Source organism: Thamnophis elegans, chromosome 4, assembly GCF_009769535.1.
Source record: "Thamnophis elegans isolate rThaEle1 chromosome 4, rThaEle1.pri, whole genome shotgun sequence".
NCBI lineage: Eukaryota > Metazoa > Chordata > Lepidosauria > Squamata > Colubridae > Thamnophis > Thamnophis elegans.
The window spans coordinates 55,732,517-55,804,605 of NC_045544.1; the positions used below are offsets into that span (position 1 = coordinate 55,732,517).

The window sequence follows — 72,089 nt, forward strand, 5'->3', positions numbered from 1 at the left end:
TCAAGTTGGGATGAATTGGGATTGGACCATGTGATGGATGACTGATGGATGCAGCGGATGGATAGGGACTTTTGACTTATTGAGGGAAAGCCTGGTATTCTCAGATTCAGGTTTGATGTTCCTGTATACCTACTCTCATAAATGGGAGCTTTGAGAAAATGCCTGTCTCGCAGTTTCATTGGTGTTGGGGTTTTCAGGAACGCTGACATATACATATACATACATATGCATTTTTAGATTATGCAAACTGTTACCTTTCCTCTTAATGGTGACAGTAAAAGTCTGAACACTTTTCTAATGGGAATAGGTTTTCACAAAACAAAGATTACAAGTAGGTTTCATGTTATGTTACATAAAAGCAATTGTTAGTTATCTTTGTGCTTGTGAGGAGGTGAAGGGATAACAACACTGAAAGAAATTGCCCTGATTTGCTTAAATTCATTTGTTTTCTTTTAATTTCCATAGGATCCATTGATTGTACACTTAAGTTCTCGCATCCAGCCTGGTATTGGGAGAACCTACTGAAAATCTGTGTTTTCATCTTTGCCTTCATCATGCCCATCTTAATCATAACGGTCTGCTATGGATTGATGATTTTACGTCTGAAGAGCGTCCGAATGCTCTCCGGCTCCAAGGAAAAGGACAGAAATCTTCGGAGGATCACCAGGATGGTCCTTGTGGTTGTGGCTGTTTTCATTGTCTGCTGGACTCCAATCCATATTTACGTCATCATCAAAGCCTTAATCCACATTCCAGAAACTACTTTCCAAACCATCTCCTGGCACTTCTGCATTGCATTAGGCTACACAAATAGTTGTCTCAATCCCATCCTTTATGCCTTCCTAGATGAAAACTTCAAAAGATGCTTCAGAGAATTCTGTATCCCAACCACTTCAACCATCGAACAGCAAAACTCCACCCGCATCCGCCCACACCCGTGATCATGCCTCCAGCGCCCATACAATGGATAGGACTAACCAGCAAGTATGACTAGAAGTGGAGATGTCAACCTTGGAAACAAGAATTCCTCCTGGAGATGACATGAATTCTGAAGTCACGGTCTTGACTGAATTGTAGCTTCTGGAAGTTTTATAAAATTCTTCCAATTTATGTTCCCTGGCTGAGGTGATACACAAAGATGGAAAGACTTATCCAGATGCACTAGGGAGGTTGCACCAGTCCGACTATGATGATGGGGAGCTAGAGAACCCCTCAAGTTGCTTCTTGCATGGCCAGACTGAGTCTGGATATCATTGTGTTATATATATTCAATATGCTGAAAACAGAAGAGATGCTTCAATTGTCTTTGCTTACTGAATGCTTGCTACTTTAGCATTCTAGAACTTTGTATATTTAGAAATTTCTTATACCAAATCAGAGCATTGGTCTATGTGACCTATATGAACTAGTTGCTGCCTCATAACCAGTTCTCCAATATTAGTAGTCCTGCAATTACAGGTAGTCCTCAACTTACAATAGTTCATTTAGTCACCGAAAAAAGTGACTTATGACCATTTTTCATATTACAACTTTTGTAGCATCCCCATGATTAAGTAACCAAAATTCAGATTCATACTTATGACCATTGCTGTGTCCCAAAGTCATTTCCTTTTGCAACTGCAGTTGTGGTCATAAGTCAAGGACTACCTGTAATAGAAAGTTAGTGCAAATATATACATGCAGTCCTCAATTTGCGATCACAATCGGGACCAGAATTCCCATTGCTAAGCAATGTAGTTGTTAAGTGAATCATGTCCGATTTTATGAACTTTTTTGCTATGGTTGTTAAGCAAATCATTGCAATTGTTAAGTGAATGCCGTGGTTGTTAAGATAATCCAGCTTCCCCCATTGACCGTGGGAATGCTATGACAGTCGTAAGTATGAGGACTGGACAATCTTCTCTCACTTCTGTTTTGCAAATGCATGTCTGAGAAAAACAAATTATCCTGGGCATAATAAACAGCAATATTTCAGCTCATGATCAAAAGAACTCATACAGGTAACAAGCTTTAGAAAAAAATATATTCAGAATATTGTTTTAATTGTCTCTCCTATTCCAAAAATGGAAATCTCTAGGCTAATAAGGATCTGCTAAATTCACCATTGTTTTATTTTTCAAACCTGAACTTAATAATTGAAGATTTGATAATTCATATTATGTTATCATACATTCTTCTTTAAGACCAGTAAATTCCTTGGATTTTCCTCCTGCTCTTTGGGCCAACCAACATAATGAAAGTTTCAATTGTATACAATTTGCCAAGCAGATAACAGCGACTTTTAAACATGCCTACTGTTGCAGTAGTGTAGTGTATCAATTTAAAGGCAAATATCAATACATTACATTATTATCTTTGCTATGTGTGGTGTTCAACACACTCACACATGCAATACTTGGACCCACATTTCAAATCATAATGTCTTTGGAATGCAGTATGTCAATTAGTAATACTATAGCTGTTGTTAGTATGTCTATCATTAACTTTTTAAATAATATTTTGTGACATTAATAATATACAATAAAGCCCCCCCCATAAGAAGAGATAACCAGACATAAATGTATATAGTACATCATGTATTTCTATAAATTAACACATTGTTTTATTGATTACTTTTATTTCTACAGCAGAGCCAGGATTCAAGACAAGAAATATACCTTATTCCAAATGTAACTCACAGATAAACTAAAAGACTTAGAGTGACTTGCTAAAACTAAAATATGGCTTTTTGTCCTTTTGTTTTCTTGACATTGTTTATTTCTATCACCTAACACTCTTTAAATCTACTGAAAGACTCAGGCTTAAGTTATTTAGCACCTCACAAAAACTGTCCCTTGTGAGTGTTTCTTGGTTAAATTTCCAACCAAGACTGTTAAGAAGGCGCTTTGTGGGTTTGACTGGTAAATGGTGCTGACCCTTTCTCTGCATCTTCTTAAACAGAGAGTGGGAAGAATCAATTAAAGCTGATCTCTTTATCTTGTATTCTTTTAATGACCCTACAATCCAGTGGTGGGATTCAAAGAACTTACCAACCAGTTCTCTGCCCTAATGACCAGCTGGGTAGGTGGGGCTCAGTGGTCATGTGATCAAGTAAATGTCACTCAGGTCGATGGGCACTTCGCCTTAGTTGTTACAATGGTAATAAGGGTTAACTGGAGAGACAGTTTCTGTAAGTAGGGCAATAAAGATCAGGCTAGAAACAACACCAGAATGTTTCCTTCCTGCCTTCCTTACAGGATTAGCCCTGTAAAGTGGGAAAAAACAAAAGATTTCTTCCAACAACCGGTTCTCCGAACTGCTTAGAAAGTTACCAACCGTTCTCCCGGATAGGTGCGAACTGGCTGAATCCCACCAATGCTACAATCCCTTGCTTCAGTGGGGCGGTCAGGGCGACTGATTGGAGTTGAGTGTTTACAGACCGGATGCCCTTCCTGATTCCTATGTGGAGTTCACAGCAGACAATTACTCACACAGAGAGAGATATATCTACCACTACCTGGGATCGATCACACAAGCCTCCTGACTGATTGTGAGGTGAGAACTCCACCTCTAAGCCACCACACCGCTAACTAGATCCCTCTATTCTAACCTGTAGAAAAGCCTCCAGTAATAAACATTATCAGAATGTGCAAAAATTTGGATTGGGTATATGTTAGCTGTCCTTAAGAAATGACATTCTTCAAATGTACTGGTATTATATTCATGCAGATCTTCAGGAATAGACTGAATTAAAGCAAAACAGGACAAGGCCACTTCTGAACTGATAGGGTGGGCTTATTCTTAGTCCCTTCCTTAAAATATTGCCACTATTGGGAGCTAGGGAGCATGCTTTTTCTATGGCAGCCATTGCCCTGGGAAACATCCTTTGTCTTGAAGTTTAGCAAGCTTCTATCCTCCTAGCCTTCTCTAAAGCACCAGAGACCTGGCATTCCCCCGCCCCCATCCCACGCCCAAGAACTGTAATAATGTGAGCATCTTCAAAGCTCGGAAGAGCTGATGATTTTAAATGATATTACTGGAATTACTCAACATGCTCAGCATACAAGGATTACATTGAGGCAAAACAATAGCTTTTCACCCCTGGCTCAAAGCAGAAGGAAATATAGGAATGCATTTTCTACCAATGTGTTTATAGAAGCAGTTTGGAACCTGGTGTATATTTTCCTTTGTGCCTGTTAATATATGTTTGTCAAAGATTTCTCTCTATTCAATGTGGCACGTTTTGAATGAATAGGATGTAAACTACGGGTAGTAATATCATGTTTGAATAAGTGAAGAACTGCCAGTACACAAGATGATGATCTACCTAACATCTTACAATGTCTCTGGTAGACAGTCCAATTAGTGCTGCTGATATTTACTATGGAGAACCTTGAAATGTTTGGAGGTTTAGTGTTACCTTGATGACAGAACTCTCTAGGTAAACATGAACCCATTTTCAAAGACTCTTCTTGCATCTCCAGCCATACACAAAACTCTTAAAGTTCAAAATTTGTTAGAAGAGAAATAAAACTTTGAAACTATTGCTGGAGAGATCTCAAAGACTGTTGAACATGAGGGAGTCAGATGAGTGAGGATAATGAAGGTGGTAAGAGTTACAGATTAATTCTAATAATCAGAGCTGATTTGAGGGAGATAACAAAGATTGGTGTTCTATTGCTAATTCTTTGGAAGCTAAGAAGCAAGTATTTTAATATAACTCTGGAAAGATATTTAGTCTTGGAGCTGGGAATCTTCTTTCTGGAACAAACAGTTAGAGATTACTATTTTATACAAAACTACATGCAATGCAAGCAAATTCCACTTCTATCTCACCCCGTAAAATAATGTGTGACATGGAAAACAAATATATGATAAAGACCTATTAACATATTAAGTGCATTTGTGTATAGGAGTTTGAAACAAATCCCTTTAGGTATAAACAATTGTAAAGAATTTTTTGTTGATGAAAATATTCTTAGCATCTAATCCTTTGTGGGAAGGGGGAAGTACAAGTTAGCTGCAATGATAAAATAGGTCAATGCTATTTCTGAGATATTGAAAAAAGACATTCATTCACTAAAAGTACAATCCATATCAACTGAAGATCACCCTTTCATAATAATTGAAGCTTCTATCTAGATTGTCCATATCCCCTTAAACACCAGACAAAACTTCTTTGTTACCTGTGGAAAAATAGTGTGAACCAACTTCCCCAGCCAGATACAATTCCAATATTACTAGAGGTGTCAGATTATGTAATATTCTTTTTCAGACACATGGCATGTGAATAATAGCAAAGAGTAGTAATTCACATTAATCTTACATTTTGTATCAAAAATGGCTAGCAATAGCCAGTTCTGTAAATACTATTGTCAATATCTCTACAGTGCTAACATTTGGGCAATGAAATATATGACAGTACTTCATTTTTAAAGAAATATATTCATACAATTTGATTTTATGCCAGATATTTAAATAATACATTTGTGTTTCAAAATCTGAGTAATAGAATAAGGTTACATGTATATGTTATGACTCTTCTAAAATAATGTCATTATGTGTAAATGTGTGCAAAAATGTGAGTGTAATTGTATATGTAAAGTAGTGAAGCATTTCTACATATATGTTAAGAAATGTTGACGCAGCATGAAATTAAACAATATGTTTCAAAATAGCTTTATGTATATATATATAACACATGCAATGTGTTATACACAGTTTTTTACATCATTGCAAATGTTTTCATTTGTCTCTGTGTGATTGCCACTGGAGTAATTAACTTACAAACGTATACTCAAGTCAAAATAACAAAAATTTTTGGAACAAGAAAGAGAAATAATCATACAGATCATTTGTAATTAAATAATATGTTATACTTGTTTAGTGTTTCTGCAATTAAATTTTCAAAATGCACATAGGAAGCAAAAAATAAAGGAGTATTTTTGTTCTGATTGTAAAGAAAATCTTATCCATTGCTCTCTTTTAAAAATGTCTAGCACTGCATTTACACTGCTGGTTTGCGAAAGAAAAAGTTTGTAGGAAGAACATTTCTACTCATCTTGAGTAAAAATATGAGTTCAATAAATGAGATCAAATTATAAAAAGCCCATGTATTTATGCATGGAGACTCTCTTTCTGAAATCATGCTCTTACCAGCTTCAACAATTAGCAAATCACTTTTCTGTTAATTTATCACTGATGTAATTGATATCATAAAGTCATACAGGTAGTCCTTTACTTACAAAAGTTCATTTAGGTGCCATTTGAAGTTACAACAGCACTGAAAAAGTTACTTATGACTGTTTTTGACACTTATGACCATTGCAGCTTCCCCATGGTCATGTGATCAAATCTCAGAGGCTTGGCAACTGACTCATATTTATGGCCATTGCAGTGTCCTGGGGTGATGTGATAATCTTTTGCAACCTTCTGACAAGCAAAGTCAATCAGAAAGCCAGCTTCATTTAACAACGGCATTACTAATTTAACAACTGCGTTATTCACTTAACAACTGTGGCAAGAAAGGTCACAAAATGGGACAAAATTCACTTTAAAATGTCTCACTTAGCAACAAAAATGTGGTCGTAAGTCAAGGGCTACCTGTATTTCCACCCTCACTGGCCATCTGGCCAGCATCTGAAAACAGTTCACTCTACCCTAACCAATTCACATGTTCTGACCCTTCCTTTTCAGAAGTTGCTTAATTAACCCATTTCCAATATTTGGATCAATTCTGCCTTCGAAGAAAAAAAAGAAAGAAAAGCAAAACAACAAAGTGAATAACTCCATACCAGGGACATGCAGTCAGGGGAGGCAGAGCCTCACCATTGTTATCATGAAAAGAAAAAAAAATGTAAAAGGAAAAAGGCAAGAGCTGAAGTCAGGCTGAGCTAGTTGCTGCCAGAGTCACTATGGATGACTCTGCTTAATGCTTAACTGTTTAAAAAAGCCTCTAAAAAAGTGCCCTCTACAGGAGGCGGAGGGAGAATGATGTGCCTCATCTAGTTTGGCATTTTATGATCACTCAAGCAGAGTTAAGCAAGGATTAAAAGCCGAAAAATTCCTGATGTAAATGAGGCACGTCGTTATCCCACCTCCTCCTGTAGAGGGTGCTTTTTTAGAGGCTTTTTTAAACAGTTAAGCACTAAGCAGAGTCATCCATGGTGACTCTGGCAGCAACTAGCTCATCCTGACCCAGCTCTTGCCTTTTTCCTTTTAAAATTTTTTCTTTTCATGATGGCAGGCAAGAGCAGAGTTGAAATCCTCTCTGAAACAGCTGGAAAAGGTATGTGTGGGTCAGAGGGAGGGGGAGGAATTCAAACTTCATCCTCCTGGTGCAACTTTGTGTGTGTGAGAGGGGGGCGGGAGGGGAGGGAGCATTTTGAGGCAGTTCTTTAGTTTATGTACTATGTAACACTCTAATACTATGCCTTTGGGTCTTCTGAAATTTTAATTATCCAATCATAAGCAAAAACAATGTTTTCAGTAGAATTAATTTCCACTTCTACTTATACCTGCCAGCCAAAATGCTGCTAGTGGTATTGCTAACATGGGCTGAGGAGGAAAACCTAAATTTTCTTAATCCTGGTGCAACTTTGTGTTTTTAGTGTGTGTGTGTGTGTGTGTGTGTGTGTGTGTGTGTGTGTGTGTTTTAGAGAAAGGGGAGGGAGGGCGAGATGGAGGAAGGAGGGGAAGGGAGAAGAAAAACAAAGAAGGAAACTTATTTAGCAAAGGAGAAAAACAAATGCTGTTGCTTTAAATCGGAACTGAGCATGCCTGGCTGTGGAATTCTCGGAATTGAAGTCCACAAATCTAAAAAATTGCTGCCTCACCAGCCATAAACCTCACCGCAGGTCACTGCTCCATACCAATAATTAGGAATAGATAAAAGCAGCACACAAGTAATTTTCTCTGAGCTTCATTTAAGATGTATTAAGAACAATTTGAAGTGATCATATAACAACTGCAGCAGGCAACTTTGCCTTCAAACATGGGGAGACAATTCAAAGATTTTTATTCTCTTCTTCCAAGAACTACCAATCTCTCCAGAGAAAACTGCCCAAAATGCCCTTGAAAAATTTGGAGGAGACAAATGAGCAATGCAGTCTTCTATTTCCCCCCTCATTATTTGACATTTGAAATATTGTAGATAAATTTCTCAGAGCAGTCAGAAGAAGAAAAAAATTGATGCTAAACATAGATTGGTTCTATAGATAGGTTCATCCAATGCCTTTCATTTGTTTTGCAAGATTGCACAGTGTATTAAATCATAATGTGCATTTCTTCAATGCCAAATCTTCAAAGAATTTACCAAAGACTAAAACTAACTCATTGCAATAGCATGCAATAGGAATGCTGCTAAGTTTTAAACTAACCTAGTTAAAGAGACAAACCCACTAAATAGCAAAAGTAGCTGAGAAAGGTGCTGGCTGGGGAATTCTGGCAATTGACATTCACACATCTTAAAGTTACCAAGTCTGAAAAACATTAGTCTAGATAATGGTCTGCCTGAGATGTGTAGCTGAAATGAAGGTTGCTAACAGAATACTGCTAAGTGCTAAACTACTAAGCTGTGAAATGCTTAGAGTTTTGCAGGCTCAGTCAATAGGTTATGACATGTTTTCAGCAACTATCGATCAAGACACATTTCCCTATTCCTGAGTTTTGGTAGTCTCTGCATCAATCATATACAGTACTCATGTTTCATTTCTCAAGAGTCAGGTGCAAATAGAATGGGGAAAATAGTCACTGAATTCCAAAATATCTAGAGGCACCAGGTTCAAGATGTTTATATAGTATGGTACTTCTATAAAAGGGAACGCAGTGGCTCAGTGGCTAAGAGGCTGAGCTTGTCAATCAGAAGGTCGGCAGTTCAGCAGTTTGAATCTCTAGTGCCACATAACAGAGTGATCTCCCATTACTTGTCCCAGCTTCTGCCAACCTAGCAGTTTGAAAGCATGTAAAAAATACAAGTAGAAAAAATAGGAACCACCTTTGGTGGGAAGGTAACAGCGCTCCGTGTGCCTTCGGCATTTAGTCAAACTGGCCACGTGACCATGGAGACATCTTTGGACAGCGCTGGCTCTTCAGCTTTGAAATTGAGATGAGCACTGCTCCCTAGAGTTGGGAACGACTAACGAGGGAACCTTTACCTTTACTTCTATGAAAAATCAGGGAAGGTTACTTTTTTTTTCTTTGCATTTCCCTATATAGTGAGCTCCTGTATTGAAGGAAGCTATATTCTCTCAAAATAAATTCATTCACAATTTATCTTGAGCCTAACCACTTAGAATGGATTTTCCCACATAGAAACATGTCAAAACGGGAATTCCCAGGCACAACTACCATTTTGTATCCTTTTGGAGTATCACATTGGATTTGTTCTTCTATAGTTTTAATAGGTATGGCCACATTTTTGCTCCTTGGGGGAGGATTAGAATTTTAAAAATAGAGAATTAAAATCTTCCCTCCAATGGGAGGCTGCTGGGATTGATAGGGAGTTAATATCTGCAAGGCTTAAGGCACTCCATTTTTGCCCTCCCAGAGGCTCAAGGAAAGCCTTATAGCCATGCCCACCCAGCAACCGGGCAGAGAACCCGTTGCTTAAATTTTTGAAGCCCACCCCTGATTTATGGTACTAGAAAAGAAAACAATGGCAGGGAAATGTTAATGACATTGCCTAAGCATGAAAAATTGTGATCTAACTGTTGCATGTACTGATAGATATGAACTCATGGCTTTAAACAAAGGATGGAATGATTTTGTACTGAAGCAAAATCCAATGTTTTTATTTATTTATTTCTCTTTCCAATTGTTACAGCCAGTTTTCTTTTTTTTCTTGAATTCTTTTTTTTTCTTTATAGTGGATACTGCTTTCTTTCAGCAGAGTGCCTTACAACTAAATTTCTTTTCCCCCCTGCTAAATACATCTCTCTCTCTCCATTGGTACGTGATGATAGAGATGATAGATAGATTATCTAGATCCCTTCCAGTCGGGATTTAGGCCTGGCTAAATCTCTGGAGAGCCAGGGATGGAGGTTATGCCTCCGTCCTAGTGCTCCTTGACCTCTCAGCGGCCTTCGATACCATCGACCATGGTATCCTTCTGCGACGACTGCGGGAGGGGGGTGGGAGGCACTGTTCTATGGTGGTTCTCCTCTTACCTCTCGGACAGGTCGCAGTCGGTGTTGGTCGGAGGGCAGAGATCGACCCCTAGGCCCCTGAATTATGGGGTGCCGCAGGGTTCGGTCCTGTCCCCCCTCCTGTTTAATATCTACATGAAGCCGCTGGGTGAGATCATTCGACGGCACGGGATAAAATACCACCAGTATGCGGACGATACACAGTTGTATCTGTCCACCCCATGCCAACTCAGTGAAGCGGTTGATGTGATGTGCCAGTGCCTCGAGGCTGTTAGGGCCTGGATGGGGGTTAACAAGCTTGTACTCAATCCGGATAAGACCGAGTGGCTGGTGTGTTTCCCTCCTACTAATTGGCCAAGTTTTCCATCTCTCAGGCTGGGGGGTCAAACAGTACGCCCCTCAGACAGGGTTCGCAATTTGGGAGTCCTCCTGGACCCACAGCTGACTTTCGAACACCACCTGTCGGCTGTGACCAGGGGGGCATTTGCCCAGGTTCGCCTGGTGCACCAGTTGCACCCCTACCTGAACCGGGAGGCCCTCACAACAGTCACTCATGCCCTTGTGACCTCTAGACTGGACTACTGCAACGTGCTCTACATGGGGCATCCCTTGAAGAGCATTCGGAGACTTCAGCTTGTCCAGAATGCAGCCGTGCGAGCGATCGTGGGTGTACCTCGGTTCACCCACATAACACCTATCCTCCGCGAGCTGCACTGGCTGCCTATTGGTCTTCGGATATGCTTCAAGGCGCTAGTCGTCACTTATAAAGCCCTTCATGGTATTGGACCTGGGTACTTGAGAGACCACCTGCTGCCAATTGCCTCCAATAGACCGATCAGATCCCACAGATTAGTCCTCCTCCGAATTCCATCCGCCGGCCAATGCCGACTGGCGACTACCCGGAGGAGAGCCTTCTCTGTGGCTGCTCCGACCCTCTGGAACGAGCTCCCCGTGGAAATTCAAACCCTCACCACCCTCCAGACCTTCCGCAAAGCCCTTAAAACCTGGCTGTTCCGACAGGCCTGGGGCTAAAGAGCTTTTGCCCCCCTCCTCGAATGGTATGGTTGTTGTGTGTTTTTAAATTGTGTATTGTTATGTTTCGTCTTTTTATCCCCTGTCTGTACCCCCCCCTGACCGAGTTGTGAGCCGCCCTGAGTCCCCTTCGGGGAAAAGGGCGGTTATAAATGAAATAAATCCTAATCCTAATCCTAGATGATAGGTGATATATATATATATATATGGATAGATGGATGGATGGATGGATGGATGGATGGATGGATGGATGATGGATGGAGGGAGAGAAGGAGGGATGGATGGATGGATAGATAGATAGATAGATAGATAGATAGATAGATAGATAGATAGATAGATAGACAGATAGATACTGTAGATAGATGATAGAAAAGAGAGATACCTCAAAATGTTTGCAGATCTAACTAAGTTATGGTTTTAGCATCTTCAAGTGTTTAAATACTATTGAAATTTCAAAAAAATGAATACAGTAGGAAAATACAGTAACTGGTATTTGTAACACCCTGAAAAGCCACAAGGTTGCACTCATGTACCAGATCAGTTTCATAGCACTTACATGCTGCAGAAGCTTATATGTAGCTCAGTTTGAAATAAATAAATTAGATTCTTTCCTTGAATAACCTGGAAATGAGATGGAGGAAATGATGATGTTGGGAAATGCATTTTCGTTCTTCTGAAAAAGAATTTGCCTGAATATTTTTTAAAAGTGGGGATTTATTTTTCTACCATAGATATTATTACATCGTTCATCCAAAATGGTGATGAATTCAGGCTGCATTGAAGTTAGGATAAGAAAGAAATAATTCCATATCTATTAATCATATAACGGTACTTTGGGAACTGTAATCCTATAATCCTACATAAAATTGACACATGATCAATCTTTTAGCAAGAGAGAATATTGGGCCCCGGGAATCAGGACACCATTGGATACTGTTATATGCAAGGTGATGGATAAATCCCACCCTACATGCTTAAACATTTGAACCTGCAGCTATTCTGCACAAGCATTCCCTTAATTTCCAGTTTGGCCACAAGGGTTAACTTGGCAATTGTGTGCCAGTATCACACTTTCTGGGCAGAAGCAGATGCTGCAACCAACACAGCCCTAACAATTCAATCCCACTCTTAGCATTCTGAACATGGTCATTTGGTTGGCCAATGCAGAACCATTTTTTAAATTTAATTTTTGTTTAACTGGTTTTCTTTCTCTCTCTTAAGGCAGATTCATGCCACAATAATAGAAACCACAGAACCTTCTTCCTGTTGTTAGAAAATTCACCCATCCGATAAAGTTAAGAACACATATAATTACAAGAGTTTTTAATAACTGTTCAAAACGATAGACATCTCATTTTTTAGGGCCACCCATTCACACATGACTTTAAGAGACTTACCAGGAATTTTGGCAGGCAAAAGGTTGGGAAAAGCAATCCTCTACTTCCCTACTTAGTGTAAAATGGATTACTTGCACAACTCTCTGCTGCATACATTTGATTAATAGGTAAATATTGCTGTCTTCACAAGAGCGCTCCCTTCTATCTTGTAAATAAACCATGCTATTTCCTATCTCAGGATTTGGCTGGGTTGACACATACTATTCATTTACAGATTTTATATTGGAGTATTATTCTGCTCGTGGCAAAATTGCAGTGTAGATGATACCATCTCACTAATCCAGGAAAGAGGAAGAAACATTCAACCATGAAAACAGTAACTATAAGTTGAAGCATTTGAACAAGTTGATTTGGGGGCTTGATGGGGTTGTAGTGGTGGTAAAGGATTTTCACTGAAATTACTTCACTTCAAACCAAACATTGAAGCTAATAAACATATAGCTGCATACTCTGATTTTTCAAAAGCAATAGGACCCTTTCACCAGATGAAAATGTTGCTTTTCCTTGATCAGTGGCCAGTTCATGATTTAACCATTTGTGCATGTCAAAATTAGGAATAATTTAAAACAGGGGACTGGGACCAGAAAGGAAACTGCAAAATGTGGTGGCAGTTGAATGACCAATTTTGTGTATTTTTATAGGGACTTCTTGAAAGAAAAAAAGGCAATATTGAAGTGCTAGGCTTTGTTAACTTGCTTCTATTTTATCCAGCTAATAATATACTAAAGATAATGTATGCATGCAAATTGGAAAGGATTCATATTTGAGAAGAACTGTCAAGACATGCCTGTGATATGTATTGGGACTTAAGAGTCGTGGTGGCATAGTTGTTAGAATGCAGTATTGCAGGCTAATTCTGCCCACTGCCAATAGTCTCACCGGCACAAGATTGACTCAGCTTTTCACCCTTCCGAGGTGGGTAAAATGGGAACCCAGATTGTTGGGGCCACTATGCTGACTCTGTAAACTGCTGTAAAGCACTATGAAGTGGCATATAAGTCTAAGTTCTATTGCTATTGCTATATCTAAGTAGTTTTCATGGCAACAAATACAAACCTTGGCACATATATGTTGTCTCACACAGTATCATCCCAAAGTCATTTTACCAATAAGCAGAAGCTATTAAAAAAAATCTACAAACCTGCAGAAAACCTGCCATTGCCTGTCTGTGGGCTGTTTTGTTTTTAGCTTCTAAATCTAATTTATACCACTTGACTTTCCTTGTGATCTTCTATCCAAGGACAATTTGGGTTGGCTTAGCTTTTTGAGATCAGTCACATATGACTAAGTGAGACCTGAAAAATAGCTACCTTTTCACAAAAAGCAGAAGCAAAGCGTATATGTCTGTGTTTTATATTTGTGTTCATTTACTGTTAGGTTTATGCTCCATAAAACATTGAGGTAAGACGGACACATACATTTTGCCCAATGAATTATTTGCTCATAAAAACCAATTCAAACACAACTTTGCAGACATGATAAATTGATTTTTCCCCATAAACCTGAAGCTTATTATGGCCGCAACTATGTCCTTTGAATAGATCATGAGAAGGTTATATAGAATACAAACACCAACCCTCTTTTATTTATTTCTTCTGTGACTCAAAACCATCCATCAGCAGAAACAATTAACATATGATGAGCTGTGGCAAAATAGTGCATTTTGTATAATTCTTACCCTGGTAGGTTTTTTTTTCCCCAACCTGAAGTGTTCTGCTTCTCTCTCTCAACCAAATTTAAATGGCCCAATCTTATTGTGTATGTACCTACATTAAGAAACTGAGAAACATATTTTCTAAAATATTATTCTTATTGTAAAGTTGGTGATTTTACAAAAGGTATCCCAATCTCATCCACCAGATAAAAGTCTTCTTAGAACTGTAACAAGAGTTGTATCATGATGGGATTCATTAGAGGAGATTTTTCCTATCTTATTGATATGGAAAGGGAGTCATGCTCTAGACAGCAGTCTCTGTGTTCCAGGGGCAGATTAAGGTCAAACTGATGCTCTAAACCTGATAATAATAATACTCTAATAATACTGCTCCTCAACGTTTCCATTGCTTAATTGACAAGACATAAGACTTAGTAAGTGCTGAAAACTAAAGTTGAGTGTAGCAGTGAAAGAATTAAAGCATGATCGTTAGGGGGGAAAAACCTCTATGGTGACCCCACTTCCTTAGTACCCTAAGCATGTGCTTATTTTTCTATTGGTTAATTCAGGACTGGTCTGTTCCAGTTCAGAAAAGTAGAGTACCTATGGAAGCAAACCTGACGATGTGCAGTTCAAACTGAATGACTGAAGAGATCAGTGATGGAAAGTTCACTGTCCTCAGATAGTATTTCCAGTGAATACTATTATCCATGAAAGATGATTGTGGGGTCATTTCTGATTCTGTGTGTTATCCATCAGTTGTAGACATAGTGTCTGGTGGCTGATAGAAATCTTGAATCAAAATGAGTTTGTATTCTTCCATTCTCTATACTTTGTTGCTGTTAGCTTATGGTCCTCCAGTAGCTGGTTTATCATGGCCAAGTCATGTTCTTTGCACTAGTCAATACAAGAAGAAAAACAAATTACTAGAAGTAGACCTGGGGACAGATAAATAATTCAAGAAGGACTAGGGGAGACATTGATAGCAGTGTTCCAATATCTCAGGGTTGCCACAAAGAAGAGAGAGTCAAACTATTCTCCAAAGCACCTGAGGGTAGAACAAGAAGCAATGCATAAAACTGGTCAAGGAGAGAAACAACTTAGAACTGAGGATAAATTTCCTGACAGAACAATATTAAACAATGGAACAATTTGCCTCCAGAAGTTGTGGGTGCTCAACACTGGAAGTTTTTAAGAAGATGTTGGATGAAGTGGTTTCCTGCCTAGGCAGGGGATTGGAATAGAAGACGTCCAAGGTCCCTTCCAACTTTGTTATTCTACGCTATTCTAAGTCTTCTTGTTTTACATATACCCAACATTCAGAAAACTGAGAAAACTATCTCTCAATGTCAAGTCTCCTGGTCTTTCCATTACTTTTTTCAAAGAAAAACTATTTCTCATAATTACTAATTGTTTCATAAAAGTAATCATTTCACAGTAGAGAAAATATTTTTTAACAGTTGCTAATATCCTACTAGTCGTAATAGTTAGATTTTCATTATATAAATAATAGAATGCATTACAAAATAACTAAGTAATTGGGTTTATACAAAAAGCTAAGCTATAATCATACATGTATGCCCATATTCACTAACCCAGAACTAAAAACTAACTACAAGCAGTCCACCGGGTGATTGCAACCCTCACTGTTTTCACTAGTCTGATTAAGCTGTTCATGTGAATACATCCAAAAGTTTTCCTTCTAAATCCAAAACAGTAGAACATCTTTCCTCATCAACCTTTACCTTTAAGGTACTATCAGAGCTCGGATTTTATGAAGTTTCTCATTTACAGAAGGGTTTTTTGCTCCTTTTGATAAGGACTTTCTCAACTCTTTTTAGTAGAAGGTCGCCGGTCCCCAATGGGAGATAAACTTGCTTGCTCTAAAGACTGTATAGTTTCTCCATTTCATCCACAGAACATTTGGTACGATCTGCATGGGAGATAAAAGAGAGGAATCTGTGTTAGAGTGCAGATGAGCTATTTTTTTTTTAAGTAAAGCATGGTCGGTGAATGGGAGAGGGCCTTTTCTGGGACCTGGAGGAAATTAGGGGGAAACATAATACATGAACTATTTTGATATTCTCACCCATGAGTTGCTCTGCGAGCGTACTGGATGAAGAATATTAAAAACAGGACTCAGGATTTCAGGTGTAATAGCCAAAATGTACACATATCCGATATGATGCATTAATGATGGATGTCTCTATTCCAGCAACTTATGATTGAATTGTCTGGATCTTTATAGGGAACCTAGCAGTATAACTGGGCATGTGATTGTACCAGGTCTACTATTTATTTTTAACAGTAATGTTATAATACAATGGTGCACTTCAAACATTTGTAATTAAATAATCCCTAATATGCCTGTTTCATATAGAATTATGCAAGTATAAACATGCCATAATTGTCCTTGAATAAATGCTAAATTTGGGTTACTACTTAAGCCCAATGCTGAAGAAACTGCCTGGACTCTAGCAAAATAGCCTGTTACATAGCTAATATGACCTGGAGGATTGAGAATCTCTATAGACTAATAGCCAATATGCTATTTTGTTGTTTCGTTCTGACTGATCACCTCATTAAATGTGACTCCGTTTGTTGTAGGAAAAAGCCAATGTAAGCTAGAGTTAATTAAGCAAGACCCAGTCAGGCAAATTTTATCTCCACGGCTTGAATGAGAATAGGTAGGGGAAAATGTAGTATTTCTCTGCATGATGTTAATTTCAACTTTTACTGAACATCTTTTCTAAGTTCACAGTTAAAGAACTATGAGGCAGTTATCTTTAGAACCTTTATGAGCCACTGTCTTCATTTGAAGTATACCAAGTTTTTTTTTAGGTCTTTTCTCTGATATAATCAATAATTTTAATTTCTTTCAAAGAATCTCTAGATCCTCCAAAAGGGAGTCGATGACATTGATATATAAAGCCTTATTTTTCAACTGGAATTCTTAGAAGATCTCATCAAAATCTAGTGAAATCAAGGTGATTCTAATCTCTGTACTTTGGAATGCCTTTCTTCTAGACAGTGATAGCAAACCTTTGTCAACACCGAATGCTGAAAAGGTTGCATGGGAACGTCATGTGCATGTGCACTTATCAGGACATCACTCTGGAAAAGCTAAACTTCCAGGTTCTAGCGGAACGTACACCTGACGATCAGCTGGCCAGGATGCATGCACAGGCCAGTTTTCAGTACTGCTGCGCATGCATAGGGATCATGCTTCAGAAAAGCCAAACCTCTGGGTTCTGGTGCACATGTGCACCCATAATCAGTTTGCCGACGCACATGCACACACTGGTTTTTGGCACTGCCGTAAGCATGAACAGCTGATTGGCGCATGGGCAGGCATGCCAGAAACCCAGAAGGCAACAGGCAAGGCCACGCATGCTGGGTTACATGGCTTCGCGTGCAGCTTTGGGCCGCGTGCCATAGTTTGCTATCATGGTTCTAGACATTCAAACAGCCAATTCTCCACTGACAATGTGTAAAAATATTAGAACAAATTATTTCAACATGATTTTAAACCAGGATTGAGCATTTCTAGTGACTCTCTAAGGATTTCTAGACATTGGATGACTTTGGATCTAATTTATTCCCACTTTTTTCCTTTAGGCCTTCAGGAAGTGCCCTATCACTAGGAAAATGTTTTGGCCACAATTTTTTTTAAATGGAAGACCAGGATGATATCCCACTTGGATAGAAGAGCCATTCTTAAATTCTAGATATTTTGAACACTACTCCCATACTTCTGCATTTCAAGGATACCTAGAAGCTTCTGTCTATCTCGTTTGCGTCCATTAATTTCTGAAAATCAAGTTTTAAAATTACCTATAGTCATTATCTACCAAATATAGATATCTTCTAATGAGGCAATAAAATACAGAAAAAAATGATTGGACATAAAATGCATTGGACCTCCCTATAGCAATTGTCTGCAAGAGGTCTATAAATATCTCAGAAAGAGGGTGTGATTGCTATCATAGATGAACCAATACAACATAAGTAAGGCCCATTCTGTTGTAGCTCTGTTTCATGCTCTGCAATTTCCTCTTTGTTATTAGTTTTTATAGCCTCCTGGTAAAACTAAGCATATGAAACTCCCTCAAATGTAAGAAAAATTACAGTGACTAGGTTGTTGCTTCTGTCTACCTACTTTTTAGATTAGAAGCAAACCTCTGGATTGACAATTCATGTGCCAATCCTTGTTTATAGTTGTATAGTCAAACATGTGCAACTGGGAATTCTGGTTATTTTTTACCCTTGGGTTACTCCTTTGTTATTGTCTTCTTCTTTTAATAAAGATAGCTAGTCAATCATGGCAGGCTGATTTACCCTCTTTTTTCTCACGTCATTTATCCAGTATTTTTTTTTCACAGAAGGAAATAATAGAGGCCACATAAATGTTTGCATGTATTGATGTGTGTGTGTGTGTGTGTGTATTTTAATTACCGTAAGTACCTGTTTTCAATTAAAAAAAATAAAAGGTTGTATTTTAATACATGCAAACATTTGAATTTTAAGTTTAAAAATAGGCAATAATGTGTGTGAAAATGAACATTCAATAGCGTGTGAAACTCCTGTGATACTAGTATTTGGTTTCCTGCTTCTTGAAAGGCTTCTAAAATCATTTCACACTTTTTACTTTCAGAAGACAACATGCAAATGATTCTATTCTGTAAGAAACTACTTAAAGCTTGCCACAGAATAAAGATCTATCGGGATTTTGTATCTCATGTTCAAAAATGCAGTAAACCCTCCGTTTAAACAGACAATTCAGAAGGCAGAAAGGACATTCGTCATGAATGGTCATAATTGATGTAAACTGTCTATGCTGTAATTATTCATTATTTTGACTTGATGTCTAGAGGGAAACTTTGTCTGCTATATTTGAAGTCTGCTAAACCAAGTTATTTTTAAATCAAGAATGGAGCATGTATAGAAAATATATTGCTGTGGGAATTTTGGCATGTTGTTAAGAATTGTTAAACTGATAGTAGAAATGCAGTTGTGTGGAAGAAGCAACATCTGGATTGATTCAATCCAGTTTATTTATATAGACTGAAGGTATGAATACACGTATGTGATTATTCTAAATAGAAAAAGAAACACACACACTGAAAATTCCAATATATACCATCCCTAGGGAGTTGTATTAATATAGAAATCTAGGATTACACACAAACATTAGTTTTCTTCCCATCTCTCCTCCAATTAAGGCTGCCAGTCATGGTAACCAAAGCAGTTTTAGTGCTTTATATTGGTCTGAAATGAAAGTGAAATGGCCCTTGGTCATTGGCTTCTCTTAAGTATATCTGTACATCCAACTACAGATGTCTTGGAAAAAGTGAGAAATCAAGAGCGATTCCAATTTAGCTTCAGACCTGAATAAAAGCCAGGTCCTCAAAATTCAAGGAGAGCGCTTTCTTTCCAGATAATAGGTATAACTCTTTTCTTAACTCAGAAGCCAAAGGATTTGGATCTCGGCTGAATTGCAATAAATGTGAAGGCTATTTTTCAAAATGATTGGAAAAACAATACAACTAACTGGATTTTGAAAGTACAAGAGTATTGGACTCCATTTCATTAAAGTTCAGACAATTTTATAGGGTGCCTGCCTGCTTCCAACCAGAGAAAAATATTTTAGCTGCGATGACTCAGATATTAAATCACCTCCTGGGAAGCTTTGAACAACACTTTCTGTCCAGCAAAATAATGTGCATTCTTGGAAATGTTTATTTTTATTTCAGTACCTATTTTGTCTTCCTACCTGCATAAGTATTTCTGATTCTTACTAATGCTTTCTTTTTTTTATTTGCTAGCTCTTTTGCTGGTAGGCCTCAACTTACAGCTGCAATTGAGCCTGAAATTATACAAGTTGTGGGAGTTGTTAAGCAAGTCACTATGTAACCATACTCAATTTTATGATCTTTTTACTGGTGGTCATTAAGTGAATGTGTGGCTGTTAAACAAACACATTTTTGCAATGTGCGGTTCTTTGGCCAGAAACCAGAAAATCAGAAACCAGCAAAAACTTCTGAATATTATGACCATGTAATAGTGATAGCACTTAGACTTATATACCACCCCATGGTGCTTTACAGCACTCTCTGGACAGTTTAAAATATTGCTCCCAACTATCTAGGTCCCTGATGGCGAATGTATGGCACGCATGCCAGAGGAGGCCAGCAGCGCCCTCTTTTTGGGCATGCGCGCTGTCGGCAGCTGCTCTTCTGGTTTTTGGCGCAGACTTGCGTGCTGACCAGCTGCTCTTCCCGGGTGCCAGTGCACTGGAAAACAGCCTGAAAGCAGCCAAAAAACAGGGCATTTTCTGTTCCATTTTCTGGGCTGTTTTCAGGCCATTTTTTGACTAAAACGGTCCGGAAAACAGCCAGGAAAATGGAAGAAAAACAGCCTGGAAAACAGCCAAAAACAGCCATATGTGCATTGGAAACCCAAAGACCAGCTGGATTTTTGGTTTCCAGTGCTCTGGCACACACATATGCACACACCTTCCAGTTTGGGCACTTGGTGCCAAAAAGGTTCGCCATCACTGATCTAGGTTCTCCAACCTTGGAGGGATGGAAGGCTGAGTCAATCTCAAGAATCAGTCTCCAACAGAATCAAAGCCCAGACTGTAAGCCGAGTTTGCCTGCAATACTGCATTCTAACCACTGCACCACCAGGGATCCTGCAGGCTCATGTAACCATGGCATGTGGCAAATGGCAATATGGGCCATTTGCCAAGTACCACCCACTTGACTAAGGGGGAGGGCATATTTGGCCCTTCGGAACTGGATTGTAAGTACCTTGGGTGTGGGGGGGGGGATGTCCATCATAATTTCAAATGTCACTGACTGACTGTATTGTGTTTTCACACACTACCTTTTAGTTTTGTGAGACAATTTTGATTTAAAAGATAGATTAAAAGCAAAAGTGAGGGGTATACTAGAACAATGTATAGGGTTGCTTTTTTGTTTTACTCACCTTTACTTAGAGTTGCCGATGCTATTTTTCCAGGTACAGCTAAGTTATCATTGGCCTTGCCTAATGAAGATTTGTCTTCATTCACTGTAATCGGACTGTTTTCCTTGGATCTGTTGGTACCGCTTTCCACTCTTTCATTACAGTCTGTCAACCAGCAATCAGTGTCTGAAGAGTCACCGGAGGCAGCTGGAGGTTGATTGTCCACTTCTTCTTGAGGAGAAGAGCTGTTAATTAAGTCCAGCCACAACTGTCTCTCTGAATGCAATAGGTTGCACAGTGAGGAAGAAGAGGAGCCTGTGGATTTCATCGTACTACTTTCTGGGGAAGATAAGGACTGTGGTAGTTCATTTAAAAAATGTGATGTTGAGGAAAGCTCTTGCTGGGCCTGTTTCCCAGAACAAATAAAAATAAGTAAAAGAGAAAGGGTTGTATTATTGTTATTACCAAGAATCAATAAATTCGCTTTCATACAGCTCCTTGGGTATCTAGCAGAGGTGGGCTGTACTTTCTTTAACAAAGGGTTTGCTGGTTGTGAGCGTGCGCACGCCCCTTTGGGAGAGAAACAGAGTCCTAATCAGCTCAGGCAGCTCCAGTGAGAACAGCAGGGGGCGGGGCGGGGAATGCAGCTGGGCCAGCCAACGAGCCAGAAAGTAAGTTATAAATGGATAGTTTAGAACATGGGGGGAGGGCGGGCTGAGCCCAGCCAGAGCTCAGGCTAAGGGTTCACCTGAACCCTTGCAACCATGCAGCAGCCCATCAGTGCCAACTAGATGTCTGGAACTTATGACTACTCTCATTTCATACTTCCAATATTTCTGGAGACAACTGTAGCCTAACTAACCACCCCTTGCAGTAATTCTGAGGCAGATGAAAACTACAATATTAATTCTGAGCTAGGCTTAATAATTTTAAAAACGAAGAAAAATAATACCCTGTCCCTTAAAAAATGGACAAAAATATCCAGCCTCGTATGCATGTATGGCGTGACTCTAAGCACCTTGGCCAAGAAAGACATTCATTTCCTACAATATGTTCCCTTGTTAAGTTTGGGGCCTCCTCAAGAATTGGTTGGCCACCATTCTTTACACTGAACCAATATTTTTAGAGAGTATTTTCAGGTTTAGGCCCAGGGTTTCCACAGGAAGTGCTCTTCTCAAGGGCAAGGTTATTTCTTTTTATTGGTGCAGGTTATCCTCAGCTTACAACCAGTCATTTAGTGACTGTTTGAAATTAAAACAGGATTGGAAAAAAAGCAACTTATGACCATTTTCCATCACTTATGACCATTGCAGCATCCCTGTGGTCATGTGATCAAAATTCAGATGCTTGGCAACTGGTTCATATTTATAACAGTTGCGGTGTCCTGGACGTGATCCCCTCTTGTGACCTTCTGACAAGTAAAGTCAATGGGGAAGCCAGATTTACTTAGCAATCGTGTTACTGACTTAACTAATTCAGTGATTCTCTTAATGACTGTGGCAAGAAAAGTCGCAAAATGGGCATCTTAACAAATGTCTCACTTAACAACAGATATGTTGGGCTCAATTGTGGTCATAAGTCAAGGACCACCTGTACATTTTTGCCATCTGTTCTGAAGGTTGGAGGTCCTCTCAGAAGAGTATAGGAAGACGGCAGGTTAAAAGATGAAAACAGGCAACAATAGCCTCTTCCTCTGCTAAGAAGGCTTTCAGAATTACAGACCTTTTTCACCTTAAAATAGAAATATGTGTTTAATTGCATTTATTTTTTTCTACCATGGACTTGCATAGTCAATGTGCATGTATGTATGTGTGCAAACTTATGTATGGATGCATGTCTGTGCATGTCGGCACACATATGCACTTGTTCCTCACCACAGAATTCAACTGAGTTGGAGGCAGTTGGAAAGGATTACCTTATCTTACTAAAACAGCAGAAAACCATTAGGAGAAAATATTGTGCCTTGCATGGCCCTCTGTTCTAATACCATAATTCCTTATTTGATATTTGCAAACTTGACAAGGCTAAAACCTGCATCTCTCCATTCCTCCAGCAAAAGGCCATTAATTATATGTAAAATACCTCACCGGTGAATATTTTGAAGTCATGGTTTGGGGATAACAACTAGACTCTAGACTGTCTGAATTACGTGGAACCATTATTCAGGATAAACACTGAGGCAGCTCAAATCATTTTAATCCTCAATACATTACATTTATTTTTAAAAAGGAACCATAGAGGTTTCAAACAACATTTCTGTCTCACTGGAACTAGGATAATCAGGTACATAGTCCAGAAGATGTTATTTTGAAAGGTTTGTTCTCTAAATCAAGAATGAGAAGTTTGTCTGACGGTGGTTCTTTGGTAAGTTCTTACTAATGCTGGCTAAAATATTCTTTCCACAGAGCCTCTTTGTTCTATTACACATCCCGGGGATTTCTCAACTTCAGCAATTTTAACATACAGAGACCTCAACTCCAAGAATTTCCCAGTCAACACACTTGCTGGGGAATTCTGGGGCTTGAGGTCCAAACAACTTAAAATTGTTGAGGTTGAGAAACTCATTGTAGATGCTGATTGGCTTCCAGAAGAAGCACAACCCAAATATCTTATTGTATTCCCTTGAGAGCTGGAGAATAGTAGCTAAGACACTGAGCTTGTCGATCAGAAATGTTGGCAGTTCGGCGGTTTGAATCCCTAGTGCTATGTAACTGAGTAAGCTCTTGTTACTTGTCCCAGCTTCAGCCAACCTAGCTGTTCAAAAGCAAAAATGCAAGTAGAAAAATAGGGACCACTTTGGTGGGAAGGTAACAGCTTTCTGTGCACCTTTGGCACCTAGTCATGCCAGCCACATGACCACAGAAACATCTTCAGACAGCGCTGGCTCTTTGGTTTTGAAATGGAGATGAGCACCGCCCCCTAGAGTTGGGAATGATTAGCACATATGTGGGAGGGGAACCTTTACCTTTACCCTTTTACTGTTTCCTCTAGCTTCCTTCCTAGCTCCCATCATCTCTAATCTCCTCTTCAAATGAAGATGCCATTTTTATGTTCCTTTCCTGATGCTCTGGGGGTCAGGCTGCATCATTTCCCAGTCCCTAATGTGTCTACTTGGTGTGTTTGTTTGTTTTTACTTTTTCTTCCCCAAGGAAAGAAAACATGGTGAAAGGAGAACAGAAAAAGAGAGCTACCCTTCCTAATGGTGCTCTTAAATACTTCTCCAAGGATCAACTCAAGGGAAGATCAGCAGGGACATTCAAGCACAACAGTAAAACAACCATAATGGTCCTTATTATTGGAGAAGGGAAAAGCAAAGCAAAATCAGAAACTTTGTGAAAGGGAATTCAGTGGGGAGTGGTATTCTCGACTGGGTAAGAAAGAAGGTAGCCCATTAGGATAAGGGGCATTGCAGTCCATAAAATCCATGATGTGCATCTGGCCTTTTTTTGTCTTTTAATTCTTTGAGAAATAAATCAATCCATTGTAAGGCAAGAGGCTTGTGTGATTATCCTTTAAACTTTTACACTAAATCCCACTGTGCAAGTTTTTTTTTTAAGCCAACAGGTTGCATCCCTTGATGTTTGATCAAAAGTCCATCATCTTGAATTTTTTATGCATTTTGCAATTATAAACTGCTTGGAGAGGATTACATGACTGGTAGTATAAAATGTTTAAAATAAATGATTCCTTAAAAGAAACAAAAAACCCTAGTGATTTGCTTAACATTTATTTTGTCACATGACTTTAAACAGGATAAACAATTCACAACTCTTTCTACAGATTGCCTATCTTGGAAGCTATTTTTTAAACTATACAGGGTGACATTTGGACAAGCCATTTAGCAAATGGTAGCAAGTTAATTACTATAATTCATACCAAATCAGACAGCAGCAACTGATCTGAATATGGAGGGGGTGGTGTCTCTGCATTTATTTCTGGATCTTCATGCTCACTTTCACTATAGCATTCTGAAACAAGATTGCAACCATTAAAATGTGGAAGACATTCTATTTAATGTCCTGTAAAATAAAGCACATTTCATGATTACTTTAATTGAAAGCAGAACATATTGATTTCTGACCCTATCATTCAGAAAGGGAATTTTGAATGCAAGCAACTTTCTTGAAGAGCAACTTCTTGTTTTTCCTAAAAACCCACTTTCAAAATAGAATAAAATTAGGAATAGCAATAGCTATTCCATTCTATTCTATTCTTTCCTAGAAAGAATAGAATAGAATAGAATAGAATAGAATAGAATAGAATAGAATGGAATGGAATGGAATGGAATGGAATGGAGGGGAGGGGAGGGGAGGGGAGGGGTGGGGTGGGGTGGGGTGGGATGGGATGGGGTGGGATGGGATGGAATAGGAATAGGAATAGAGAGGAGAGGAGAGGAGAAGAGAAGAGAAGAGAAGAGAAGAGAAGAGAAGAGAAGAGAATACACAAAGCTGTGTTTGTATTGTTGCAACCTATCCTTAACTCAATTGTCAGTCTGTTTCATATCTGGACTACTACTTGAGGAGAGAAAAAAGGCTTACATAAAGGTTCGTGTAAGCCTTATATAAAAGCTATATATAAAGCCTTTATATAGATTTCATATCTTAGGGATTTTACGGCTCCAATTCAAACATCCTTCTTCATTAGGCTTATTGGCTGGGCTATTAAGAGGTTAAGTTCAGCAATAGTTTGTAGCCACAAGACACTCAGTGTTTTGGGCATCTTCTACATGGATTAATTGAATTGGCACAATGGCAAAAGCCTTGAATAGGAATGAAGAAACTGATATATTTTGAAACAGCCTAACATTTTAAGCCTTTTCATTGCTGAATCTGCTCTGTGCTCTTGCAAAGACCTAACCCTGTGATTTAAAAAAGAATATTACACAACCATTCATATAATTTTAGTGCATTTGCCCATAAAATATGCGGTCTGATACATTTCACCTTAAATGAGCATTTTGTACTCATTTGATCCTATTAATGAATGTTTGCACACATTTTAATCTAAGATGTGCATGCTCATTTATGTTTTTGTGCGTTTTTTAGCTGATATCCCAGCATGAAAACTGAAGGAAACTGCTATATTCTTTCTGTTGATACAAATAGAAATCAAGTCAGATGGTTTAAGAATGCATACTGAACCAAGTCCACCCATATCCCAGAACTAATCCTGTCCCTATCCTGCAAAATGTTTGAAGTTGTTCAATACTAAGGATTCATTTTGGTCTAATCAAATATTTAAATTCCCTACTGTTTCTCCCCACCCCCACAAAAAAAAGTAATCTTCATATACAAAAGCACAATGAGATTCCTTGTAAAAAGTTGACATCTGAACTTACCTTCTTCATTTTTTTTATTAGCCTGTTGGTCTAAGACTGCCACGCCTAATTTATTTAGCCATCTGAAATTTAAAATGGAGATACATTTGAATAGAATAGCAATAGCAATACTTATATACCGCTTCACGGTGCTTACACCCATCTCTAAGAGTGTTCTGACCCAGGCTTCCTTAGAAAGCAAGAAGCAAAGTCTTAGTCCCTGCAAAATCTCTTTTACTTACATGACTGTGAATTCCTTTCATTCACAGTTAGCAAGGTTTAGTAAACAGTATTTCAGAGGAATGTTTATCCACACACACCTTATCTCGTTTGCAGTGCTGCCAGATAACTAGTTTCCAAATGCACAGCAAGGCAAACCTGGCACAGAGTTTCTTAAAGTCACACAAGAACTTGGCCAATCTTGGTTGGCCAACCAACCAAATGAATGAATTGTTTCCTGCAAAAGCCCACTCCCTGTTCATTCCTCTTTTGTTTCCTATGGGAGAGGCCAATCACCTCCAAGGTATGGCTTTACTCCTAATTCGACCCTGCTTTCTTAGTTGTTCTTGTCTTCTGGCAGCTCTGCACATGCGCAAACTGGGAACAAGTTCCAGCTGTTCTTCTGCCTCACTGCTGTCCCTCTCTGTCTCTGAGGCAGAGCCCTCGTCTGAGCTTTCCTTAATCCCCAGGACTGGCCCATGTTCCTCCCCAACCTCTTTATTGTCTGACTGCACTGGCTACCAGCGGGCTACAACAAAGGGGTTTTACAGAGTCAGCATATTGCCCCCAACAATCTGGGTCCTCATTTTACCAACCTCGGAAGAATGGAAGGCTGAATCAACCTTGAATGTCATATCAAGTGTGTCTTAGAACAGCATAGACTAATATGTGTTCATGTAAACTGATAATTTACTAGAGTATGTATTAAAGTAAACTGAATCAAACCTACCAAGCAGACATAATCCCTATTAAAGTTCTTCACTCAAATGGAAATAATTGAAGATATTTATTTGCACTTCCACTGCTGTATATCTCAAAACAAACCTTCAAGTATAGGCTACATTCAATTTCTCATTTGCACAGATAGTTGTTTTTGGGACACAACTTTCTTTGAGCAGGAATCCCTCTGCCAGCTGTATTCCATACACTAGGATAAAGGCGAAAATGGCCTTCAACCAACTCCTGGTGGCATCAGAGATATAATTGTACAGTTTTCTTGACAACAGATTTTCCACAGTCTTCTTTGGGGATTCTTGCCTTGATTACTTTATAAGTAACTCCACACAGTGAACATACATAATACTCCTTCCTCACCTATTTTGGTCACAATAGTCCTGTGAGGTAAGTTGGACTGAGAGAGAAAGTGAGTGGCCCAAAGTCACCCAGTTAGTTTTCAAGCCTAAAGTGGGACTAGACCTCACAGTCTTCTGATTTCTAGGCCACCACCTTAACAAAAGCCATTGAACTGACACTTTAGACAACAGTCTATAAAGAAATAATAATCAAAACAATATAATTAATCCACTGAAAGAAACTGAAGTTGGGTATTTATTTTTACTTACATATTCATTTCGTGTACATTTTCTGCTGCAAAATAGAATGTCTTGATTTGTGGATGTGTGATCTTCATCGCGCTTCCAAACAAATTAAAACATATGGGAAAATATTAGACTTTCTAAAAGTTAGGCTGAATAAAAGAATCAGAAACATTTCAATACAGTGAAAATATCCCTGTAATGAAATACAAACTTTTTGAAAATCCATCAGGCTGCAATGTTGTGCTCTCCTTTTTCCAGAATAAAGCAATATCATGCATTTGGGTGGATTACTATTTAAGCAATGTTCAATCCCAGCTTTATTCTGCTTTATTCTTCTTAATTCGCTGTAACTTCAAAATAATTTGTAACTTTCCCAAAGACCAAAACAGAATGCTAGACTTACTGTTTTTTCTTGCATTCTGTTGCTTGATCCACTGTGAAGTTGGGAAGGTTGAGGAAGCCTTCTGCTTTCTCTGCCTAAGGGGGGGGGGGGAGGAGAAACCCACAAAAGATTAATGTATGCCATGTTATTCATAAAAATTGGATATTGGAAATTGATTGAACTTTGTATCACACTTCACATTATGGAAAATATATATTTTAGCTGCTTGGGCTAAATTATAAACCATAATATATTCTGAGGAATTATTTCCAGTAGTATATAACAAATAAGGACAAAATATACAGGACCTTTGCTCCAGAGGTGGGTTTCTGCTGGTTCACCCCAGATCAGGCAAACTGGTAGTGGCAGCAGTGGGAGGCTCCGCCCACCAGCCCGGATGCTTCTGCGCATGCGCAGAAGTGTCGCACAAGCAAGCGCGCATAAGCGAACTGGTAGTAAAATAAATTGAAACCCACCACTGCTTTGCTCCCTGCATTCTTTTTTAAAAAATAATTTTTATTAAGCACTTTAACCTTTAAAAACAGAAAAGAAAAAACCCAACACATACAGAAAAAACAAAACACATAACAATATAAAATAGTTTTATAGCCTTCTTTATAAGCTTACTTATTTAGCTTTCACATTTCTTTCTTCTACGTTGTCTTCCTGCATTCTTATACTCAAATGTTTAGCAGTTATTTAATTGGACAAGACAGGGGTTTATTTTCTATCACTAGCTCATAGGATTCTAGACAGCTGTAAAATCTGAAATAACTGTGTTCTCTGCAGAAATAGAGCTGCAGAAATTCAGATAAATTCAGGTTTAAATAAAACAAACATAGACAAACAAACATAGATAGTCCTCAACTTAAAACAGTTCATTTAGTGATTGTTCAAAGTTACAACGGCACTGAAAAAAGTGACCTTTTTTCAGGTACAACCTTGCAAAAATAATTCTCATTTCCAAATTTTATATTAGAGTATGCTCTAGTATAGAGTATAGTATAGTGAGTATGCTATAAAATCCATTCTTCCCAGGAGTGGATTTTTGTACTTATGAAAGCTGCATTTCTCACATAAATGGCACCAAGTAAGAAGCCTGCAAGGTTTTAGAAAGATCAGTTCATTAATTTTTATTATCTTCAAATGCAAATGGAGTGTGAGTCAGCTGCCCATTCCTTGGTCAAAAACATTAGCAAACAAAAGTTAAGAAAAACTGGTTCAGGTGCTAGTGAACTAAAAACTATTCAATACCTTTCGTGCAGTCTGTTAAACTGTCCCTATTGTCAGTTAGGGAAAAGAGGCTAGATGGATATGGAACAAACCCTGGTATAAACAGAAGAACATGAACAAGCATGTGCCATAATACAAATTTCATAAAACACACACACACACACACACACACACACACACACACAAACATACATACATACATACATACATACATACATACATACATACATACATATATATATATATATATATATATATATATATATGCTGGTCTTGTTGTATTCGGGTCTTTTCCCGTGTAAGATTGCAACCCTCTATAGCAGCACTGCTGGACAGTTTTGTGGTAAACCATTTACCATAATTAGAAAGTAGATCCATCAGCAACAAAACTCTTTCTCCTTGTCTAATTATGATGTTTTCTCCAAATATAAAGAGTTTTGGAGGCTATATATCCCTTTCTCTATTATTTTACATATTCTGAATCATTAACATTACTTTAGGAGGATTCAGATTCACATTTGTGCATTTTTGAAAAGAACTCTTAGTTCTCTGGGAAAGAATTCAACACAGGTAAAGGCAGGAGGCAAGGGAAGAAAAGAATGACCAGCAGCAAAGTGGATGGACTGTGTTACATTGATGATGGATGAACAGGATAAATCACCCTGGAGAAAGTCTATCCAGGTGGCGGTTGCTAGGATTCAAAAACAACTTGATAGTAATAATCAATCAATCAATCAATCTGTCTGACTTTGCACGGTTCATTTCAGGATTTAATAAAAACTAAAGTAGATCCCTATTTGCTAACAGCCTGTGTGATTCAATGAGAATTGACTCTCCTGTAATTGGCAAACATGTGTGGAAAGGGCAAAATGTAGGCTGAATTAATTTAAAAGCCTAACGAATACTTATATTCTCTGGAAGCTCACTGATAGACTAGGAGATATACAGCACAAATCTGCTGTTGCTAAGTTACATACCCCAGAATCTCTGGGCAACAAAAGATATTGTTCAAAGATAATAGTCTTCTTCCTTCATAAAAATATTATTTCCCATCCTGAAGAAGCATAAAGCAAGCATGGCTGGCCAAGCAATCGAAGGATGAACATTGTTTCTGAGACGAAGGTATCTGCCTCAACAAACAGATCAGTGACTAAAATTTCCATTTATAAAATTAGAATGTGAAGTGAGGATAGGATTGCAGAGAATAGTGAAGGTTACAAATCACCATATTCCTAAAACCCCAGGAAATAATGGGTGCTAGGTTGCAATTACAATTTCTTCTTGCAGAAAAAGCTTTTGATCTTGAAAACTCTATTTCTATTGGGAGACATAAAACAGCCTTGCCATTTTTACATCCAGTGCACTTTTGCTAACAGAAGCCACCTGTTTATAGGGAAGCCCCAAGAAAAATAAATGCTAGCAAATGCTGGTCAGATGCTTAACCCCTATCTGAAACCCAAAACTTATATCTAGTCAACATGGTTAGAATACAATGCATATTCTTTCTCAACCAAGAGAGTTTGGGTTTGAGCTGTCTCCATCCCTGATAAACAAAAACAATGGAATTTAAGACCTCAACATGGCACTTGATTCAAGAATGCATTCTCATTATTAGAACTATCTTCCTTAGTCAAAGACATTATGAATGCATTAGAGCATTTCATCTCATAGTGGTACAAAGAAAGTGAATGCTTGCACAGCAATTGTTTTTTCTTGGCAGTTAACTGACTGTTTCCATGTGGAAGTGAAACTTGAATCATAATTTCTGTTTATAGTACTACAAATAATTTCTTTGCTCCTGAGGTCTATGATCTTCCACTGACAGGCATTCGTGGAAAAACTTTTTCCTTCTCACAGATAATCAATCTCTTTCCCTTGGGCATAAAAGATTATTCTATAATTGTGAGGTTATGTAATTTTGAGATCTTATTTTATGCTGGGTTTAGAGAGCCTGAGGATACCCACATGACCAAAGAAATCTATTGTTTTCCACTATGTGACTATTAGGTGGGAGAGACACATGTCTGCACATGTGACTGGTGCCTTAAGTACTTGGAGCACCACACGTGTCCACTTGTAAGAGCATTTCTTAGGTAAGATGGCTGAACTTTTTATTGCTCTTTATTCATGAAAAATCATTTGTGGAGTAATAACTTAAAAAGAGCAAGACTTCTATGGACCAACTAAGAGATTTTTATTTACACAGCCTTCATGATCAGACAAAATTCAACTATCAAAATCTCTTTTCCCTTCACTATTCAGTAAAGATAAGTCCTGATGTAGTTTTAGTCTGATCATCCATGGTACCTCTAGCGGTAAGCATTAAATAATCAATTTTTCAGTCCCAAATTTTTAGAGGCTGGAGAGAATACCGAATGGTGCCTAAAGATTGCTGAGGTGTTCAGAACGCTTCCAGTGTACAGTACACTATCAAAAGAATCACCCACAAACCTCTCTACAGGTAAATGGGCAATATAGGTCTTATTGTGGTGGTAATGCTTTGAAGCTCACAGCCAAAACCTTATTCCCAGCCTTGTCCTACATATATCACATTCCCTTTTAAGCTAAGCAATATAATGCAGAGTACAGGAACGAGATAAATGTCTATGGAGATTCTCAGTCATCCAGCTCATTGTTGTCCCAAAGTGCTTTTTTCCCCAAGAGGCAAGTGGACTCTTGAAAAAAAGAAGCTGAAGAAGCTTCTTGGACAAGAAGCGAAACATCTTCAAAGAAAAACCAGAAATTCCAGTTGCCTCTGGGGGAAAAAGCACCTTTGGGACAGGAAAGATATAAGAAATAATAAAAAGGAGGGAGGGAGGGAAGAAATTGTTTACCAATTAATAATATTCATAATAATTCTCCACCCCTTTTCATCTCTTCAGACAGTCCCTGCTCCTATCACATCTACATATTGTTTCAGACACTGTCTTTTCACCTTTAAATTCCTCACTTCTGTACTGTCAGGATTTCATCAACTCCATCCACTTTCCTCTCTTCTCAATTCATTCCATTTCTTTCATGTGTTTACTTTTCAGCCCAGTCCTTGTTCATTCTGTCTATAGACCAATCCACTGCAATGTATCCTTTTTATATCTGTTAGTCATTTTATATTCAGTCTATATAATTCAGCACTCGTCCATCTTCAATTTTCTTCATGGTTTACCACAGACCCTTCCCTCTCCATTTAGTTTACTTTTATATTTCTTTTGACATACCTAGTCCTCATGTTTTCTAACAAGATGGGCAAAATCATGTTTTTATACACAGACATTTTCCTTTGACAATAATAATTTCTGGGAACAGGCTACTTATTATATATCATTCACTACCATTCTATTAACATTTGCCCATCCTAACATTTTTCCATTAATTTTTCCCTCTTTAATAAACAATCTGCCACAGTACACAAGTACTGTATACGTTTATATTCTATTTAGGTATAACATGCAATAATTCACCTATATTTCCTGTCAGCTACAAATATGTTTGCCTTTGATATTTTAGTTTTCAGATCCTATTTCTTTTTGCATCATACAATTTAATATTCATTGCAAATCTTTCAGATTTTCAACCAACAACATGGTTGAAAACAAAAATGTACATTCATGTACCTAGCCAAAAAATCTGTAATATCACCAAAACATCCTTGATATGTTTATACCTCAATTCTTTAAACAACCAAGTGGTCATATCCTGTTCAGTGTTAAATCTACACATTCTGTTTATCCTCGCTCATAGTTTAGTTCCAGCATATATCTCTCTTATCACATTCAAGAAACCATCTGCTATGCTATATTAGCACAAACTATTTTCTACTTCCAGCCTATTAAATGTATCATATATTTAATAAATTGCCTTGAGTTGTTGTGAGGAGTAGGGCAGTTTAGAAATACAGGTAATGAATAAATCATACATTTTCTATAGTCTAATCAACAGATGTATAATTTTTTTTTCCAAATTCATACATTTCACTGTCTTACTCAATGGCCATCATTGAACTATTCTGTTGCTGTACAAAATATTCTGGAGCTCTATCTGACTATGTGTGACTTTGGGCCAGTCACTCTTTTTCAGCCCAAATCATCTCACAGGATTGTTGTTGTGGAGAAAATAGAATTAGAAAGGAGTATTGTGTGTGTTAAGTTATTTATAAAAAAATAACAATAAAGGTGGGATATTAAATAAATAAATTGAGAAAAAACATACAGCAGATGGAATTCTTCTTATCATTCTTGCTACAGGGCAATGAAAATATAAGAAAAGCCATACTAGACTAAGACAAAAGCCTACCAAGTCCTGCATTCTTTTCGCACAATGCCCAAGGAGATACCTTTGGGGATCATCAGGTGGTAATCAATATCATCCCATCTATCACATGGGATGTGAAGAACCTGTAGCAGGACTCTCTCAGGAATTAGAACTCTCAGGAATTAGCAAGAAAAACAGTGTCTGCCGAAAATGGTAGTTCAGTAAGATATGGATGGGGAGGACTATATGCTAATGGTTGTACAGTGGTTCTCAAACTTTTCTTCATCACGAACCCCCTTTAAATATCTTTTGTGGCCAGAGACCATGGCCACAGACCACCAAGATTTAACTCAAGCTTTAAATCATAACATTTTTTCAAGCCTTTGTGAACCTAGCATCCACAGACCACAGGTTGAGAACCACTGTGGAATAAAAACCGTAGTTTGATTGTTGATGACATATGTCATGACAATGGTAACAAATCAAATCCCAAAGGATTATAAGGAACAAAACTGTGAACAGAAAAGAGCAAAATGCTTTCAGAAGTGTTGAGTTATCATTCATAAGACTTGCTATAGTCTGAATCCTAATGGGAAACCCTAAGTAGATTGTAATGCACTAATTCATTCTAGCTTTTCTATGGAAATAGCTGCTAAATGCTTGAGTGTGTGTGTGTGTGAGTGTGTGTGTGTGTGTGTGTGTGTATGTATGTATGTATGTATGTATGTATGTATGTATGTATGTATGTAATATTTGTGCTGATAAATAAATAAAGGGAGACTAGTATAGATCTATTTCAAGCTATTTAGCTCTCATCAGCTAGCCATACCCTTGCTGGGAATCGAACCTGTGCTCTATTGCCTCTTAGGCAGATGTGTTATCCATTGAGCTAACCATAACCATACACACACATGTGTGTGTATGTGTGTGTGTGTGTGTGTGTGTATGTGTATATATATATATATATATATATATATATATATATATATATATATATATATATATATATATATATATATCTCCAAGAATAACATAGGAATCAATTAAATTGAGTGATCATTAATTAAGACCGTGATTCCATTTTTAACAAGCAAATCATGCTAATTAATGTTGAGTGGATTTCCCCATGAATATCTCCAACTGTTTTAGAATCAAGTTTAAAATGATTGTTGTCAATTCTATCTATTTAATGGTTTTTCATTCTTCTTTTCAGTAAAACCTCAGAGGCAGTAGTGAACCAAAATTGAAACTATTTGTTTAACAACACAGTTAAAACAAAGGCAAAAGGATAAACCCTCTTCAGCTTTTCATGTCTTCAAACTAATCAGGACACACTCCTCACCAAAATCTTGATGCACAGTATCCATGCTATCATTTAATAGGATACTAAAAATACTGTGATATCCATAGATTAAGAGTAGAATTCTCTTAGAACAAACTTCTTAATCAAGGAAAACTTCTGACACTGAACCATCTAGGACTAAAGATGTTATCTAGTCTGATAATAAAATGTCTCCAAGAAAATATCTAAGAGAGCATCAAGGACTCCACAGTTACCAAACCTTACAGTGGATCAAAGAGATACTGATGTCAGATTTATTTTAAAAAAAATATCAAAACAACCTTAGCACCTTGACTCCCAGAAGGCAACAAGAGCTGTTTCTGTATTCTAATTGGATTAGAATCTCAACATTTAAATTGATTCATATTTCTAGTCACCTTGGAATCTCAAATGAATTATACTTTGGGGAACTGGTGTTTTGCCCTGCTTACCAGTCGTGGGATTCAAATAATATAATAACCATTTCTCTGCCTTAATGATTTCTTCCAACAACCAATTCACCAAACTGCTCAGAAACTTAACAACCGGTTCTCCCAAAGCGGTGCAAACGGGCTGAATCCCACCACTGGTCCAGACATCTACACTATAAGTAACCCCCTAACTAGTTGGTTTTTCAAAAAATGTTATGCCAGATTACCTTTATGAATGCAGTATGGTAAGAAAAATTTAGTCATATTGAAACACAAGTCCTATAATCTCCATACAAGGCAGTAACTGCAATTATAGATATTGCAATATGGAGACCACAAGAGTGGAAAAGACAGATAAAGGTCAGTTGGCATAATAACAATAATAGAAACAGAAACTATTTATGTTAAGCTTTGCTGACACTAATTTATCAGTGTAACTTCCTAAAAAAATGAAGGACATATTTAAATTATTTATAAAATGCCATCTCGGAACAAAACTGCTCTAATGGAAAGGACATCTGTGAATCGTACATGGGTGTAAGGAAAGTGGGACATAAATGCTTATATCCAATAAAGAAATTGCTTGGATTGTCGATCTATAAGTTCATTTGCATCAAGCTAGTGAGCACGATTAGGCAAAAAGAGCACAAACAGTTTTCATTTGTTGACTGATTCAATCACGCTGATGTAGCTGACGTCTCACATATTATTTTGAATATGGGCGGTATTCAAAATAATAATCTAAATATATAAAAAGTATTGAAACAGCCAGTTTGATTTTTTTTTAAAAAAGGTGAAACAGATAAAAAACAAAATAGCAGCGAAACATCCCAAGATGCTTTCCATTAATTGTCATACATAGCATCAAGCAGGTTCCACTAGCATGTTATATCCAAGTTGGTACACAAAACCATGTTTCAAGGGCCTTCCAGAAGGCCAGCAGAGTTGGTGCCAGCCTCATAGAGGGGTAGAGAGGAAAGATGTAGCATTTGTAGCCATTCTGACATACTCCAGTCATAACATTTTCCCTTTCCTACCTAACAAACTGTAGGGGGAAAAAGAATGTGGATAGGATTGATTGCACAGAAGTGGGAAATAAATGCATTCTTCTCTTCTTACAAACCCCAAACTTCTCTCTGGCTGTTGGTTGACATGAGATATAGTTTATTAACATATTTTTTTATCAACAACAGACAACCCCACTATCCCCGTCAGAAACAGTGTCTTTCCCACCATTGTTGAATTACCTCATATATGACACTGAAATGCACCAGATATATATAGTTAAGTTTTAGGCAGGATTTAATTGTAGGGAAGTACAATTCTATTTTGGTTTCTTTATAGAAATGAAGAAATTGACATTCTTACCAGTTGATTGCTATACCAGTATAAAGACGAAGCCTTCAGGACACACCAAAACTTTTTCCATTTGTTGCCAATAAAGCCTCCTTTTTCCTTTTTTTTATACAGCCAACCCTGACAATCAGCCAGTCCGAGATCCTTACATGAGATCCTTCGGCGACTCATGGTGTAAAAACCTGTGTGATTAGAAGCAAGTGTCACTTTAATACACACAAAAAACCCCAAGCTGAATATTATTTTTACTTTTAAATGCACCCTAGGATTTTCAGGGTACAAACTGTTCACAGAGTTAAATTAGTGAAAGCGACGCTTTCAGGAAAACTCCCTCAGAGTGAGAAATATATTTCCAATGAAAATCAGCTGCTAGTTTTTACCCTTAGAGATCTCTCCAGCAAGTATTAATGTGTGGCTAAAATATCCTTCGAAGCTAATTTGCCTCAAAATTATTGGTCACAGCTGATAAGGCATTTGTCTTGCTTCACACACACACACACACACACACACACTCAGAGACACCATTATTGACATACCAAAGCAGTTTAGTCCAAATGAAGAGCATGTCATTGTTTTCTGCTGTCAAACCAAAAATTGAACAGAGTACGAAACAGCAACCGCCACCAGCACTACCACAAGCTGATTTGAAAAGCCCTCAGCTTCACATGAGTAAGATATCAATGTAAACAAAAAGAGGAACAAAGCAGACTCAGTACCTTGATTTTTCTTTCTCGTCTTCTGACGCAAAGGGATCTGCAAGGCACGCAGAAAAGAAAGAAAAGAGGAAATTTCAATTGATGTTGTAACATTTGCAGAAGACGGAGGAGGAGGAGGAAAAAGAAGAAGAGATGGAGGTAGAGCTTGCCATAGAATGCAATCTTTCAAACAGGCTCGCCACACAGCAAATGGGAAAGCCAGGAGCTGAAGCATAACATGCTCTAATTAAAATTGATTCATGTGGAGCTCCTAGAGAAAAAGTACTGCACTCTTCTCTCTTTCTCTCTCACTCTTTCTCTCCTTTCTTTCTTTCTCCCTCTCCCTTTCCCTCTCCCCCCCTCTCTCTCTCTCTCCCTTCTTTCTCTTTCAGTACAGCTTCCTGTTTCACACCTGCAGCAAGCTAGTCTGTGTAAGGGTAGCTAGATACAGGAACACAAACCAAAAAGCAGCCATCTGAAAATGAAGCTTTTGCAGCTTTATATCAGTCCCTAATATTCAAAGGGTAAAATAAAACATTGTGTGTCCAGGACTCAATGGTATGTAAAGTATGAAAACCTGCCCATCCCACATGGCATAACTACCATTAATCTTTGTATCACTCAGCAGCCATTCCCATGGCAGAGCTCGGCAAATAGCAAAGAATCAGGGGAAAGAGAGAGAGTCAACCTATATTTTTGTCACCAGTTTGTACCACAACATAGCCAAGGTAATCCTACTGAAATCAATAAGACATAAATATGAAGGTTCAATCGACAAATATCACATAGCAAATCCTTCTTTTAGGACTCTCAGTTAAACATATGAATCATCTCTAGTGGAAGTAGTGTGGTTACTGTGATCGTGTATTTGCAGATTTTGAACTGGAATGAACTTTAACTCATTGGTATGTCACACAGCTGGCCATTCACACATTTAATCAATGTAAATATGCAAAGTTGTAAGTTCTTTGTTCAACCCTGACAAAAAAGGGTGCTATGCTTCACTTTAGTATCTCAATTCATCACCCTTTGTCTTATTGTTGAATTTTTTAAAAAATTAAATAGATGTTCCCCATAACATAATCTTTTAGTTATGGTAGTTTTCTTTATTGCATTGTGGGTTATAACTTGGGAAAGAGCAGATATTGGCACAACGTTTCTCTGAGTTAAGGTCCTGCAATTTCAATAATATTGATTTTTAAAAAAACTTCTGTGCCCCATTTTCTGTTCTGGACCATGGGGATCAGAATGGGTGAAAAATGGGGCATGTGGAGGCTGAAAATGGGACCCACAGAAGCAGCAATAGGCAATGGCAATCCCTGCAGCCTGAGCTGATCATCAGAAGGCCGATCCATCAGACAATCAGCTTCTTATGCTAATCAGGCTGTGCTGAAGCTGAAACTGAAACAGGCTGTTTTCTGTTTGCTGCAAGGAGGCAAATTGCTGGGAGGCAGAGGCCAAAGGGTGGGGGCCAGTGGGTGGGTGGAGCTACATTCAGGGTATAAGAAGCACCCAAATTTTCACCCTCTTTTTTGGGGGAAAGTGCATCTTATACTCTGAAAAATATGGTATGTTTCTGAGATCTTTCTTCGTGGATCCCTACCTAGTGAGGCAAGAGGGGTGGCCACAAGGGAAGAACTTGTTCAGGACTGATTCCTCCTCCCCCCACTCTGCCATCTGTGAACTGAATCTTGCTGGACACTTTTCTGATATCTGCTTTTAATCTACAAAGCATATCAACTATTATTTTTCCAGATGGATTTATTATTATTTTTACTATTGTTATTACTGCTGTCTTTGTTTTATATTGATTTGTTTCACATTCTTTCTTTTGTTTTCAATACTTGTACACTTTCAGAGAACTGTAATCAACCAGAAATAAAAGCTGAGCAGACATGCTGAAACTCTCTGAAAGTGTAATCTTTTCTTGAAATCAAGGTGTTAGACTGGAGGCAGGAGAATTATTTTTTTCATGATTTAAGTATTTAAGTATTTAATAAATTTATAGGCTGCCCAATCCCGAAGGACTCCGGGTGGCTTACAGAAATACATTTTTTTTTAAAAAAAAATTAAGAATTAAAAATAGAGAGAAAAAACAGATTAAAACAGATTAAAAGATCACTTCATGCACTCAATCTAGGCAGGGCTGGACCTCATTCATGAAGTCAACAGCCCCAGGCCCGCCAGAATAGCCAGGTTTTGGTAGACTTTCGGAAGGCCGTGAGAGTGGGAAGGATCCGGATCTCTGGGGGTAGATCATTCCATAGGGTCGGAGCGGCTACAGAGAAGGCCGTCCCCGGGGAGCCACCAGACGGCATTGTCTGGTCGACAGCACAGAAGGCCCACCCTGTGTGATCTTATCGGCCGTTGGGAGGTATGCCGCAGAAGACAGTCACGCAGATATCCGGGTCCTAGGCCATGTAGGGCTTTAAAGGTAATAATCAGCACCTTGAAACACGTTCAGAGACTGATAGGAAGCCAGTGCAGCTCGCGGAGGATAGGTGTAACATGGGTGTATCTTGGTACACCCAATATCACTCGCTCGGCTGCATTCTGGACCAATTGTAGTCTCCGAACGCTTTTCAGGGGCAGCCCCATGTAGAGCGCGTTACAGTAGTCAAGTCTTGAGGTGACGAGGGCGTGAGTGACCATTTGAAGTGCCTCCCGGTCCAGGTAGGGCCGCAACTTGTATACCAGGCGGACCTGGGCAAAGGCCCCCCTGGTCCCCCCTGACAAGTGATGTTCTAATGTCAGCTGTGGGTCCAGGAGAACACCCAAGTTGCGGACCCTCTCTGAGGGTTGTAAAGTTTCACCCTCCAGGCTTAGAGATGGAATATCTGGACTGTCCTTGGACTGTCCATCCACAGCCACTCGGTCTTGTCAGGATTGAGTGCAAGTTTGTTCACTCCCATCCAGACCCTGACAGCTTCCAGGCACTGGCACATCACTTCCACTGATTCACTGAGTTGGCACGGGGCGGAGAGATACAACTGAGTATCATCCGCGTATTGATGGTATTTAATACCGTGCCGGCGAATGATCTCACCCAGTGGCTTCATGTAGATATTGAATAGGAGGGGGGACAAGACCGAGCCCTGCGGCACCCCATATTTAAGGGGCCTAGGGGTCGACCTTTGTCCTCCAACCAACACCGACTGCGACCTGCCGGAGAGGTAAGAGGAGAACCACCGTAAAACGGTGCCTCACACTCCCACCTCTTCCAGCTGTCGCAGAAGAATACCATGGTCAATGGTATCGAAAGCGGCTCAGAGGTCAAGGAGCACCAGGATAGAGGAATGTCCTCTATCCCTGGCCTGCCAGAGATCATCGGTCAGCACGACCAAGGCGGTTTCAATGCAGTATCCAGGCCTGAAACCAGACTGAAAGGAGTCTAGATAATCTGCTTCATCCAAGGTCCGTCGGAGTTGAAGGGCCACCACCTTCTCGACAACCTTCCCCAAAAAAGGGATGTTGGAGACTGGACGATAGTTTTTAAGGATAGCTGGGTCCAGAGAAGGCTTCTTAAGGAGGGGTCTTACCACCGCTTCCTTCAAAGGTTGCAGGAAAGATCCCTCCTGCAGAGACATGTTTGTGATCCTCTGGAGCCAGCCTTCTGGTCGAGATCAACCAGGGGGGGCATGGATCCAGTAAACAGGTGGAGGCACTCATCGCTCCCATGGCCTTGTCCACTTCCTCAGGGATGACAAGCTGGAACTCATTCCAAGAAGTCTGATCAAGGCCCTACCGTGGCATCTCCGCTGGTACTGTCCAAGTGGAGTCAAGGTCTGTCCGAATCTGAGTGATTTTGTCAGACAGAAACTGAGCAAATTCCTCAGCCCTTCCCTGTAAGGGCTCCCCCGCATCCTCCCCTTTCAGGAGGGAGCGGGTTATCCTAAACAGGGCGGCTGGGCGAGATTCTGCGGACGCAATAAGAGCGGAAAAATGTGTACATTTTGCCGCCCATATTGCCACTAATGATGGAGTTACAGAGCTCAAATGACTTCAGTCAAAAGACTTGAGCAATATTTTTGGCCTGGGGTGCACATAGGTGAGCAATCTCTTGGACAGGGCCAACGTATTCCAACCCTTGTGGGATTTTGTGGGCATTTTAAGGGACAAAATAGGTAAAAAAGATTAAACATTCATTTTTCTCCTCAAAAGCAGGAGAAGTTAGAGTTTTCTAGTGTGCCTTATATATCTTAAGTATCCATTTTATATCTTAACCTATTCAAAACATGGGAAGTTGGAAATACATATGGAGTTCTGGAAGTTACCATAAGATCTATAAAAACAAAAGTTAATTTGATTTTACTGAATGGAAGATTAGAAATGAATCTCAATCAATGTAAATTAAAATGATTCTGATATGAATTGAACTGTCCCCTCTCTTAGGGAACTATCACATCATCTCTGTTTCAAAGACAGTGTCGAAAGGACAATGCTGTCTCATCATCATCCTGCTGATGAGTAAACAACACACCACATTGTCACAGGAGCAACATGGATGTCAACAGGGAAGAAAATTTGCAACATCAAAGCCAGAAATTGTTCTTTCACCTAGTTTTAGTTGCCTCATGAAAATGTATTTCAATTTAGTCCAGATCTATGTGAATTCATTTTCAAAAACTATTTATAGAATGTTGAGGCCACACTTTCAGCATTTCTTAAAATCTACAATTGGAAATAAACAATTGAATTTACTTAACGTGAGGGAGATCGTTGTTACATAAATTTTTAATGTTACTACCAAATAAAAGTAAATTGGCACTAAAAAAAGAGCATCTAATGCCAACACACCGGTGGTGAGATTCAATTTCTTTTTACTACCGGTTCTGTGGCTTGGTGGACGTGGTGTGACTTGGTGGAAAGGGAAGGATACTGTAAAATCTCCATTCCCTCCCAATCAGCTGGGACTTGGCAGGCAGAGAATAGATGGGGGTGGAGCCAGTCAGAGGTGGTATTTACCAGTTCTTCGAACTACTCAAAACTTCCACTACCAGTTCTCCAGAATGGTCAGAAGCTGCTAAATACCACCTCTGAAACACACACACACACACACACACACACACACATTCACACTTTGGTGATGCCAAATGTACTCCCTTTGGAGTCCAAAATTTGCCACAATCACTGAGATCCTTTTGTCATTCTCACAAACAGAATAAAAAGGTGAACTTCCCCGTGATAACCTCATTGTACAGAGTTTAGAAGGAAGGAAGGAAGGAAGGAAGGAAGGAAGGAAGGAAGGAAGGAAGGAAGGAAGGAAGGAAGGAAGGAAGGAAGGACTAGACATATGCCTCATCTGTTGGCTTTAAAAAGATACAAATAAACAACAAATATAGCTCTTTTGGAAATAATGTAACATGGATTCATCTAAAGAAACCAGCTAAGACATCAATATTATATCTACGCTAGTTGAAACTTCTAGGTCACTTCCAACAAGTAGAACGCTTTTCATTCCAATCTATAAGACTAATAATTATTATTATCACCAGACTCTATGTAATTTATAAATGACCCAGCAGATGGATTGATCCAAAGTTCAAACCAAATAGACTGTTATGTAAGTCAGGAAACACAGAATACAGTGGAACGTCAAGACTTCTATGCTAGGGGTTCAAGCAGAATTCCCATGGCACTACTTTTTAAACATGACCTTGCAGGTAAAAGTGAAACTGTTAGGACACTGAGTCCAGATATGTAGAAGACAGCTTAGAGTACACAATAGTTATATACTGCATGTCCCTCTCCCTCTCTTTGGAGAGACAATGATAAAAGTAATGAAAGCAACTTTAGTGCTGATTGCTTCCCTAAACTGAGGTGGGGGGGAAGCTTAGGTTATGGTCTTCATCGAGTAGCTTCTCAGATATCTTGCCCCAAAAGAGACTATCCATGCCTGTACAACATTTACTACATTATTACAAGTGTCAAGAGGGAATCTTCATCCAAAGCATCTGTTCCTGTATTTCCCAATCAACATATTTCAGTTTTGTATAAATAAAGGGTGAAAATGCAGTTGTTTAGCAGAATCTTTGTCTCCAACCTTAGTTATGTCAATTGAAGTCAGTCTTGCAGAAAGTATTGTGTTCTGGATTAAGGGGTCTGTGTGAAGCTTCAATTTAGAAATTGCAATTGAAATTGATTCAATCAAATCTCTGAATCAAAACAATCCTCCCCAGTGAATTTGAAGTCAAAGCAAATGATTAAATTAAATGTAATGAAGCTATTTCAACAACCTGGAAGCATTCTTCACATTTACAAATTTCCTAAACAGATTCAGAAAATTGAAGCGATTTGATTTTTTTCCCCTGAACATTTTCCCTGGAACTGCATTAGTGATACTCTCTAGGTCAGAACAATTAAAAATAATTATATTCCACACCACACCAAGCCTTCAAGGATTGCAACCACTCTTTAAGAATACGATGCTCATGACAGTGTCTTCTTCATATCCCCTATGCTTAGTCAAGTCCTAGTAACTGTCTGACCCATTGTGGAATGAGTATCTCTTATCGTCTCTCAACACAAACTTTACTACTGATTGTGGTATTTAAGCGGTGATGGAGATGATTACGTAAAAGGGGCTGCCCTCTGCTCATTTCCTGTTGAATAAGCTGGACACTAGTATGCCTGGTACCCAACAGTCATATTGGCTGAATAAGAACTGACACGCAGGTCATGTGACAGGAAGGGAAAGTCATCTTTATGAAGTCATCTTTACTTTCCCTTCCCACATCCTTGCACAGCCTCCCTGCAAGATGCACAGGAGTTGAAGCTGCTTCAATAGCAATAGTCGCCCCGGAGAGGGGGTGAGCGAGCTGGACTATTACTGGGACTGGACAAACTGGGCGGCTGGCTTTGCCTGGCGCCGCAGCAGCCCTTCCAGACGGCCCCCCCTCCCTGCTTGGCCCCACTTCCTTGCCGACGCTGCCTCTTTCCTCCTCCGTTCCTTGCCTGGCTTGTTTGTTCCTTGCCTGGCCTGGCTGCTCTCCTGGCACGATTTCTCCTCTGCCCACCCTCGCTGCTGTGGGCTCTCCTCCTGTGTCTTCTGCCTGGCATCTGGCTCTCCCCTGCTTTGGTCTCTCAACACCTGGCCTCCTCTGGCCACGGCCTCTGGGCTTCTGGACTCGCTGGCGCAGCCCCATCTGGTTTTGACTATTACCATCATTACCATCATTATCATCATTATCACCCGCCATTGCCCTTGGGGTATCATCTTGGATAGCACCCGCTCAAGTCATCTCATTGCGGCATGTTGGACTCTGGATGGGTGGGGGCACTTACAACGAGTGCGGAGGCCCTCGGACTTGTCGGTAACATCTATAGTCTGCTCCTTGGTTTGCTCCTTGGTACATCTGTCCAACGGAGGGAGCGACGGAAGATGGCAGAACTACAAGGGGGGACTTAATGTTTCTAATGTACCCCCCCCCTCTTTCACGATCCACCTCAGCCACCCCGGACTTTAGACTCTGGATCCTTTGTTATACCTTTCCAAGAACTAGTTATACCACCTGCCTACCACCTGTATACCACTTGTATACCACTGTTGGTGCTCAGCTATCTCAAATTTTAAGAACTATCTGCACAGTTATTAATCTATACTTGCGCAGTGCGCCATAAATTTTTAGGAATGCGGTGTGAATGGTATGCCTGATTGATGACTGTACCCACTTTTTTAACTTTATTATTGTTGTATTTTTTGTGTTTTAATTGACCTATGTGGGGAATGCATGGATGAGTGGCTGTGTTTGTGTGAGAGGACTGAGAGTACAGCCTGGTGCCTCCTCCACTGAGTGCTATTGCAGAAGTGGTAGGGGGCCCAGGCCTACCTCCCGTCCCGGAATGAGTGACAAAGATTGCCCTCTGGATGGTGCGGAGGCTGTGGGAGGGGATATGGGGTCTACGGGTGCGGGGGTGGGCCGGAGCATTACGGTCACTATGGGGTGAGGCAGGTACGACGGGAACTTCAGGGCTAGCCATTACCGGGGAAGGAGGGTTCGCTACGTCACAGAGATCCCTCCTTCCGGCCCTGCTAGTTCCACTCCAGGGCCAGATGGCGAGAACTGTCAGGGCCCTGGTCTCAGGCTGTTGTTGCTAAATGCCAGGTCTGTGGTTCACAAAGCTCCCCTTGTCCGGGACCTAATTTTAGACGAGGGGGCAGACCTGGCATATATTACTGAAACCTGGCTGGGCCCGGAGGGAGGAGTCCCCCTCGCTGAAATGTGCCCAGAAGGATTTCAGGTGCTTCATCAGCCGCGACCCCAGAGAAAGGGGTGGGGGAGTGGCTGTCATCGTCCGAAGGTCTTTAGTTCCTCGTAGGATCCCTGCTCCGGAGCTTGTCGGGTGTGAGTCCCTGTTGATGAAGTTGGACCTTGGTGGTCAAGTAGGTTTGTTGCTAATGTACCTACCTCCCAACAGCGTTGCAACAGCCCTCCCCTCGCTCCTCGAGTCAGTAGCCAAGTTGGCGGTAGAGTTCCCCAGGCTTATGGTTCTGGGGGATTTCAACCTGCCTACACTTGGTGAACGCTCTGATGGGGTGCAGGAGTTTGACAGCCATGGACTTGACCCAAGTAATTCGGGGTTCGACTCATTCAGCGGGTCACACGCTTGACCTCGTATTCCTTTTGGAGCAGTGGAGATGTGATCTAGAGTTGAAGGGCATTAAAACCTTGCCCTTGTCATGGTCTGATCACTTCCTATTGAGGCTTGACTTTTGGAAACCAATCCCCCACTGTAGGGAGGGGGAACCGATTAGGTGGTTCCGCCCCAGGCGCCTGATGGACCCTATGGGATTTCAGACGGCGCTTGGAGAAATACCTGACACTATCGTCCACAATCCAGTGGAGTGCTTAGTCGCTGCCTGGAATACAGCGGCGGCAGGGGCTCTAAACCGGATTGCGCCTTTGCGACCTCTCCAAGGCAGCGGATCCAGGAGGGCCCCTTGGTTTACCGAGGAACTCCGGGAGATGAAGCGCCAAAAGAGACGCCTAGAGCGCCGCTGGAGGACCAGTAAATCTGAGTCAGACCGAGCACTGATGAAAGCCTTTATCAGAGCCTATCTCGTGGCAATACGGGCGGCGAAATGCTCGCATTTTGCCGCTCTTATTGCATCCGCTGAATCACGCCCAGCCGCCTTGTTTAGAATAACCCGCTCCCTCTTGAAAGGGAGGGATGCGGATGACCCTTTACAAGGTAGAGCTGAGGAATTTGTTCAGTATTTAACAGATAAAGTCGCTCGGATTCGGACAGAGCTGGACTCCAATTGCACGGTAACAGCCGAGGTACTGGGGGAAGGTCTTGAGCATACTTTATGGATTCAGTTTCAACTTGCTTCTCCTGAGGAAGTGGACAAGGCCATGGGAGCAGTGAGTGCCTCCACTTGTATACTGGACCCGTGCCCCTCCTGGCTGGTCTCGACCAGCAGAGAGGTGACACATGGCTGGATCCGGACGATTGTTAACCTCTCTCTCTGGGACGGAATCTTCCCGCCCCCTCCTAAAGGATGCGGTGGTGGTGAGACCCCTCCTGAAGAAACCGTCTCTGGACCCAGCCATTTTGAGCAACTATCGTCCAGTCTCCAACCTGCCCTTAGTTGGGAAGGTTGTTGAGAAAGTGGTGGCCTCTCAACTTCGACGGTCCTTGGATGAAACCGATTATCTAGATTCCTATCAGTCGGGTTTCAGGCCTGGCTACAGCACAGAAACTGCTTTGGTCGCGCTGATTGATGATCTCTGGCGAGCCAGGGATAGGGGTCACCCCTCTATCCTTGTGCTCCTTGACCTCTCAGCGGCCTTCGATACCATCAACCATGGTATCCTTCTGCGACGGTTGCAAGAGGTGGGAGTGGGAGGCACCGTCCTCCGGTGGTTCCTCCTACCTCTCGGGCAGGTCGCAGTCGGTGTTGGTCAGAGGGCAGAGGTCGACCCCAAGGCCCCTCAACTATGGGGTGCCGCAGGGCTCAGTCCTGTCCCCCCTCCTATTTAACATCTACATGAAGCCGCTGGGTGAGATCATACACTGGCGCGGGATTAAGCACCATCAATACGCGGACGATACGCAGCTGTATCTGTCTGCCCCGTGCCAACTCAGCGAAGCAGTAGAAGTGATGTGCCAGTGCCTGGAGGCTGTTAGGGTCTGGATGGGAGCAAATAAGTTGGCACTCAATCCAGACAAGACCGAGTGGCTTCTGATGTTCCCTCCCAAAGATTGGCCAACTATTCCATCTCTCAGGCTGGGGGGTGAAATTATACACCCCTCAGAGAGGGTTTGCAATTTGGGAGTCCTCCTGGATCCCCAGCTGACTTTAGAACACCATTTGTTGGCTGTGACCAGGGGGACCTTTGCCCAGGTTCGCCTGGTGCACCAATTGCGACCCTACCTGGATCGGGAGGCCCTTCAGACAGTCACTCATGCCCTTGTGACCTCAAGACTGGATTACTGTAACGCACTCTACATGGGGCTGCCCTTGAAGAGTGTTTGAAGACTTCAGTTAGTCCAGAATGCAGCCGCGCGAGCGATTGTGGGTGCACCTAGGTACACCCACGTCACACCTATCCTCCGCGAGCTGCACTGGCTACCCATTAGTCTCCGGACCCGCTTCAAGGTGCTGGTCATTACCTATAAAGCTCTACATGGCATCGGACCTGGGTACCTGAGAGACTGCCTCCTGCTGATTATCTCCCAGAGACCGATTAGATCGCACAGGTTAGGTCTCCTCCGGATTCCATCTGCCAGCCAATTCCGGCTGGCGAGTCCCCGGGGAAGAGCCTTCTCTGTTGCAGCTCCAGCCCTCTGGAATGACCTCCCCGTGGAGATCCGGACCCTTTCTACCCTCCCGGCCTTCAGCAAAGCCACCAAGTCCTGGCTGCTCCAGCAGGCCGGGGGGCCTGTGAGACATCCAGCCCCACGGAAATTGTGAATGTTACGTCTTTTTAAAAATGTTGTCTTTGTCTATTTATCCCCCCTTCCCTTGTCTGTTGTGAGCCACCCAGAGTCCTTCGGGAGTGGGCGGCATACAAGACAAATAAAATGAAATGAAATGAAATAGTGCTTAGACGTATATACCACTTTACAGTGCTTTTCAGCCCTCTCTAAGTGGTTTACAGAATCAACATATTTCCCCCAACAATTTGGGTCATCATTTTACCCACCTCAGAAAGATGGAAGGCTGAGACAACCTTGAGCCTGGTGGGATTTGAACTGCCAAATTGCAGGCAGCTGGCAGTCAGCAGAAGTAGCCTGCAGTAGTGCACTCTAAACACGATGCCATCATGGCACACCGTGGCGCACAGTGGTGCACCGTAGCTTAAGAGGGAAACTTTCTCTGTTAACCTGTGCATGATCTGGAATATCTCCCTTACTTCAGTCTGTGCTCCCTCCGCAGTCCATCCCACAAGATTAGGGAGGTGGTGACAACAACCTTGTTAGATAAATTTGTATTCCACTGTATCCTTTCACATTCAAGCTAGCTTGCAACAGTGCCACATATTCTAATATGTCCTTGGCAAGACTAGCCTTAGCCTAAATAAACACCACAACATTTGTAACATATCAAAACCAATAAATGACATTCATACAGAACACAGGTGAATATACCAATGGTGAACCACCATTCCAAAAGAACCCCTGGGAAAGTTTGGTCTTCACCAGTTCCAAATTCATAGAGCATGCCCTGCTTGGCAGCCCACACCAACCCATCTATGGCCCATCTATAAGCAACAGATCCACATGAATGGGTTGAGATCACTCTGTTCCATGGCTAAAGCATTGCATGCGATTCTTGCAGTGGACAGGAGTAAGAGAGAGACCTGTTAACATCCTAAAATTGCTTCTGCCACCCACCAGCAGCAGAGACAGCAATTTGTGCTTATTTTTTTTCCACCTGGCAAATGAGAATGTTAATGCGAGGGAAAACTCAGCCACCAATCATTGCAACTTAAATGGCTCTACGGTAAACCGCCAGGACAATGCCATCATAATTTTCACTGCCATCAACTACAGACATATTCATTGTGAAACAGCAATTCAGTCATAAACCTGACTACTTCAGCACTTCCAATTTTCCAGTAAATGGAAGAGCTGGCTGGAAAGAATGGCAGAGAAGAGGCCCAGGAGCCACTTTGTCAAACTTTGGTGTCTTCTATTTCTGAAATTTGGTTGGAATTTTTAAGCCAATTGCTTAATACATAGCCAAGGGCTTTGTAATTACAATATCCCACGCACCAGAGGGATTGCACGCCCACATTATTTGAGAGGAAAGTAACTTAGAAATTTCATTGTTTGTTGAGTTATGAATACCAAGGAGATGGATTAATGGAATGGATTATCTAGAATTCTGATCAGAATAATTCTGTATTCCAACCTCTTGTTCAGATTTATTGCATTAAATTAACCCTGAAAGCCTGGGAAGGGACAAATCTAGCAATTATATAGCCCACTTAATTTTTTTAAATGGATTCGAGAAAACCCATCCATGAAGCTTCTAATAGAACTCATGAAGCTTCTAATCAGCTTCATCTGTATTAGAACAATTAGTTTGTATATATGTATGTACAGTACTAAGTACTGTATCTAAGTATCATCAGGCAGTGTCCTTTGGGAAAGTGTCCTCATCAGAAAAAAAATCAGATTTTTCGCAATTTACAATGTTCCTGCCAAAGTCATTATCCCATTTGGGTACTTGAAAGTTTACTGGATGAGTGAGTGGCCAAAAAGAATACAGAAGAAGCTTTTATAACCCTACCAAGTAACTTTCTCTCTAAATGGATAATATTAATTTCTTTTTTCTCATTAACGTTAAAATTATATACTAACCGTGGCTTTGCCATCAGCTGCCATCCAAAGTATTGAAATAAAGGGTGAAGCTGGAAAACAAAGGGTATAATTACATTTTAAAAACTAATAATGCTAGGAAAATGCTTGTCATTAGCATTTAATGGACATATTGGAGTGGCGCTAGTTTCACTGTGCTGTATTCCATGCAACAGAATTGAAAATAGCTCTCTAAATAGCAGGCCTGCAGGCATGGTTGAGGATTGAGCTAAGGTACCAAACACAAACAGCCAAAAGAAAGAGCTCAGAAAGAAAGAAAGGGGTTCCTTCCATACATAGCACTGAACTTGAATTCTTTAAATCATAGTTGGTTGTAGTTAGAAATTGCTTGGTTGATACGCAATGGATTAGCCCTAACTGGGTTTGTATACATTGGCTAAAAATGAATAGCCCCCTCCACTTCCGGTAATTGACTATAGAAGATGTGGCTTGGGGAAGCACGATATGGAGTCTGAAACCTATGAGGAGAAAAGGACAAAGGATAAACAGTAAAGAAGAGGAAAAGGTTCTCCAGGGATTCACAATTATACCACTGGTAGAACTCCCTGATTGTTCGGACAGGAATCAAATATTTCATGAGACATTTTTCTCTCTTCTACACCCAACACTCTGAGTTAGAATCCAAAGGCCCAGATTGCAAAGTAGGAAACCCTTTGATGTGCGGGGCCACTGCTGCAGGAATATTTGTTCCGAGTGTAATTTTTGCTCAATGGGCAATAACAACAAATAGAGTACATATCCACTGTGCTTAAAACAGGAGCACAAGGCACACAACAGTGCACACTGTGATGTTAGAAAGCTTGGGTGTATTTTTTTTCATCCATATCTCTGCAAAGGCAGCCTCCAAATTTTACGGTTTAGAAATTAAATCTTTGATTGCCACCTTCACCCTTTATGAAGAAATGTCTTTATTTTAATTTTGTGCTTCTTCAAATTGTCTCCAATTCTTCCATGGCACTGAAAGGAGGCATAACTGATGCAGCATCTATTTAGTGACATAACTCTGATACTGCACCAATCCACCCAACGGGTTTTTGAGCAATTCCCATGAGTTAAATTTGATATTAAGGATTGAAGCACAACTTGATAGACCACAGGTGCCTCAATTACTCCAAGATTCTTCATAAAAATATTTCTCTCTGCCTTTTCAAAAATATTTGACCTAAGGAATGGAAAGTTAACTTAACAAAAAAGAAAATTACTTTATATATGGATGGACATTTACACAGACACACACGTCCAAACCTCAAAACCCTGAATTTGAAGAAGACAATTTCATGAGGACAACTTGGAAGCATTATTTTTAATTTAAAAAATCATCATGGCTAACAATAGATCAAAACATTCGGCTTAACATATTTAACTATAATTAATTAAAAATAATAGAGATGTTAAATTTGGCTATAAATAAGGCTTCAACAAATGAAGAGGAATGCTATAAAAATCATTTTCAGTGCTGTATAAAAATTGGATCCCAAGCAGACAGATAGGAAATCCTTTCTTTGATATATACATTATAAGGAAGAACAAAAGTTAAACAGAAAAAGAGATATAATGTAACAAACAATATTATCATAACTTAAAACCTATAAGAAGCAGTAAAGAGAAAGGTGGACTATAGTGAAGTATTATTCCCATTGCAACCAAGAGAGGGAAGTTACAACTGCCACCTCCAAAACAACAATAGCAATAGCACTTAGACTTATATACCACTTTACAATGCTTACAGCCCTCTCTAAGAGGTTTGCAGAGTTAGCATATTGCCTCCAACAATCTGAGTCCTCATTTTATCAACCTCAGAAGGATGAAAAGCTGAGTCAACCTTCAGCAGGTGAGAATTGAACTGTTGGCAGTGAGCAGTGAATTAGCCTGCAATACTGCATTCTAATCACTGCACCACCACAGCTCTTATAGTTGTGTGTTTCTAGCATACCTGATGGCATCTGCTCTAAGAGTTCTAAGCTTCTCCCAATTTATCAAGGACTCACTTCCTACTTAATGTTATAAGGGGATTAGTGCAGATCTGCTATGTTTGTCTGGAATTCTACAAAAGAATCTGAAAGAAGATTCCCCAGACTCCATGGCAGCAGATAGAAATCATATTTACATTTTTTTACTATGTAAAATAACTCAGCTTTGCTTAACCTCTAGAAACTCAGCTGTTTGCAGAGAAGTTTCTTCCTTTCTCCAAGCCTTCCTGAAATGACTATGTAAATTTGCAATGTCATGAAGTCAAATGACCAAACCGGGAAATGCAGAGAAGATTCTCATCTGCAAAAAGATCACTTGCTGCCAGAAGCATACCAGGCTTTTTAAAAGATTTAGAGAGATGAAAAAATCCCTGGTCCATCTTGTGAAGTTTAGTAATTAAGTGAAACCTTCATTTTGACTTGTTTTCTTTTTTCTTGAGAAAGGGAGAAGGGGAAACTGTACCTAGTCATTTCTGTTGGCATACATCTTTCTGTAGATCTGTTGTTATTTTAGCCATTTCATCGTGTCTGACTCTTGATGACTTTATAAGCTATCCTGTCAAGCACAGTTCTTTCGATTGTTGGACGTTCAACTTTGTATCAGATTTGATGCTATCAAGCCAGCATGTTCTTTGCTTGCCCCTTTTTCTTGTTCCACTAACCATCCTTAGCATCGTTGCCTTCTCCAATGGATTTGCACGCTTGACATGGCCAAACTAAATCAGATGTAGCCTTATGATTTTAGCTTCTAGTGATGTGTCTGGTGTCTGATGTGTTTGGAGAAAAATAGCCCATTTTGCTTTCAGCAACACTCAATGGATTGCTTGGGGCTGTATTAGATCACTGTCAGTAAGTAACTTTATGAAATCAGAGGCTCCCCTAATTTTATCTGAGCCTGGCATGTATAATATGTCTTGGGGAAAGATAACATTGTGCCATCTAGATGATTGGGATTACGGTGGTGCAGTGATTCGAGTGCAGTACTGCAGGCTATTTCTGCTGCCTGCCGGCTGCCTGAAATTTGGCACTTCAAATCTCACCAGGCTCAAGGTTGACTCAGCCTTCCATGATTCTAAGGTGGGTAAAATGAGAACCCAGATTATTGGGGGCAATATGCTGACTTTGTAAACCACTTAGAGAGAGCTGTAAAGCACTGTAAAGCAGTCAATAAGTCTAAGTGCTATGCTATTACAATACATAAACCCAGTTATCATAGCCAATGTCAGCTATTATGGCTATGCCAGTCCAGAGCATCCATTTGCTTGTCCTGGCTTGAAATATTCCATTCCTATAACTCTCTAATTATCATTTGGAATAAAGGACAATGCATATGTTTCCCTGTGCAACTTTGAGAAAATTCTCTGAACATTGCTCTTTGACTATATTAGTAACTAATTTATAAAACAATGTAGCATGATGAAAGATCCTTCAAATAGTAAGGAATGTTTGAAACTGCCTGAATTTCCAATGCTTCCATACATTCAGACACACGAAATCTTCAGCTGCCCATCCAGACCTGACTAAAGCCATTGTTTCCTGGATCATCTGAAAATATCCCCTTGCCAAATCTAAATATGAATTTTCAGGTAAGAACTGAAATTTGGACTTCACTATGTAACTATTAAGGGCAGGGAAACCTATCACTGTTTTGTTAACATTGGTTTCAGCTCTTGTAAGAGAAGCTAGAAATTATTCTACCTTTCAGACAGATTTATAGTTGTTTGCCAATACGGTATAGAGGGTCAATCTATTAGGGTTGGGGCATAATTTTAACAAGTAGGTAAAGATATTTATCCAGAGATTAATCCAAGTCACTGACTCCACTTCCCATCAAAGTATACATTTGTAACACAGGTGGTAACCTTGAGATATTTCTTAGACGTTTTGTTTGAAAACTGTCCAAGATGATCCTAGATAACATCATCCTGCCTCATCAGGGCTTTTTTTTTTTTGGCTAAGAAATCCACAGTTACTGTTTTGAATACCTTTTTTAATAAACACCATTTCCATAAAAAGTAAGTATTTAATATATGTGTGTGTAGCATGTATACACACACAAACAAACACACAGACACACCCAGGTTGACTCCCTTCTATCTTCCAAGGTTGGTAAAATGAAGACTTTGTAAACCATCCAGAAAGTGCTGTAAAGCACTATGAAGCAGTATGTAAGACTAATGCTATTGCTATAGCTATACATATCCTTTGATCCATGTTTCCAACTATAACATTTAAACAGATTTGGGACTGGAATGGATATATAGATATTTTATTGTCATTTACCGGTCCTGCAAAGATTCATTTTGGCAGATGATGTTACTTCTAGGTCAAGAAGTCCATGTTGATTTTTATATTCAGCAAAGCTGACAAAAAGATTGTTAAAGTATTTGAACAGATGGCAGAAATGCAGTATTATTATGAGATAAAGAGGAGTCAATTATCTGTGATTTTGTAGGGTTTATTGATTAGTGGTACATGTACCACTAAAGTGTGATTGATATCCAATGCCCCTGCTAACTTGGAAAGAAAGTAAAAGTTGATCTTTGGGTGCAGATAAAGTAAAAAAAATGCCAGAATTAGAAAAAGCTTTCTTGAATTGAGAAGAAGCCACTCAAACATTCCTAAACAGACCTACTACTTAAGAATCAGAGTCAATAGTAAAGAATAAATCAAATTAATGAATTGCTTACCTGTAACAAAATAAAATACGCTTTTGTTATTGCATCTAAAATGCTTGCTTCAGTGTAAAAACCTGGAAAAAATAGGGGTGAAGGAGAGAGTAAGAATCATTGTGGAACAATCAGAAATAATAATACTGGAAAGGAAGTAACTTGTATAACGCATTTCCTGTTAATTGCACAAATCAACATCACAGTGAAAGATTGTTGTGCACATGCTGAAGTTACTCTTTGGCTAAATGAAGAGATTCAGGTTTGGGATGCACCGATCAGATCACAATGGTTATTCTGATGAACTGAAAATGAAATGTCTTCATATGATAGAAAGAATTTATTATAAATACAGTGAGATGAATTTTCCATCAAAAGCCAGAAAAAAGATGATTATCTAAGAAATGAGGGGTATGAACTCATATACATAAAACTGAATTAAAAACAAAAATGTGCATTAAAAATTGATCTCATTTATTTCCTGATTCATTTGTTCCTTCTGTATGGTTAAAAAAAAAAAAGTAAGGGCACTATGAGGCTGGCTTTCACCAGTTGCTTAATTTGTAAAAAAAAATTTCAGACATAATATGTGAAACTGACAAACACATAAGAAATTGGTGTCTATTCATTACTTTACTAGATAGTTGCTAGTTTATATCCAAGAAGATAAATAGGTATGAGCTTCATTAATTGGAATAACTATTAGGACCTCCTGATTTTTTTCTGTTTCTTGAAGAGTAATTAAGCTGTGATCAACTAAAAATTTTACAAAACCCAGAAAAACGAGACAAGAAAACAGAAACTAGACAAAAGGCCATAAGAAAAAATAGCATGCATAATTAGATATATTTATAAATACTAAGCATGTTTGCAATCTTAAGCAGAAGTACAAAACATCAGTATTTATGTCTTGAAAAAATAATATAGAGAGGAGCAATCTGTATAAGATTACTTCATTAATATCATTTAAAAAAACAAATTTGAATAAAAGAATGTATAATTTAAAAATTCTTCAGAATTTTTTTATTAAATTTGTGTTGCATGATTGCTGAAAGCTGTACTTTTGTTTCATAATATTCTGACATAATAAATCTGATGCATAACAATAAATATTGAATTAACCTCTTGTACTGCACCACTGTATTCAACCAGATGAAAATGAACAGTAAAATCGCACTAGAATTGATTAGCAAAAATTCTTCTGTACTTTTTAATTTTTCCTCATTTCTTATTCCCTTATTTAAAATTGTAAATAAAATTGAGAATGCCCCAAAAGTTGATAATGTGTTCCAATTTGGAACATATGATAATATGTTCCAATTAGAAAACTAGAAAGATTTTAATTTTTAAAGGAAACAGCACCACACACGTTTAATTTTAAAATTAATTCTTGTAAACTTGCCAAAACATTTGAAACTTGTAATCAATTCTTCTGCAAAATACATTAAGCAGAGCAAAATTTCCCATCAGGAGGCAAACTCTCTCTGTCTCCCTCCCGTGAACTGATCATATTTAACTTAGTAACTGGGGTAATCAAGGAATAGGAGTACCGGAAATGGTGACAAACATCATTCCCAGTTTTTCCAAACTTCTAAGGAATGTTTTATATAAAGTTTTGGGACAGTTGTTATGAGATGTCTTAGGATCTATGAAGAAACATGTCAGGCTGCCTAGCCCTTCTGAGTTCTGAATAGTTTTACTCCTATCAAGGCTGGAGGTAACCACAGTGGAAAAACAATCCACAATTTGAAGCAGAATTCAAGAGAGATTGAGATGTGCCCTTTGGTGTGTAAATTTGTTTTTATGCAATCTGACAGGTGAGGCCTGGTTTGCTGCTCTTGCTATATTTCTATATTTATGCTATGGATATTATAATAATGTATAATATTATACATCTAATCAAAGTTTCTAATGCACAGTTGTTGGACCTTTTCCCAATCAGCCAAACATATCACAAAACACAAGCAACAAGTCCAGTTAAATACAATTGAGGTAGACAATCATTCAAAAACATGAGTATATGCATATATTTAGATTTAAAAGCAAATTACTGATACTGAAAATAAAGACTATACTCATTTGTACTTGTTTTGATTGCAATAATAACATCTTTATTCTGAACCTGAACTGTTCTGTTAGCATTTCTCCTACATTTCACTATGAATGTTAAACACCATCTGAGTCCAATGAACAGGATAAAAACCCAAAGTAAATGTCCTTAGATTTCAATATGTGCATTGAAGGCAGTAATTCAGAAATAAACCCCTTTTTCAAAGAAGCTGACTTATTTAAATCTCTTTCCTTGAAATCAGTGGGAATGTAAAAGGTATAATTTTTTCTGGGCCATGCCCTATCTTCTCACTCCTTATCTGCACTGCAGAACTAAAGGAAAAGAGGAAGTCACACTGATCTTTGAAAAAAGGGAAACAGCAACAAAACCGAGCAAATGCCTGTTCTCTATCATTAATTCCAAACAATTATTTTACAGTTGAAGTAAACACCAGAATGGCATTTGAGTTTTAAAAGGAGCAAAATGCACATACTGGAGAGCTAGGAGTTCTAAAGAATCTGCCAGAGGTCCCACCTTCTCTTCTTTCTCAAAGGAGACAGGAAACTTCACTCATTTCTTTGAGTAACAAATGTTCTGCAATGAAAGATTACACAAGAGGAAGCTGGAGGAAAAGTCTTGAGTAGGCAAACCAAAGACAATAGTTTCGTTGGTATAACAACCATAGAAAACCATTTGACCCACAAGCTTATTGCTCCAAATGAAGACATAGCATGGAGTTTTCTTATTCAAAGTTGGATGAAACAAATGCAAGAACAATTCATTTGTCATTCACTTCACTGATACATTCATGGTACAAACCTAAGACCAAAAAAAGAGTTTTCTTTAGAAGATTGGCAGCTAGTTTTATTAATCAGTTTTTTGTCTAAGATTAGAATAGTCATCTTCCACTCTTCATAATTTCTTTGGGTTCTTTTGTAAAAGTTTTTTATTGTTTTCTTTTAGTACAAACATTTCATCATTCATTAATCAGTGTGTCGCCTGAGTACCAAATTTTTGTGTCATAATAATTAAAGTTCACCACCATATTCTTTACGTGTATCTATTCTTATCTTAACATTACAACATAACATATCTCCTGTTATAACGTTTCCATTCCTAATTTATTTAATTTTATAATGTTTTTATCCATATTAAGTTTCTAGCCAATGATAAAACAACCCCCATATATTATAATAATCAAATTCTTCCTTTCCTTTAATTGCTAGTGTTAATCTGCTCATTTCTGCACATTCTAATATTTTCGTAATCACATTTTCCTCTGTAGGGATTACTTCATCTTTCCAATTTTGTGCAAATACAATTCTAGTCGCAGTTATTACATGAATAATCAAATGCACATTTTCTTTACTATATTTCCCTGGTAGGCGACACAACAAAAACAATTCAGGTTTTAAATTAACATGTTGCTGCGTCATCTTCTCCAACCACATTTTGCCATAATTTAGTTATGAGGGAACATTTTAAAATTACCCAGAGAGGTTTGTTAATATTTGAAGTGCAATCAAAATACTTTGTACAGAAGAAGGATAAAAGCATATGCTCCCTGGCAGAGATGGGAGATCAAAAGCTCTCCAAATGTTGTGAAGTTGGAGTTGTATCCAACAACTGGCTTTCCAGGACCAATGTTCCCTCTATTTTTTTTTCAGTGTGAGCAGAAAAGTATAGTGTTTGAGCGACATATTTTCATGCCTGAGCACCTGAATGTTTTTCACAGATGTCACCTAAGACAACAACAAAATCAGTATTATTTGAAACTCAAAGTTATGTTTATTCAAGGTACCCGCTTAATTAAAAGTGTTATATAATATCAGTATCACTTAACAACACTCCTGCTTAGCAACCAAAATGTTGGCTCAGAAAGTCTGGCATTTGAAGCATGCAAGTCTTAAAGCTGTCAAGTTACAAGACCCTCGCACCCCTAACCCTTTAGGAAAAAAAACCCCAGGGTTCTTCAAACCTGACAGCTGTAAGACTTGTGGACTTCAACTCCCAGAATTCCTCCTCCAGTCACGTTGCAGAGACGTCATCTGCGTGGATCTGCTCCATCTTCGTTTTTTTCACAGGGGGCAGGGCTGCCACTGATGATGCCAACGAGCCCCCGCTGCCACCAGAATAACTGCTGCTGCCTCCTCCTCCTCCTCCAACAGCACCACCACATTTGCTGCCCAGCGCTGCAGCTGAGGTGAAGCCACCAAAGCTCCCGCTGGCGCCCCGCCCATGGCAGTGGCGGTGGTGCCTCCTCCTCCTCCACTCAGAGCACCTCAGCTGGGCACTGGGTTACCCCTGCCACCGCCTCCACCTCCGCCGTGTTTTTGAGAAGCCATGAGGCCTTTTTTTCCTGCTCCCACCCCCTCCGCCGCTTTCCTACTAGCTCTCGCGGCCTCATGGCTCCTCAAAAGCACGGCAGAGGAGGAAGGGGGAGGGATAATGTGGGGGTCAGCTCAGGTGCTCCGCGTGGAGGGAGAGGCACCACTGCCACAGGCGGGGGTGCTGATGGGAGCTTTGGCGGCTTCACCTCAGCCGCAGCGTCGGGCGGCAAATCCGGCAGTGCTGTTGGAGGAGGAGGAGGCGGCAGCAGATATTCTGGTGGCGGCGGGGGCTTTGGGGGTTCATTTCAGCTGCAGTGCTGGTCACAAGCGGCTAGGATTGGCCGCCCACAAAGGACCACCCCGGGCTTGCTTTGCTGAACACGGGGTGACTGACACTAGTTTGAGAGGCCGCGGCCGGTGCAAACTATCATCAGTCGCTCCGTGCTCATCAAAACAAGTCTGGGGAGATCCTTTGCGGGCGGCCAGTTCTAGCCACCTGCAAAGGAATTCCCTGCATTTGCTTTGATGAACACAGGGCGACTGACGGTAATGAGCGGCGCAGCCGGTGCCTAGGAGGTCCTAGGAGACCGGCTGTGCCGTGTAAGCTCCTGCTGCCGTTCCCCCACCCCCGTGCCCATGCTAACCCTAACCAAGACAGAAAATCTGAGGCCCCTCAGTTTCCCGAGCCTGTGACAAAAATCACTGCACGGCAGTTAGAAACTGCTGCACTGTGTTTTCTTGCCATGTGTCCAGAACTGCAAGGCTTTGTGCCCTGGCAGTACTTCTAAAGCATCTGTTGTTAAATGTCTTAGAGATAAGTAATTTGCTAACCTGTGGAAGAGCAAAACTGTCTGTGGAAGCAAAGGACAAGCGGTGATCTTCCTAAAGGTTCATGCTGTGCATTCAAAGTGCATTCTCATTCCTTGCTTATGTGCTGTTTGTTAGAGTTCTTTTGTGTGAGCTAACGAAGGCAGGTTGCTTAAGATCACAATCCAATCCAAGAGTTTAATATTTGTTCTTCATTATGTTATTAAAGGAAGTTGCTGATTACGTTACTTCACTTAGATTAACAGAGATGAAATGTTCATATTATTCCCAAAGATGCAGAAGAAGCACTTCAGATTTGAACAAGCACCGGAGTTCAGTATTATTCATTAAAACACAAGTGATGCTTTTCAGGATTCAACGTGAGCCAGGAAAAAAAAAGTTGCAAATATTTTAGGATCATTTCTGTTTCAAACTTCTTAAGAAAAACTACAGTTTATTTTCAGGCTCACCGAAGGTGTGAATCACTTCTAAATCTGGGAACTACAAAATTTATACTGCTTTTAGCGAGTCTTCTTGACAATTGAGAAATGTGATTGTAACACGCTCTATGGTACAGCTAGGTATATTTTCTAGGTTTCTTTTTTTTTAAAGGACATTGCTTTTGTAATGAACTCAAGGAAGAAGTGTTATCTGTTATTTATCACTTTCACTAGACTTGTGAGAAATTGGCTTAACTAATTCACTGAATAAAGGGTATGGTCTTAAGAAAAACAATTTGATAATCAATTATTTATCGGACAATTATTCCCAGAACCAAACAAACAGATTGCAGGTTCCCGTATTATTTAACTAGATATTAGACTAAAATAATCAAGCTAACAACTCCTTAATCTTGGAGTTGGCCAATGCCTAGGAGCAACAGAAATTCTGGTATCTCATCTGGAAATTTTTGGTTTAGCCAGTCATGGATGATCAGACATAGGTTCAGCATGCAAAGTCTTTTTTTTTCTTGTATACCCCAGAGGAGTTAAGGCAATTTTCTTGTTTTAAGTGATGTCAATTTTACATGTCATTCAAAAGCAAAACAGTTGTTTAATTTAAGGATAGTTAGCTAAATAAGTAAGCTTCAAAATTCATTGAGATACAATATGATAAGTTGCAAACAAATCACATCATGGTTTAGTGAGATATTTGATAGCTTTTCAAAAACTTAATCTATGTTTTATCCACAGTTTGTGTTTTCAGAAAATCTGGCATATTTCAAGTAACAAGACAAAAAATTCAGGTCTGTTTATCCCCAAACTCATAAGTCTAAAGCTAGAGGATAGCAAACAATTGGAAATTGAAATACTGGAATTCTGTCAATCAATCTGTCAATCACAACTAGCTGAGCAGTGGAAAGATGCTTCATTAACCTGTCTTGAACCAATAAAGAAGGCTTCATTTCAATTACCATGCAAAACCAATTACCATGACCTCACAATTACCATGCAAAACCAAGAAAGAGATGGGTGTTCTTTAATGAGATCTTAGCGGCATACAATCAGACAGGGTAATTTCCCCCCACTTTGGATCCAAGTATTGCACAATATACAAAAGATCCATACTAAAAAATTTTCCCTGGAGAATTTTTGAAGATTTTCTTCTATTCAAGTTTTTCCTCTTTCTGTACATTCTATTAAACTAAGAATGGGCAACAGGTAGCAGTCCAGACACAGACCAGTTTCTATTCACTTTAATCAGTACAATACAGTGACATATCACTGCAAACATATCACACTTTGAGTTTTAATATGATATGCTTACTATGACCAGTAAGCATCCACATTTACCGTATATACTCGAGTATAAGCTGACCCGAATATAAGCCGAGGCACCTAATTTTACCCCAAAAAGCTGGAAAAGTTATTGACTCGAGTATAAGCCTAGGGTGGGAAATGCAGCAGCTACCGGTAAATTTCAAAAATAAAAATAGATACCAATAATGTTTTTGAATAAATAATATTATTTATTTATAAATAAATAACTAGCTCTGTAAGTGGAAAAGAGGGTCAATAAAAACAATATGGTATCAACAATAACTTTAAATGTACAAAAACCTTAGCTCATTCAGCAACCAAGCTAAAACATAAGAGTTAAAATCCTTCAAAACTGGATTCCTCCTCATCATCTGTATGTCCAAACAGAGCTTCAGCATTAGCTAGTGTGAGGTTATCAGCATAGACATTGTCATCATCACTGAGTTCGCAGTCATCACCATCAGAGCTGTCGTTCTCATACAAAGCGCTGTCTTCACTGCCATCCGTAGCATTACTAATGCCACATTTCTTGAAGGCGTGTCGCACCATGTCCTCCGGAATCTCTTCCCATGCATCACAAACCCACTTTGCTATCAATTCTATGTCGGGCTTCATCAGATTTCCACCTTTTGTCAGTCGGGCTTGACCAGATGACATCCATTCATGCCACATCTTTCTCACACGGTCTTTAAAAGGTTTATTTAAACACACATCTAGCGGTTGCAATACAGATGTAAGCCCACCTGGAATAACGGCCAAAGTAACTTGAGAAGATTTTGCCATTTTTTTTATGTCATCAGATGTGTGGGCTCTGAACATATCCCAAACTAGCAATGATGGTTTTTTCTTTAAGGCTGCTCCTGGTCGTTCTTTCCAAATTTCTTCCAGCCATTTTTTTGTTCCGTCTTCATCCATCCAGCCTTTAATATGTGCGCGCACTGTAATTCGTGGTGGGAATTTGACCTTTTTAGGCAAGGTCTTTCTTTTAAAAATAATGACAGGCCGCAGCTTAGTTCCATTAGCCAAACATGACAGAACAACTGTGAAATGGTTTTTTTCATTTCCTGTGGTTCTGAGAAAAATAGTTTTGTCTCCCAAACTTGCCACAGTTCTGTTGCTTGGAAGATCAAAGGTCATAGGTGTTTCATCCATATTTCCAATATCTCCCAGGTCATAGTTATGGATCCTTCTTTGTTTTATGATGAATGAATGGAATGACATCACTTTTTCATCAAGGTCTTTTGGCAACTTCTGTGAAATCTTTGTTCTTTGCCGCAAACATAGGGAAAACCTATTCATGAAGCGGGTACACCATCCTGCTGACGCAACAAATTTTTCAATGCCTGGTGCTTTAAATTTGTCATCTTGTGCCATTTGAAGGGCACGTAAGCGAATTCCCCATGCGTGTTACACAGTAACCATTTTGACGACACTCCATAACCCATTCATACAATTCAGTCTCTAGAGCCCCATATGAAGTTGTTAAACCACGTTGAGCTTTTTTTGACTTTGGAATCTTTTCCAAGTCAGCTTTCTTTTTCCGCCATTCCCTCACTTGTTTTTCATCAACACAAAATTCCCTACTTGCAATACTGTTATTGCTTTCTTCTGCTCTTGACACAACCTTAAGTTTGAAACCAGCTTCGAATGACCTGCGTTTTTGTTTTGGTCGAGGATTACCAGTAGAAGTACTGGGATCCATTTCTAACAGGATAAAAAAAAAAAAAAAAGACTTGTTCGGGTACCGTATCTTTTGAGGCCTAATGCAGGCTGATATTATAGAAAGTGATGACATGACTGTTTGCATAGAGCAGCCTGATTGGAACCCCCAAGGAATTTGTCTTAGGTGTACATAAATAAAATAAAATAAAATACATTCATCAAGAATCATAAGCTACAACACAGTGATAGTCTCTCTCTCTCTCTCTCTCTCCCTCTCTCTCTCTCTCTCTCTCTCTCTCTCTCTCTCTCTCTCTCTCTCACACACACACACACACACACACACACACACACACAAATACACACACACTCCTCCTCTGGATTCAATGGGGTTTAGGAAATCTCCCACCCTCATACACTCCTTCTTTCTTTCTCTCTTCCCTCCTCTGGATTCAATGGGATTTTTAGAAAATCCACACTCCTGTGCACACACTTCTTCTTTCTTTCTTTCTTCCCTCCTCTGGATTCAATGGGGTTTAGGAAATCTCCCACCCTCATACACTCCTTCTTTCTTTCTCTCTTCCCTCCTCTGGATTCAATGGGATTTTTAGAAAATCCACACTCCTGTGCACACACTCCCTCTTTCTTTCTCTCTTCTTTATAGCTAAATTTGATACCATTAAAAATTAAATAGGATTAAAATCTGTGGTTTATAATTTACCAGTTGTGTCCACCCCACTCCTTTCACCAGCGTTAGCCCGCTGCACCAAGGGGGACACGTAAGAGGAAGGGGAAAATACAAGAGTGCACGCGGCAACCTCGACGTCTAAGTGGGCAAGTTCACAGCATGCGCACCTGCACGTCTGAGACAGGGCATAAAAAGGGGAAAAAAGGCTGATTGGACCCAGCTCTGTTTGGGGCGCAGGCGTGGCGCGGCAGCAGTTTTTCAGGCTGCTCCCAGATGGGATTGTAAACCCCTTCTACACCCTGGCTCCTCCTCTTCCAGAGTTCAGGCTCTCTTTCTTTCTTTCTTTTTTTCTTTCTTTGAAAGAGAAGCCCAAATTAGCCAAAGGGGGGAAAGCGAGCGAGCAAGGGACCCCAGGAAACTAGACTCGCTTGGCTGGACTACGTACGCTCCTTGGCTTAGTTGCTTTCCACGCGCCTGTTAATATATTCAAGGAAACAAACCGCGGCAGTTTTCCCCAAGGGCAATGCTGAAGAGCAGAGCCCGGAGAAAAACCAAGGAAGTCACGGAGGGCATTTGCCACTTTCTCTAGAAGGTGATACGAGCTTCCCTTTCGAATGGGAAGGGACGGGGGGGTTGGCTGGGCTCTTCCCAGCAGGAAAGGGGGTTGTTTGAAACATTGGGACTGGGGGAGGGGTTGGTTTTGTTTTGTTTTGAAAGGAAATCTCAACCTGTTACAATCGTCCTTCCCAAATGAGCCGAGGAGGACAGCGGTGAAAAGTTTTCTCCAACATTTAGGGGAAAGTCACGAGCAGCATTGCCCTCACAACTGAGGGGAAAAAAACCCGCCCTCTTCCCCTTCCAGGTTTTCTTTAAAAGCAGGCAGCGCTCCTTGGCCGCAGGGCTTCACAGGGACCCTTTCCCCCTCCCACTGCTTCGCTCGCTCGCTCGCTCGCTTTCCCCCCTTTGGCTAATACAATCCCCTTCCCTTCCCATCTGGGAGCAGCCTGAAAAAACTGCTGGCAGGTATGCGGTTCCTAGGTCAGCGGCGCGTGGGATCAAACTAGGAAGAAACTGGAGGTGGGGGGGGAGCAGTTTGAGAGACTATGGAGAATATGGACTTCAGAGGCGGACCAGAAAGAGGTCCCGACAAAGATCCGAGGCTGAATTCGGCAGTGTTTATGGATCAGGGTCAGCCCCACCAGCTGGCGACAGGAGAGCAGAGAGGAGCGGACGGAGCAGAAGCAGCCCCAGGGCTCCGCTGCCGCGCCCCGCCATTTCTGGACAGGGATCCCTTGGAGAGGGGATTCCTTCCTGCGAGACCCCCGTCCACAAAATGCAGGGAGCGGCAGCGGAGCCCCGGGGCTGCTTCTGCTGCGTCCGCTGGACTGTGGGGCTTGGAAGGGGGCGGGAAGAGCGGCGGGGTGGTGGTGGCCGGCGGTGGCAGACTGGTTCGCCTCCTCCTCCTCCAACAGGCAACAGCACTGCCGGATCCAGTTGTAGACTCGAGTATAAGCCGAGGCGGCTTTTTTCAGCCCAAAAAGTGGGCTGAAAAACTCTGCTTATACTCGAGTATATACGGTACTAATTGATAAAGGTGTTTTGTCTGGTGTATACTGCAATAAGGTCTTTATGAGTCAGTTTGTCAACATATTTGTTCCTTCTTCTTTTTCCCAAAAAGTAATTGCTCTCACATTTAGCTCCATTCCAGTGATTTCATGAAAACTTTCTTGTAGTGTCCTTGTCAAGAATATGGAATTTCAAATTCCCAGCCCAACCTAAAGACTTTACATTTTTTGATGATTCCTTCATCAAGTACCAGTATATATTGTTTAGATTAGTCAAGATTGACTGGGTACTACTAAAAATGGATTCCCACATTTATATCTCTAATTATGACATAGTTTTGTTCAGCTGCCTAAATTGTATGTATTATTATATATTTCATTAATACATATAAATAGTACAAATGTTCCCAATTCTAATAACTTTATTTAAGGAAACCCAAATCCTGGATAAATATTCAAATTTCTGATGTTCTCAGGGATACAAACCGAAAACCTTTGATTATATTGCATCATATAAATCATTCAGTACATTTTTCAGCTGAAATCACAGCTAGCATTTCTTTAGTTTTTATTTATTTACTTATTAAATTTATTGACTTCACATCTTACCACAAAGTAACTCAGGGCAGTTTACGATATTAAAAAGATACCATAAAATTTTACAAAACCTATACACAGCCATATTTTCTTTTGGGTCTTTGGCCTGCCACACTTTCTATTATTCTGCTATGCATTTTCTATTGTGGGGAAAATGGGAGGGGGGATTGTAAGGAGTCACATACTATGTAGCCACAACAAAATTATTTCTAGAAAGCCAAGGTCATCCTTTGCTTCTGCACTTGACCAGAATTGGATGGGTGGAACTGCCAGCATGGCAGTGGGAGATTGGACCATATGATGGGCTTGTGGGTGTGGGGCAAGATCTTGAACATTCAACTAGATGGGCAAAATCGGGGAGCTTTCAGATTTGGGTGTTCCCAGATATGCAACTTTCTTAATAAATTAGAACTTTGACCAATACTTTGCCTTGGACTCTGATTTACTTTTGGATCGTGACAAGAGACTAAATTATAAAAAGGATAAATATCCAACTGTAACTAAACTATGAAGAGAGAAGGAATAGGATGAGCAGGAGGGGAGGTGGGACTTGCTATTAGTTTGTCAACTGGTCCCAATGTGAAGATCCCCCCTCCCATTGGACCCTAAGCCAGCTGGCAGAGGCAGGTCTGTAAGCAATTGCAGACGGGCAGGAGGGTTGGAGCCAACCTCTTTCCGACGGATAAGGAGCAATGGCAGAGAAGGCTCTTCTCCTGAACCCCAACTGCTGGAATACTGTGGCTGATGGGCCATCAGCATGCCACCTCAGCCAGCATTGGTAGGACGGGCCAATCACAGCGGGATGAGACGATATTATATCCATATAAACTGACCTGGGACATGGTGGCTCAGCAGCTAAGGTGCCAAACTTGTTGATCAGAAGGTCAGCAGTTAGCAGTTCGAATCCTTGGTGCTGCATCATGGAGTGAGCTCCTGTTACTTGTTACTTTTGCCAACCTAGCAGTTCAAAAGCACGTAAAAATTGAAGTAGAAAAATAGGGACCACCTTTGGTGGGGAGGTAACAGCGTTCTGTGCACTTTTGGCGTTTAATCATGCAAGCCACATGACCATGGAGACGTCTTCGGACAGCGCTGGCTCTTCGGTTTTGAAACAGAGATAAGCACTGCCCCCTAGAGTCAGGAACGACTAGCACATATGTGCAAGGGGAACCTTTACCTTTACCTTTAAATTGACCAGTTATCTTGTTTCTCTAACAGATTGGCACTGGCAAGGGTTTGAAGCCCCAGAGAACTAGAATAGATGTTTTCTCACTTCTGAGCAGGCATGTTTTCCAGCCCTCCTTCTATTGACCAAAACTGCACAACATAATATTGGTTGTCCTCATTGTTGAAAGAATAAAGATTGGCTTCTGCTTCAGCTTCAGCTAACCTGCTTCAACAGACCCTGTTTGAAGCCATGGTAGTCAGTTCACCTTCCCCTCTAATAGATTATACATACCTTGAGGCTGCCCTCCAACCATGTCACAATAAGGAGGAAAATATTTGTTTAACACCAATAGAGCTGAGCATGAACTTAAGCCTGTTTTGACTGATAGGCTAGAGGACAATGTGAAGGCAGGTCATGGAGAGCAGCAGGACAGAAGAAAGGCATGGCCCATTGCCAAGTCATGTCTGTCTTGGGGTTAGATTTTCAAGGGGGGAAAGTCCTTTCTTCTGCTGTTCTTAAACCCACACAATGTGGCTTAATGAATGACTCATCCAGCCCATTTGATCACAGAGAAACCTCCCCAGGTGGAATGATTCAGACAGCATGTTGCCCTCTCTTCTGACTTCTCCAGATGACCACTTACCCCCACCTCCACTAGAAGTTCTATCAATAGAATTAAAGTCACCCACCAACTTTAAAAAGTTGTTTCTTCAGGCAATTAACATCGTTCAAAACAGGGCAGTTTCAAACCTAAACAGGTTGTTCTGTTTCACACTAACTTTTTCCACCAGAAGATTGTGGCTGAAATAGATGTAACACTTAAGATCATGGAACATCTAGATGTAACTTTTTCCCTCTCTCCTCCTAACAGTATTCATAGAGGATGCCCTTGACTATGTATTAGGAGAGGGCTAGTGTAAGTTTCTTGGCCATAGATAAGAGAGGAATGTTTAATCCACTCACCAATTTTCCTATAGCAATAGGACTTAAACATTATCTCTTCACAGTGCTTCATAGCTCACTCTAAGCAGTTTACAGAATCAGCATAATGCCCCCACAATCTGATCCTCATTTACTGACCTCGGAAGGTTGGAGAGGCTGAGTCAACCTCAGTTATTCATGAATAAACAACACCCAAAAGGGCACAGGTGTCAACTCGCTGTGATGTCACACTAATGACTTGTCACATTGAGTCCACATGAACATATTGTAATATTTTTTGCCTTTGCAGAGCTCACGTGGGTGTGGCCTGCATGTGATGCATGGCCTCCGTTTGACACCCCTGCTATAGGGAATTAATATCCAATTGTTGAATGTATTGTGATACTAGATATTTCACGTATTACATAAAATGTACTTGGCTAGTTGGTGAATCAGTGCTTTGTGTGAAGGCAGCACTTGAACTGGGTACTGATAGCTAACTGAGCAAAATCTCATGGATAAATAGATTTCAAGTTCATAGTATTTATTATTTTTTACTTCCATTCTCTAATCAATAAAAGTTTTTCAGATATTTAAAGTGTACAGTGCTGTTTCTTGAATATTTGACCACAAAAGTGTACATTTACAAAGTTGTGTTTCCTTTTTCTGTTTTTTAAAGCCCTGTAACATCTAACTATAGTACTCAGATATATTTCAAGATTGGAATTTATGGACTTTGAACTTTTCCAGATTTAACATTGAAGCCTGGTCTTCTCCTGTGTGCTGCTCAGGGAATCCAATCATGGGTTAACTTAGCCCTCTAGCCTTGAGACTGAGTATGTAAATTTTCAAACCACGCCTCCTCTGGCTGGACTTCTCCAGTTTTCTTTACTCAGTCCAAGCCTACGAGACGTCTTTCAATTCTCTCTCTGACTAATTGACAAAGTTCTCATGGATTATTGGTTTCTACAATAGGAATTCGCTCCGTTGTGGATTTCTATCTATTTTAAGGTGAAGGCGGCAGTTTCTGCCGCCCAATTCCTCATAGTCGCTGTTTTTCCCTCGTTAGGGATTGTGCTTCAACAGCTTGGGCATCGGATGATCTTGCCGGCTCTGGAAGCAGCTTTGCTGTCTGCCCTCTATTTATCTTCGGCGCGTCGGCTTTGTGAGCCTCCCAGCGCCGTTTTCGTGCCGGATAGCACCCGCCTGCGGGCGCGGTCGGATCCTAGGCTGCTGCCTGAACGGGCTACCCCCCCCTCCTCCCTCCTTCGTTCTCTCGTCAGAGCGGCTGCCGGGCAGGCTGAGTGGTTCGGCAGTTGGTTTCTCCCTGCCGTTTGCGATTTAAATTTCGCACCCTTGCTGCTGGTCACCATTTTGGGGGGCGATTTCGCGCATGCGTGGGAATGCCCGAAAGTGACGAGGCGTTTTGTTTCGCGCGCTGGAGTCTGCGCAGTTCTGGCGACCCTCCCCTTTCCCTCACTCGAGGCTGCTGACTCAGGGAGGAGGTCGCTTTGTCTCTGCCTCTGCTTCCACGTGGCGCCTTGGCGGTGGTGCGCAGTTTGGATTCCTTTGTTCAGTGATTGAGCTATTTCAAATATCATATCATGGCTGATCAATCAGTAATTAAAGGTACTGTAGAGCCAGTTTCAGAGCCCCGTTCCCCTGGCGAGGGGGGGGGCTAGCCCTAGGCCCGGCAGGGCCGCCACCAGGGCCTCCAGTAGTAGGCCTCGAGCCTCATCCACTGCCCGGGACAAGTCGCATAAGCGCAAGGACAAGGCCAAGGTTCCACCAAAGGCTTCTGGGGCTCCCGTTTGTCCACCCCCGGTTCTAATTCCACAAAATGTCTCTCTGGTGCGTGTGAATGAGCAGGGTTGGTCTCCTGATATTCAGCTTCCCCAGGCTCCACTCCCTGAGGTGGGGGTTTTTGGACCCCGTTCTCCCCAATTATTTCTGAAGCTAGTGGGGCCTCTCTTCACTCGCCCCCACGGGCTGGGCCTTCTGCCACTTTCACGCCCACAGCTGCAGGCCTCAGGCCTCTGGAGGGCCAGGATCTGGGCCTTCCTGCCGATTTATACCTTATGATATCTGAGGCTATCTCTAAAGGGGTGGATGCAGAGTTACTGCGTAGGGCCCAGGCCCCTAGGCCTACTGTGGCCCACTCGGGCCTAGTCTCCCAGGTGGGGCAAGGAGATTCTTCTCTTCTTCAAACAGATCCTCCTTCGCCTTTACCCTCAGTGTTCAGTGGGGAATCTGCCTTAGTGGAGGAAGGTGAACTTATTAATAGGGAATTTTCCGATGACGAAGGCCTCCCTAGAGACCAGCCTACTGCCCCTGGGCTATTCCGCCATGCTCTTTTCAAATCTTTACTGTATAAGGCCAAGACCACCACCCACATGGGGGAGGCGGCTTCTAAAGAGAGCACAGCTGTGGGCTGGATGCCACCGAGCGCCCTCTTTGGCTGAGCAGGTGGCCTTGCAGGATGTTATACCATCTCCCAAGCTCTTTCTTGATCTGATTCAGAAGCAGTGGAATCAGCCGACTGCGGTCAATCCTCTGGGACAGGGATAGGAAGCTATATACGTCTACTCCAGAGTTGGAGGGCCTCCTTCAGTTCCACTGTAGATGCCCCTATTGCTGCTCTAGCTTCACCGGCATTAATTCCTTCTGAAATTTCAGAGGGGTTGAAGGCTGAGGATCGCAAGGCCAAGACGGTCATTCGCAAAACTCATCAGGCTGCAGCTTGGGCCTTACGCAGCATCCTTTTTAATAGGACGTCTTTGGTTTGGCTGTAAGCAATTACAAGGTAGACTTGGCCCAGAGGAAATGCGCCTTCAATCAGGATATCATCAAGCTGATGGCAGCATTGGAGTTTTCTGCGGATGCCACCCTTAGTGCAAGCAAAGTTTGCATCCCGGGTGTAGTCTCTAATGTGCATCTCGACGTTTGCTATGGCTTCGCCATTGGCAGGCTGATGTCAAATCCAAGTGGCGCCTAGCGTCCACACCCTTCAAGGGCGGGCGCCTTGTTTGGTTCAGTCCTGGATCCCATCCTCATTGAGGACACGGGATAAGCGCAAGGTCCTCCCTTCTATCAGTGGTCGTGCTAACAGAAGGCAGCAGCCTTACAATAGGCGGCAGCCCTTTCGGACTGGGGACTCGGGATTCGCCCCTGCTCCCTATGTTCCCAACTACACCAGGGGGTTTTCCCAGGTGCAGGACCGTGGCCAGGACCCGCGCCGGATCTAGGGATAGAGGTCGCCAGCAGAATCAGGCGCAGTCCCAGAATAGAAGGTCCTTTCGGGGAGCAGGTAACCGGTCCTTTCGAAGGTACCGGTGACTCGCAGGAGATAGGACCCATAGGGGGGCATCTCCTGGCCT

The 72,089-nt window shown here is 40.5% G+C and overlaps 2 protein-coding genes across 2 annotated transcripts in view; one reads left to right on the plus strand and one right to left on the minus strand.

Annotated features, from left to right (window-relative positions):
- OPRM1 (opioid receptor mu 1) overlaps window positions 1–990 on the plus strand; it is a 22,710-nt gene extending 21,720 nt beyond the window's left edge. Inside the window, 2 exon segments of the mRNA XM_032216421.1 lie at window positions 466–928; window positions 930–990. Of these exon segments, the coding sequence (XP_032072312.1) occupies window positions 466–928; window positions 930–990 (524 nt within the window).
- Window positions 991–13,981: 12,991 nt separating this feature from the next.
- IPCEF1 (interaction protein for cytohesin exchange factors 1) lies at window positions 13,982–55,296 on the minus strand. The gene is given in 15 exon segments (XM_032216685.1): window positions 13,982–15,014; window positions 15,017–15,104; window positions 15,953–15,966; window positions 15,969–16,046; window positions 16,049–16,099; window positions 16,102–16,140; window positions 21,198–21,582; window positions 25,053–25,144; window positions 26,515–26,576; window positions 28,056–28,127; window positions 28,435–28,508; window positions 37,015–37,184; window positions 37,719–37,755; window positions 50,511–50,560; window positions 55,189–55,296. Coding segments are annotated over 14 exon segments (1,407 nt in total). The 5' UTR covers window positions 50,535–50,560; window positions 55,189–55,296; the 3' UTR covers window positions 13,982–14,793.
- Between the last annotated feature and the right edge of the window lie 16,793 nt (window positions 55,297–72,089).